Consider the following 72,089-nt stretch of genomic DNA (forward strand, 5'->3'; position numbering starts at 1 on the left):
CGAAGGTGATGATTTGGTATTGATCTTATGAGTCAAGTCTTTTGGTTTTGATTTGGGATCTGTTGATTTGGAGTCGGGAACTCGACGTTGTTTAGATGTCGATGTCGACTGGGATAATTTGGATTCAAAGAACAAAGAATTGGGTAAACGTATGAAGGATGCTCTGATTGAACGAAGGGTTCCTGTATGGTTGTTGTTTGGATTGTGATAACGATTTTGAGTTATTGCTTGAAAAAACGAAGTCTAATTTTGGGATTGATCGATTCGAAGGGTATTTGCTTTGGGTTAGTGTTTGAAAGACGAAAGTTTTTGATGATTTTGGAAGAACTGTGAAGTCAAGAATCGATGAATGGAAATTTGCTTTTGTGATCGATAGTCAAGAAAAAAAAACGATGAACCGTAAGAACGAAAAATTGTTTTGGGTTGAATGTACGAAGTGAGTTAATTCGATTCAGAGGTTGGATGATTAAGAGGTTACTGTTCATTAAGAGGCTTCGAATGCCTTCGAATTCGCGTGTTTGGGTTGCCTGATTTCGTGTGAATTGAGGAAAAAGAAAGAAATGTTTCGAAAATGGTCCTTGAAGATTCGCATGTTTGTCACCTGATAATTTCGTACGAATGGCAAAATTTTCGAACGAATGGCAAAATTTCGTATGTTTGGAATGGAAAAGCAAAATTTTCGAATGTAGTCCCTCAAGTTTCGAATAGTTGACAAATGGAAAAAGGCTTCTTATGAATTGATCAAAATTTCGAATGTTTTGATCAAAAAGCAGAATTTTCGAATTCAGCCCTTAAACTTTCGAATATTTGGCAACCTCAACAATTAATTGAAGTTTCGAATGTTTGACACTTTTCACCCAAATTCGAAAATTTTCTGAAATTTCGAATGTTTGGTCAACTCTTCGTATGTTTGGAACACAAATGGCAGAATTTTCGAAAATAGTCCCTGAGGCTTCGAATGTTTGGCGGTTCATACCCAAATTCGAAAAAGGACTGTTTTTGCTGAAAAATGAAGAAAATGCATTTTAAGCCCCTGCAGTTTGTGCAAATTGACGCTTTCTACCCAGCTTTGAAAAAGGGGAGAGTTTTGCATATTTTGTTGTTTTAGGCGCACCGGGTCACAGCAGAATTTTGAAATTGACAATTTCTACCCAATTTTGAGAAATTTTGTCAAAGGCGATCCGTGAATGAAGCTAAAAATTCAATATTTTTTGGATTTTTCGGATTGAAGCACAAAGTTTATGCCACATGGTAAGGGGGAGTTTTGACACGAAAAATTCCGAATAGAGCATGTTCTCTTTCCTTGAAGGTTTTATAATCAATTTTCGATTATAAAAAGGGGGAGAAATTTATATGGAAATTCGAACTTGAATTTAACATATTACGCGGATTTGACGACCGAAGTGATCTTGGATTTTTGAAGCCTACGAGATGATGCAATTGGAAGTTCGGAAATGATTTATTTTCGAAATGGGTTTGGTTTTATTGAAGATTTTTGGGGTGTGCTTTATGCTCAACTTTTGGTGATCAATTTGGAGTTTGAGATGCTCGTGATCATTCGTTGATGCTCGGTTTGTATGGTTTTACATCCTAGAGCCCAACTTGAAGAATCATGGAAGAATTGAAGATTGAAGTTCATTTCGACATGTGTCACCCTTGAGGCTCGGATCGCGTAGTTGCTCGATTTTGGAAGATTTGAAGTGGGTCATTCATTCCTAACTTTGAGGGGGAGAATGTTAGGATACAAAGTTTTCCTTGAATGACTTTGTAATGTTTGACTTTTGTAAAACCCACTTGCATGTGGAGTATTAGCCTTTTGACTTATGAGATAGAGAGTGAGAGAGAGACATGTAAACACCTCTATAAATAGTGGGTTCATACCACATGTAGAGATGTGCTTGAGAGATGTAAAAGTGAGTGTGTAAGTGTGTGTTATTTATGTAGTCTAGATCTAGATCCTTTTTGTGTAACACCGTATACAATCAATACATCTCTTGAACACCCAAATCACCATGTTCATTGTGCAATCTTTAATTCCGCATGCGAAACCATGTTCTTATGTCACTACATATATCAAGAATCCTATCTCAAGGGAGTGGTTTATGCCTTACATATTTCTCTTAGGAAGTGCAATAATTTCAATAGAACTCATCATTCAACATTTTTATTCTCCAGGTGGTAAAGTTGTTTTTCTCCATCTTTTATAATTTCAAATATTTTACCATGGCTCATCATAGTGTCTTCTCAGGTGGTTTTTCTTTTTGGATTCTGAGTTTCAACACCGCACTGCCGCCTCTATCTCACTCTTTTACACACAAATTAGATATGGGTATTCTTCTTTCTCTTGCACACAAATGGTTTTAATGTTAGTTTTTCTGCAGCCAACCCCAAGGAGATTCCCGGTATGAAGCTTTTTTTATGATTTACTACAGTTTAGGGTTAATTTATGATTTATTATGATACCTATTTTTACATGTCCTCTATTGATTCCCTCTCCAGTTTATTTTTTAACTGAGTGTTTTGATACCAACTCTCGACCTTTATAATCATATCATTAAACTTCACTCCAACTATTGCTTTTGTTAAAATTTTATGTCAAATATGAGCATAATTGCTAATTGGTAGTTGGGTGCATGTTGGATACTTATATACAGTATAGTAACAATCATGTCATCTAGAAGAAAGAAATTAGGATTGAGAGATTTTATCAGTTTGGGAGATCTTTACCAAATTGTTGATATTGCTAAGGTACTATTATCTTCCTCTCCACAACCACTCATCGTTCTTATCTTCTTTCCTTTATGTACTTTGCATTTTTTTAATTCTATTTTTGGTGGATATTCTATTTTCTATGGTTTTTATAGTAACATCGACTTAAAAGTAATTTATCAAATGTATTAGGTATTCCATGGCTTTTCTCCGGTAATCTATTTTATATGTTCTTAATTGGTAGGCAATTTTGAAGGATTGACTTCTGAGGTTTGTTTTATGGGTAGTCTTTTACATTTGCTTCTTCTTGGAATGGAATGTGTTATGCTGCAATTGCTGACGTTTCCCAATTGAGCTTATCTAATAAGCGTGAAAAGTGTCATGCTGCAATAGCTGACATTTCATAATATGAGGAACCATTCCCAGAGATATTGGATGAAAAAATGCCTAAAATACCCTCATGTTTTGTAAAACAATAATTCTTTGATACTTTTATAACAATTTTAATTTTTCACGTAAACTTCTTAAGATACCATCATCTTTTATAAACAATCATTTCATGTTTTTCCTTAGTATTTGTTGAAATTAGTTTTCATTTAAAAATTTTGGAAGAAATTCTATGAAATTTCCACAACATCCGGAGATGATGAATAATAAGGAGCGGAAAATTATAGGAAATATCAACATACATTTTTTACCTATATGGGTAACATACTTTAATTTTTACCAATGTCTATCTATATTTATGCTCAAACTCCTAGATTTTAATCAACCCTTTGGCAAGAGCCTTGAGTTTTAAGCTTTGGATGATGTTTAGTTGGTCAGGAAGTGAAGAAAAGGAACAGGGTGGTGATTGACATCTATCTGCGTGAAATAGGCCATCTTTTTACCAAAATAGATGCAATAGTTTCTTTTTAGCAAAATTCCAACTCAGTTTTCAGTTTGCCAGTTAACTAATAACGTTGAATTTGATAGTTGATTTTTTTAATCAAAGGGTATGTTATAGATTAAAGTTAAAACTTTAATCAAAGTTGTGTATAAGGATCGTAGCAACTGTATGTATGTTGTTATCATATTATGACTTTTTGAGTGAATTACAAGAGTGGTCTACATGCTTTACCCAATTTATATCTTCATGTTTTTTTAATAAACCTTTACCCAATTTATATATTCATGTTTTTTTAATAAACTGAACTTTACGAATAATATAGTAAAATTAGTTCTCATTTAAAATCATTAAAGTATTTAATTTTTTTATTATCATCATTAAATTTCAAATTTAAATCAAGTTTAAGCTAGCATAGATAAATATGTTAAGATGAGTGCGCGAAACATTTAACCGTTCTTTTATTTTGTGCAATTTTGAAGTGGAAATAACAAATATTAAACCGAACATTATTTGTTTGGTTATGCTAAAATAAAATTGTTAAACCACGCCATAAACCACACCGTTTGGTGTTTCTAGGTGTGGTTCCAACCACCACTCATCTTTCCCACATAACACCTCTAGCCTAATGGTATTACAACATATCTTAGGTTTTTCTTTAATGAAAAATAGTATTTCCCGATTTGGAAGCAAACCTATAATTAACTTCGAATTTATAATATAAAGTAACAACAATAGATTTATCTATAATATCGTCTCTATACTAATTTCTGGAAAAAGAAAAAAGACTATTCACACCCGTCGCTTGGCGCGGGTAAACGGCTAGTATATATATATATATATATATATATATATATATATATATATATATATATATATATATATATATATATATATATATATATATATATATATATATATATATAAAGGTATAAATAGGGCCTTAGGGAATCATTATTCCTTGCTCATTTGGCTTGACTCTTCGAAATCCTTCTCCCTCCTATTATGGGCATACTCTTAGCGAGATCGTCCCCCCTATTTTATATTTTGATTCTACTCTTTTGAGTTAATTAAGTGTGAACCAAGAGAAGGATTATGGTTTGAATTTTTTTCATCCAAACAGGGTGTCACGCATAAGGGCGCAAGCTAGAATGTTATTGGGTGCAAGAGAGGTATGTGGGTCTTCTTTTGTATATACATTTTTTATAAGGTAGTTGTAATTATTATGAAAGTTAGATCCTAGGTTTCATGTACACTTAGGTATATCATAGATTGATTTTTTCCCTTACTTATATTAAAGTGTATTTGATGCATAGAAAACCTAACAGTGGTATCAGAGCTATAAATTCATAATTACTAGCACCCTTTAATCCATTTGATTTGTTAAAACTTGTTTGGAATTAAAAAAAAAAGAAGTAAAAATTTTGAACTGACGAAATGCTAATGACAACCGCCGCATGAATCCTTCTGGCCACGTCGCGGTCTGCTGGACAAGAGTTTTTAGTTTCCTTTATGAATTTCAAATTGGAAGATTTTCAAATGTGGATAATTAGTAAATTTAAATAGTTTCAAAATATGATATGAGATAAATATTATTTAAACAAAAGATTTAAATTTGAATATTTTAGTTAATATTATTTAAATAATTAATATTATTTATAATAGAGATTTATAAATTTGAATATTAACCCCTCATGATTTAATGTTAGTTATTACATTGTGTCCTCGCAATTATAAGGATCAAAATTAACAATGAATATCAAGAAATTGATCCAGGATCAAAATTAACAATGAATATCAAGAAATAGGGACTAAGAATAGAAAATAAACAAGAACAAAGAACGAAATTAATCAAAAACTAATTTTGATTAAGAGTCTCTCACAAAGAGAGAATACACAAAGCGAGTTAATTACATCGATACCTTGTGTAACTTATATACTAGGTGAAAGACTATTCTAGAGTCAAATCCCTATATATCATGGATTTGAATACAATGATAAATACCATATATAAAAGATATATACTGTACAAAATATGATCCTATTACTAAGATAACGAATTAGAAACTTAAAGTAAAAAAAACATGTCACGCTGTAGAGAATTCTTGTCAGGGATTGATGGAACTGATGAGTAATTAAGCTTGACATAGGTTTGACTCATCAAATTATAAGGATTGACCTTAAAATCTATCCCAATCTGATGATGTCAAAACCTAATCCAGTTGAAAGTCATGAAGGTAGACTTTATCAGCTTTAACCAATATTTCTGGCTTTTTCCATTTATAATCATCAATTATCAGATCTTCTATTCTCTTGTTCATCTCAAAGGAAACAAGTCAGTGACAACTACGAGCTTGTGTTTTTTTTCCTTTGCATTCCAGCATAAGATGAAAAAAGTATTTTGTGGGAGCTTTGCAAAGATTGATGAATTTTCTAGGTTATAAAAAATTACATGTGGCAGAAAAACACTTAAACCCTTAAGTTCACATGCAACCTAAAAAGGATCTATGTTTTCTATATTGATAGCAACTAACTATGAATATCAACATACCTTTTGATTTTTATTGCAAATAATTAAAGTTCAATCCTTCTTCAAAACCTTCGAAAGCTAGCACTAAAGGAATGGATGCCTGTAATGGCTTGTACCCAAAACCCTAGTAGCAAGAAGACTTGAGGAGAGAGGAGACTAGAGAAAAATTTCAGCTCTTGTATGTATGTATGTGGTCAACAAAATTATGATGCAAAAGGACCTTATTTATAGCTGATAGGAAAACCCTAGAAACCCTGATTTGAAATAAAATAATATTATTTCAAATCCGAAATTACCTAGTTTCCTAATTATCCATCAGGAAAATTCCAAAAAACCCTAAAAAAACCTTCTTAATTTTGTTCAAGGGGTTGGAAGGTTCTGGAATACCCTCTTGTTCAACTATTAAACAATTAAAGCTTCAGTCTTGCACTTTTAATTAATCTAATTAATTCCAATTAATTTCTGATTAATTATAAATTAAATAATATTGTTTCTAATTAATATATTAATCATATAGTATATTAATAAATCATTTATTTCAATTTATAATAATTTATGAATCATACAGTACATTAACAAATCAGCCTCTTCCTCTAAAAGTTATTCTATCCAAATACTAGTTTTGAGGGCAACTCAAAAAGGAGTTTTCTTCTAATTCAAGAATATACCAATTTAGTTATTGGCTTAGACACCTTAATCCAATAGTCTCCCACTCGGATAAGTCTATAACTACAATTGTAAGTATGGTCCTTGAAATAAACAACAAAGAGTCATTTCCAAAGCCACTGTTAAACTCTAATTCAGATAAGCTGTTGGCCCTAAGATAAGTGATCAACTATTCCTTCGTTCTTAAAGATATCGTATGGACATGAGAAATGAATCAGAGTCCATCTCATTGTCCAAAATTTTGTTTCCCGATTTCCTAATTTGTAAAGACTTTATTGGACTTCAAATTTAACATATCAATTAGTCCTGGCTGGGCCCAACACTATATAGTCATAATCAAATAGTCGAGGGGCCCAATGACTTCTCTATACATCCGGTTATGAAATACGTTTGATTAAACCAATGCATAATTAGTCCGTAAACAATTAACTATATCTCTATTTTAATAATAGAAGATATTATCCTCTTAGAATTACTCGCGACAAGATCCATGAAGAAATTTTTATCCAATACTTAAAATCTCTATTTTCAAAGTACTCATGAATAATCTAGCAATTTAAATTGGAATGTCTGAACCTCAATAGAGAATATGCAATCATTTCATGATAGTCTTAATTCACTACTTACCTCCAAAAGTATGAACGAATATTGAAGTTTGAAAATTCAAATTATTCAGGAAGTGTAAACATGCAAAAAAACACAAGAATAAATAACTGAATAAGGCAATAATAATTGAATAAGGCAGTACGATACTCATAAATAATTATCTATTATTATTTCACCAAATTAGTTACATTTATTTTGTTACAAGTTTCAAACATATCCTGTAACTACTAAAACGAATATCGTCTCTCAGGCATATGCTCCTAGCATGCTGGTAGTGTCTGACTCTGCTTAGAGCCTTTGTGAAAGGATCTGCAACATTATCTTCTGATGATAATCTGTTCACCACAAGGTGTCCTTGTTCTACCCGATGTTGAATGTAATGGTACTTTCTGTCGATATACTCGGATCTACCATGATCATTTGGTTCTTTTTTCAACGCAACTGCACCTTCATTATCACAGAACAGTTCCATGGGTTTCTAAATAGTTGGAACGACTCCGATATATTTGATAAAGTTCTTCAGCCAAGTCGTTTCCTTCGATGCTTCACTCGCTGTAATGTACTCAGACTCACACGTGGAATCAACCATTGTGTCTTGCTTGGAACTTTTCCAAGTAACGGCTCCTCCAGTCAGTAAGCCAGACTGTGAACAATTTTTTTCCCAGTCTGTTTCAAAATCGGTGTCACTATAACCACTCACTCTTAACGTATCACTGCCACTAAGAACGGGGAATATTGTAACATCCCGACTCCCAGGTATAAATTTAAATGTGTATTTTATGTATATTGTCAGGGCAACTCAACGAGTTGGAGGCCCCAACTCGTCGAGTAGAGATTGAGATAGCCGCGTGGATTTCAGAGTCAACTCGACGAGTTGGAGGACCCAACTCGACGAGTAGGAGCTGAGCATGAAAACTCTAATTTTCAGGGTTTGCACCCTATTTAAAGGACCTTAAGTCCTTTACCCCGTTTCCCTCATCACCTTATCACCCTGAGAGAAACCCTAATTGAGCTATCTTCCACTGTGAGAGAGAGTGAGGCTAAGAGAGTGTGTTTTGATGCATTCTTTGAAGGAACATGAGGAGTAAAAGGCTTGGAACGAGAAGGAGTCTTTGGATATGGCATCCATTCAGTGTTTACGACCATTTGGAGGTAAACAGCGATTACCTTGATCACTTGCTTGTTATATATCTCCATTAGAGAGTTTATGACCATTTTTAGCAATTTCTTGAGTCATTAGTGGTTTTGAGATTACCTTGAAGCTAAGACTTCAGATATGGACATTATTAGGCCCTTTAGGCCTAAAGACTCAAGCTTTATCAAGCTTTGGCCAACTTCCATGCCTTAAATCCTTTGTTGAGCTTTGTTTTGGCAAACTTAGCCCTAAATGCCATGCATGGACGTAAAGCTTGCAGCTTTACGTGGTATTTCAGCCTTAGATTGTTAGATCTAGAGTTTGGGGCTTTAGTCTCGCTTAAAAGCGTCTGAATGAGTGATTGGGTTGAAGGAACTCGGCGAGCTGGTTAGCCAACTCGACGAGTTGGTTAGGGTTTCCCCCATTATCCTGGACGGTGTGCAAACACGACGAGTTGAGTTGGATTTTTCCCGATTTTTCTGAGAACAAGAGAAACTCGACGAGTCGTATAGATGCACTCGACGAGTTCGGTCAACATGGACTGTTCACTTAAGCGTTGACTCCCGTTGACTTTTAGGGTTTGGTCAAGTTGTGGACTTTAGAGACTGTGGAGGGGTAAAATGATCTTTTACCCTTTTCGAGAATTAGTAAATGGGGTTAGCTTAACATCTTTAGAGTTGTTGTTATAAATTGTTAATTAGAGATGATTATGATATATGTAGGCAGAGCCTAGACCGACCGTTGAGTACATGACATACTTGCTTTACCGACGAGGTGAGTCTTCTCACTATACTTACTTGAGTGGTATTTACTGTGCGACCGGAGGGTCGTATTTGGGTTACTGACCGGAGGGTCTTATGTGCATATACTGAGTTATATGATATATTATGCATTCTGTCTTTGTGATTTATGTTGTATATTATTCTGTGCCTTATTGAGTTAGGACTAGAGGGTCCAAATCGAGCTGTGAGAGAGGAGGGTCCTCATTGAGAGACAAAACTGGAGGGTCCAACCAGAGCTGTGAGACCGGAGGGTCCTCACTGAGACACATGACTAGAGGGTCCTTATTGAGATATAACCATGAGAGGCTAATTATTTGTGTGTGGTATTTTGGGGAACTCACTAAGCTTTGTGCTTACAGTGTTGTGTGAAATGTGTTTCACGTACATCTCAGGATCACGGGAAGGCGTCGGCATGATTGTACACACTAGCTAGTTTATTTTTGTTTTGAGGATTCTCGGATAATGTTAAACGAATTATTGTTTTGTGTTTGGAACAATTTTCAAAGTTGGGTTTTGAGAAGTGTTAACTGTGTTTTGTCTGAATTTAAAAATGAAAAATTATTTGAAAATTTAGAGTGTTATAAGTTGGTATCAGAGCCTTGGTTTGAGGGATTTGGATGTACCCGCGGGTATGTATGGACTCAAACTGAGGATTTGAGAAAATTTTCTAAGAAAAAATGATTTTCTAAACGAGCAAAATATTTTAAGAGAAAACGAGCAAAAGATTTGAAGCGAAAACGAGATGAAGTAGTGTGTACAATCAGCTAGAGCCCAAACGGTGATTTCCCAAAATACCCTTACTTGTTTATACTATGAGATGAGAAACTATGAGATATTAGAGTTGCATGCTAGATGATAGGCTAAGTATTTCAGGAATTTAGAGCTAGAGTTGCCTGATTCATGATGCCTTAGCCTAGGGGAATGCTATTAATTGACATTATCTGCTATATGCTCTCTGTGTGTGCTGAGTAGGGGTACATGGCAGGAGTCTTTTAGAGAGAGTTTTGAGTAATCTAGGAGAGATACCTAGATGTGCATTAAGGAATCTACTAAGAGAGTAGTTTGATATCTGTGAGAGATAGAGTACTTGTGAATTAGGATCATAGGGGGAGGACTTGGGGCGACTATGGGTTGGTGTGGAAGGTAGTATTGGGCCCATACTACTGAAAGCATCAGATCTGTATGCGACCCAAGTAAGAACCTTAGGATGCTAAGGAACATGTAGGGGTGGGTAATTGAGTGTGCACTTTAGCCAGTCCCTGATGATTATGTGTTTGTGTTTCAGAGAGACTATGGTGATTACCCGTAACAACCCCGGGGGTGGTGGTACTAGTGACGAGGAGATCCACAGGATCATTGCTGAGGAAGTGGTCGTAACTATCAGGGAGGCCATTCCAGAGATATTTGGGTCTATTAAGACCACGCTGATTGAGACTTTTGATGAGTGATATGCTGCTATCACAGAGGCTGCTGCTGCTGCAGCCACCGCAGCCCTAGAAGTTGCAAGGCCACATGGGGTGACTCTTTGTTGCTTCGAGAGTTCAGCAACACGAAGCCACCAGAGTTTGATGGGACCCAGGACCCGATTTCTACTATTAGATGGATATCCGACATCGAGGGATGTTTCTATACATGTTCGTGCCCGGAGCACTTGAGAGTTCGGCTTGCACTGAACCACCTTCGTTTGGGAGCGAAGGACTGGTGGAAGTTCTTGACGACTGATTTTACTCCTGCAGATCATGCTACAGTGACTTGGGAGAGGTTTACCCAGTTATCAAGAGATGAGCATGTTCCCCAGGTGGAGAGGGAACGATGGGCTCAGGAGTTTCTGTCTCTCAAGGAGAAGACAGAAACCGTGACAGAGATTAGAAGGATGTTTCATGAGAGGGCGTTGTTATGCCCTGAGCACGTGTCTACGGAGCAGGCACGTGTGAGCCGATATTTGAACATTTTGAGGACAGATAGTTGGGAGTTCATGGCTAAATCATCATATCGGACATTGGCTGAGTTACAGACCACTGCCAGGAGGAGAGAGATTGAGCTGGAGATTTAGACCAGAGAGGATGGAGAGTTTTAGGGGAGAGACAGGAGAACAATGCAATCACATCCAGCGACGAAGCGGGCTAAGCCCGCTGATACGAGAGCAGGAGGCTAGAAGGACTGCACTTGCGGCAAGTGCGGCAAGAGTCATGAGGGATCTTTCCGAGCAGGGATTTGCTACAAATGTGGCAAGGAGGGGCATATGGCGAAGGACTACCCCAAGGGATTTTCAGTTTTCTTTCATTCTAACCAAACTGGCCACCGGAAGGCCGAGTGTCCTCACCTCACACAGGGATCAGCCCAGGCTTCTGCTCATGCTGCTTTGCGTGTTACTGATGGCCGGCCAGGGAAGGCCGAGGCTCCGAGAGCTCGTGGGAGAGCTTTCCAGCTGACTGTGGAAGAGGTCCGTACAACACCTGACGACGTATCTCCTTATTCATGTTATTTTGAGGTTTGTTATGCTTATATTGTGTTCATATAGGTACTTTTCTTGTGAATTATGTGCCTGCCTTGGTATTGTTTGACTCGGGTGCGAGTCGATCCTTCATGTCTTTATCCTTCAGTCGTCGCATTGGTATTAGACGCGAGGTTTTGAGTCGACTGTTGAGGGTTTCTATAGCCGATGAGCATGCGGTTTTTGCCACTGATGTATTCAGGGGATGTATTTTAGAGTTTTTCGGTGTTGACTTCCTGATAGTGTTGGGTTTTAGTATACTACAACATCCTATGGTGCACATACAACCCTAAAAGCTTTGGATCTATGTTTTCTCTAATTATACATGCAATATTGTTTCCAAAGCTTTAAGCCTACAACTAGCATACAAATGATATAAACCACATAAAATACTAGTTATAAGTTTACCTCTTTGTGTAGCTTGTAGAACTTGATGAATTTGGCCTTTAAAAGCTTAGCCCCAATAGTGTGGGAGCCTCAAATGGAATCACAACACATCATGGACAAAAGATGAAAGATGAGATAGAATTCATACATACTAAAACCGTCCATATCCTCCAAGAATACACTAGTTGTGATTTTGGCTATGAAGTAAGATATTTATATGTGGAATTCCAAAGGTCATGAGTATAACCCAAATCCATACCCATGGGTATTATGATCCATGGTTCATGTGGCCCAACTCTTTATGTGTCCATACATAAACTTGGTCCAACATGGATCATAAGCCCAACACATATAAATATAACTAATTACCATAACTAGTCCCCATAGATTTAATTAGTCTCTTTTGATCACTAAATTAATTCAAAATTAATTCTTGATCAATACTATTTAAAACATATGATTTCATATTAATATATTAGAACTTATAATATATTAAGAAATCATACATAACCTTCTCTCAAGAGTCTATCCAAACAAATTGTCCTGATGATATGCAACCCAAATGGACCATGCTACTCTCGGGTCAAGTACATACCAATAGTAGTTATGGGCTTAGACATCTAATCCAACAGTCTCCCACTTGGATAAGTCAAAAACTATCATTGCAAGTATGACTCAAAACCCGACTAGCAATCGTAGCTCTTAAAAGCCGCTGTCGAACTCTGACCTAGTCAATGACTTGTCCATTAGATAAGGGATCATATATTCCTCCATTCTAGATATCATATGGACTGAGACATGGATTATAATCATTCTCTATGTCCATTTGTTGTTTCCCGATTTCCGATTTATGACGACCGACTAATTGAACAAATTCAAATCAGTCCAGGCCCGGCCGAGCACTTACGTTTGTCATCACTAAATCATCGAGGGGCCCACAAATATCTCTTTTATCCCTCCAAGGGTAAAAGAAATGGATAAACATCGACTCATATTCTTGTACTAACTACTTGTTGAATCATACACAAAGGCACGTTTTAGAACATCAAGTTACTGATGCATTTTCGTACAATCAATGTACAACCAACTCCTAGTAAACAACTCATATCTCTAGGTTTGAAGAATATAAGATATTATCGTCTCATGATCACTCGTGATAAAATCCATGAAGTGATTCAAATGAGCGTGGGTTTAATCCAATACTCGAATCTCATTCCGGGAGCACTCATGAATGTTGCAGCAACTTTTGCTATGTCTAAATACTTTAGACATCTACAAGTGCAATTCATGATAGTATTGATTCAAACATACTTCCAAAGTATGATTGACTGTAGAGAGTTTGAATAACCTAGTTATTCGGGAAGTCAAAACATGCAAAGTGAAACACAAGAATAATCGAATCCAATATGGTCTCAGAACTTATGAATATAAATAAAACACCCTTTATTTATCACCATATTGATTACACATTATTCATTGTATAATGTTTCGATTTATCAACCTAATACTTGAATTAAAACAATAGTCATGCCATGCTCCAAGCATGCACACTATGTTTGTCCAAACAATAGTATGCCATACTCCAAGTATGCATACTATGTTTGTCTATGATCCTTACTTAGTGAAATAGACCAATTGAACATGATTCCAATGATGCTCATTTCACAATCCCAAATCCTTACCGCAAATGTAAGAATACAAGATTCTTTGCCATTTACCGAAATCTGTTAGACTCTAAACTTATATGCATTGATCCACTTGTAATGACTATGCACAAAAGTCACAAAGGCTTTCCAACATACATTTACAAAGTATTTCAATGGAGAGCAATTCAATGGAAACTAAGTCTCATATTCAAAGTACATTCCTTTGAACATCCTTCTTGTATTAAGTTTTCTAATCTTACACAGATTTAATGAATAACTTCCACCTATGGAAATATTTCCAGATTCCCATTTTGACTATCACTTTTGAACAAGAGTTGCCTCCTTTCAGAATATGTCAATATGGTCCTTCCAAAATTAACACTATACTTCCAATTGTCCATGAGCAACCAATCTTTGGTAAACCTTAGATTGTCCTCGACAATTGCTTAATCATTTTAGTCATATCCAGTTCTAGTACTTTTTTCCTCTTAATGCCCTAGTCATTTGGAAAAATTTAGAACAGATGAATATTACAGCACATGTAATCAATCCTATATCTGAAGCATATGGGACACGATTCTTGATGTCTCACATAAAGACATGATACTAGACCAGTCTTTTGCTATAATATTTCTATTTCTATTTATCATGTTCTCATAATTCAAAATTATGAAAAGGGATGCCGTAATCATAATCGAATTTTAGAACGCAAATAATGTAATTATGACTAAATTTGATTAAAATCTCAATCTAAGCTTGTAGAATTGAAATGAAGTATGAATTCCTCTCCCTTAATTATAGCAAAACAACTTTTCAACCCCTGCAGCTTTGCAAATTGAAACTTTTGTTTTCTATAATTAACATTGCTAACTTGCAAAACTTAACATAAAAATCATGCTCCCACTAACATGATAATTATTAGCAAAACACTTATGCTCCCACCAGATTTGACATGTATCCAGAAATTAGCTGGACTTCTAGAAATCAATACTTTATTGACTTTCTTACCAAAGTTCAGATTTCTGATACGAGATGCTTTGATAAGACTTTATCAAAATCATACACCTTTTCTTAGATAGCTCACATGTTTGTCTAAACATTTTTTAGAACTATGAAAAGGGATGCCGTAATTGTTGGATAAGGTGTATAAGTCCATAACTATTTCTGGTATGTACTTGACCCGACCCGGCATGGTCCATTTGGGTTGCATGGCACCATGCAATTGGATAAACTAAAATGAGAGAAATAACACTTATGGTTTATTAATATATTATAAGTTCTAATATATTAATAATATTATTTAATTAGTTTGATCAAGAATTAATTAAGTGATCAAAAGATAACTAATTAAATATATGGGTAGATTATGTAAATCTTCCATATCTTATATAGTGGGCTAAGAGGCTCCATGGATTATCAAGTTGGGTTCCACCCATAGGATGCTCCATGGGAGTTACAAACCCATGGCTCATGGAAATGAAGAGTCATGACACATTAGGGTTTACATGGTGTAACCCTAGATGTGTCAACACTATATAAGAAATCCATTCTCCACCAAAATAGGCGACACATAAGAAACAAGAGGGCTAGGCCGATTTTAGAAGTGTGTATTCTCTCTAAAGTCATTCCAAAAGCATTTGGTGTTGTGTGAAGCATTTGAGGCATCACACTTGGGGTGCTAGGCTCACAAGGTTTCAAGGATCATAAGCAACAACAAGGTAAGTTATTCTATCTTTCATGCAAGTTAAAATTTGTTCCCCATGTATGCTAGATAGGAATATAACCTTGGAATTCAACTTTGCATGATAATTAGACAAACATAGATCCAAGGTTATTAGGGTTGCATGTACACTTAGGAAGTGTTAGAATGCTCAAAACCCATCAGTAGTATCAGAGCATGGTTCGGTTGTTGTTTTTTTTGTTGTGTGCAAACAACTTGAAAAAAAAATCGTTTTTCTGTTTTCTGCTCGTATGAAAGTTTGCACATTTGTTGCTGGAAATGGACTAGAAACATTACCCTAAACTGTTTTGATGTTTTAAAGCTTGTTTTAGATGGTGTAATGTTTATGCTAATCCATTTACAATGGCAATTATTAAAATTACAAGTTTTTTTTAAGTGTATTTTTTGATTCTTGAAAGTGTTCATATTCATGTTCTTGAACTTATGAAGATTAGATGATCATAGGAATTGTTTGTAACCTTCATGGTAGTTTAATTCATGATCATAATGTGTTTTAATGGAGTCCATAACTTGTCCTCAAGTTATGGAAAACCAAAAGTCTCACTTTTATTAAAGCCATTAAAAGAACACAAGAGTTATAAAAATGAAGAGTCTTCATTTTTATTACTCAATTAATTCATAAGTTATAAGAAATGAAAAGTTTTGGAAGTTTACAAAACTTTCCCTCAAGTTTTGGAACATGTAAAGTCTTGATTAAAACTTTAGTTCCTACCCTTAGATTTTTAAAAGTTAAAATTCAACCCTTATACTTTATAATATTATAAGTTACTAATATATATATGTATAACGTCAAGTCGTCTTACCGCTAGTACGCCTCATTCACGAAGCCGGTCTATAAGGGGGGTATAAGGTTGTTGCCTATAAAATGGCAACTTAATGGGTGTCCACTCTCACCCACCGCTTCCTTGATCGGTGGAGGATCGTTAGCCGAACGGGTAAGACAAGGACTTATAAATTCTCATTAAAAGTATGATGAATATTATAAAGTAACTAAATATTTTTATTAAATTCCCAATCTTAGTTACTTTAGGAAAATGTGAATAAGGTGCTAATCCATGAAATTACACTTTACACTTTGTTTAAGTCATTGGTGGAGCGTGTGTGGTTAACCGGCACACTAACTTGGACCTAACAAGGTAGGTAAAGGGTGACTTAAGGTTTACCATAGCATCGGTGGAGCGTGTGTGGTGTACCGACACATCGATTGAGTGATAAACCTTGAGGGTATCAAGTGATTTGCATGGTTACTTCACACCTCCTTTTGTTATCCTCGGTATCCTAGTCACAAAACTTGGAGGGCACACTCGAGATTGAAACATGCCTTTGAAAAGTTCATTGAATCTCAAAAGAATCTAGGAATTTCTAAGAACCAATTAAAAACCTAATATTTATATTTCGTTTTTCATGGTGGAAATTGGTGAATCGTCATTCACCTACCTTTAAAATATGTTATAGCTTGGATTACGGCATACCTCTTCTAAGTTATAATATATTGTGATTGGATCCTAGCCTTAATATTACATTTGGGTGTTTTATTAAGGACTCTCTTAATATCTAAACTAATCTTGTTCTCTTCTTTCAGATGTCTTCAAACAATGCTGCTTCTGGCTCTAATCCTAATGGCTCCTTTACCCTTATGAACTTGTGTGGGAAAGTCACTTTTGATGGATCCAACTTTAATGAATGGATCAGAAACATCAGGATGATTACCCGCTACGAGGACAAAGAATATGTCATTGACAAGGAGCTTAAGGAGATTGATGAGACCACTGCAACTCCCCAGGAGATCGCTGACTTCCGGGCACATGAAAGGGATGCTACAAAAGTGGCATGCATCATGTTGGCCACCATGACAGCGGAACTCCAAAAGTCCTATGAGGACTTCTACCCTTTTGAAATGCACCAAGATCTGATGGAAAGATACCATCAAAGTACACGACAAGAGAGGTATGAAATCATATGCTCTATCGTAACAACCATGATGAAGGACGGGGAATCCGTCACGAGCCACATGCAGAAAATGCAAAGGTATGTGGATCGGTTGCTGAAGCTTAATGTGAACTTCCCTGAGGAGCTTGCAATAGATATTTTTTTGCACTCCTTACCATCGTGCTATGATCAATTCCGCATGACATATCACATGAATAAGGAAAAGGTCACACTCAGCAAACTTCAGGGACTCCTCAAGACCGCAGAAATAGGTCTTAAGGGTAAGTCGGTTGTTAACACTCCTACTCCAAACTCCGCCCCGGTTTTGGCAATCGGGAAAGGTAGAGGGAAGAAGAGGAAGAGCTCTTCGAAGGGTACCAAGGCTAGGACCCTTGATGGCTCTTCTTCAAGTGGAACCAAGAAAGGTTTCGTCACTCCTTCTTCTGACTCAAAAGAGGATGAATGCTTCTATTGCCATGAAAAGTCACATTGGAAGCGGAACTGCCCAAAATACCAGCAAGATGTGAAGGATGGGAAAGTTAAACCCAACCATGCAGGTATTTACACTATCTTATCTAATAACTCACCCCATTCTAACTCTTGGGTCCTTGATACCGGTTGTGGTATTCATATCTGTTCTGATTTGCAGGGACTAAGAAGAAGTGAGAATGTGGAGCATGGAAGAATAAACTTAATCATGGGGAATAGGAAAGCTTTACCTGTCACCAAGATTGGAGTTTATACTTTATTGCTAAGTAGTGGCTTTAGTTTAGATTTGAATAAGTGTTGTTATTCGCCAGAAATGGCAAGAAACATTATTTCCTTTCGTGCATTGTATAAACAAGGTTTCACCTTTTCATTTGATAATGAAGTTGGTTCGATTAATGCTTTCTTTAATAATGTTCTTTATTTTAAAGCATTACCTTGTGATGGCGTGTATGAAACTGTATCTGTGGTTGATAACTTAGGATAATGTATTGTGTATTGATTCTGTTAATAATAATAACTTGGATAAAGCATCATTATGGCATTGTCGTCTTGGACATATAAGCAAGAAACGCATAGGCCAACTCCAAAAGGATGGAGTATTGGAGTCATTTGACCTAAAGTCAGATGATAGTTGCGAATCATGCTTACTTGGAAAAATGACAAAGTCACCCTTCACAGGTTCTTGTGAGAGGGGTGAAGGTTTGTTGGATCTTATACACACAGATGTGTGTGGGCCCTTCAAACATGCCACAAGGGATGCTAATCGTTATTATTTGACTTTTACTGATGATTACAGTAGATATGGATATGTCTACTTAATCAAGCATAAGTCAGAGACTTTTGAGAGGTTTAAAGAGTTTAAACAGGAAGTCGAGAATCAATTGGGCAGGAACAATAAGATGCTTCGATCCGATCGAGGTGGTGAGTATCTTAGTTCAGAGTTCCTCGACTATCTTAGGGAATGTGGGATTGTCTCACAATTGACACCTCCCAGGACACCGCAGTTGAATGGTGTAGCTGAGAGGCGTAATCGAACCTTGTTGGATATGGTTCGTTCCATGATGAGTCGAGCTTCGCTACCAATCTCATTTTGGGGGTATGCCTTAGAGACTGCCGCCCATATCCTTAATCTAGTTCCCACAAAGAAAGTTGCCAAAACTCCTCATGAGACGTGGACTGGTAAAGTACCCAAACTAGACCACATTAAGATTTGGGGTTGCGAGGCTTTCGTGAGACGCGAGACTCATGATAAGCTCGAACCTCGAAGTGAGAGGTGTATTTTCATCGGCTACCCACAGAAATCCTTTGGTTACCTCTTCTACAGACCTAGTGAGAATGTGGTCTTTGTAGCTAGGAGGGCTTTCTTTCGAGAGGGAGAGTTCATAAGCCAAGGAGACAGTGGGAGGCAAGTTGACCTTGAAGAAATTCAAGAGTCAAGTGGTGAAGGAACTTCAAACGCTAGCACTCAACTTGAGGAGGAAACTCCTGTTGAGCCAATTGACAAGTCTGTACCTCTGAGGCATTCCACAAGGGTTAGGAATGTACCTGAGCATTATTATGGATTCCATATTACTGCGGAAGGTGATACACTTATCAGTGATGAGACACTGATAGGTCTGGATGAACCTAACAGTTACACGGAAGCCATGGCAGGCCCTTAGTCATCCAAGTGGAAAGAGGCAATAGACAGCGAGATACAGTCCATGTATGACAATCATGTTTGGAACTTGGTTGAGAATGTACCAGATCGTAAGACTGTAGGGTGCAAATGGATCTTCAAGAAGAAGACCGACATGGATGGTAATGTACACACTTATAAGGCACGACTGGTTGCAAAGGGTTTCTCACAAACTCCGGGAGTTGATTATGATGAGACCTTTTCTCCAGTGGCCAAGATTAAGTCTATTAGGGTTCTGTTAGCCATAGCCGCATTTCCTGACTATGAAATATGGCAAATGGATGTCAAAACCGCTTTCCTTAATGGAAAGTTGGCTGAGGATGTTTACATGAATCAGCCAGAGGGTTTTGTCAACACAGAGTACCCTAATAGAGTGTGTAAGCTTGAGAAATCCATTTATGGGTTAAAGCAAGCACCTCGCAGATGGAATCTTTGCTTTGATGAGAAAGTCAAGGAATTTGGCTTTTCTAGGAGTGAAGATGAATCTTGTGTATATGTCAAGGCTAGTGGGAGTATAGTTAGCTTTTTGGTATTGTATGTGGATGACATACTACTCATAGGAAATGACATCCCAACTCTACAGGAAGTTAAGTCCTGGCTTGGGAAGTGTTTCTCTATGAAGGACCTAGGAGAAGCTGCCTATATTCTAGGGATAAGGATCTTGAGAGACCGGAGTAAAAGACTAATTAGACTTAGTCAGAGTACTTACTTGGATAAGGTGTTGAAGAGATTCGGCATGCAGGACTCCAAGAAAGGAGAGTTACCCATCCAGAGTAACGCCAGATTGAGTAAGACACAAAGCCCTTGTACTGAGGCTGAGATAGCAGAAATGAGTCGAATACCTTATGCTTCGGCTGTAGGATCGATCATGTATGCTATGACGTGTACTCGACCTGATGTAGCATTTTCTTTGAGCATGGCTAGCAGGTATCAGGGGAACCCTGGCAAGGCACACTGGACTGCGGTAAAGAATATCCTCAAGTACCTACGGAGGACTAAGGACTGGGTCCTTACCCTCGGTGGGAGTGAAGACTTGAGAGTTGTAGGGTATAGTGATGCTAGCTTTCAGACTGATAGGGATAATTTCCGCTCTCAGTCAGGCTGGGTCTTTACCTTAAATGGAGGAGCAATTTCTTGGAAGAGTTCCAAGCAAGAGACAGTGGCTGATTCAACTTGCGAATCAGAGTATATAGCAGCTAGCGAGGCAGCAAAGGAGGCGATATGGCTGAAGAACTTCATTGGAGACCTTGGAGTTGTACCAGCTATTAAAGAGCCAATGGAAATTTTATGTGATAGTGAAAGTGCAGTTGCCTTAGCCAAGGAACCAATGGATCACGGGAGATCCAGACACATCGACAAAAAATACCATTTCATCAGACATCGAATAGAAGAAGGACTCCTCGTGGCAAAGAGGGTATCATCGGATGAGAATCCAGCAGATCCCCTCACGAAGGGACTGACTCGGGTTAAGCATCTCCAGCATACTCGGAGCATAGGACTGAAGGATGATATTAGATTTAGTAGTTAGATAACCTTGAAATTTGTAAAGTGTAATTGACATTAGATGATGAATAAAAGGTGTTTTATTTATGAGTAAAGTGTTGCTATCTCTTGTCGATCGTTTACTATATTTCTTTTGCATGTTTTGACTTCCAGAATAATTATGTTTGGTATATCATATTATTCGAACCTCCACAGTCGGTCATATGTTGGAAGTAGGTATGAATCAAGACTGTCATGATTGGTTGCAGAGGTCTAAGTTGTTGGACATGGCTACAACACTCATGAGTGCTCATAAGTTCTGAGCATTGGACTCAACCCACGCTCACTGGAATCACTTCATGGAATTTATCTCGAGTGATCGTGAGACGGTAATATCATATAAGTCTTCAAACCTAGAGATATGATTTGTTACTTATGAGTTGGTTATGCATTGATTGTACGTTAACGCATTGGTAACTCGATGTTATAAAACGTGCTTTTGTGTATAATTCAATGAGTGGTAGAACAAACATATGAGTCAAAGTTTATCTGTTCCTTCTTGGATTAGAAGCTGATATCTGGGCCCCTCGATGATTTTCTTTTGACCTATGTACCGGGCCCGGTCAGAACTAAGTTGATGTGTTCAATTAAGTTCTTTGTCAAACAAATCGGAAATCGGGAAACCAACTGCTGGACAATAAGTAAGACATTGTTCCATGTATTTGTCCGACTGATATCTAGACCAGAGGATTATATGATCACATATCTTAAATGGCGTATCATCATCTTCTCAGTTCCGAGAGACCTTGAAAGAGCTACGATTGCCGATCGGTTCCTGAAGTATTGCAGTTATAGTTATTAGACTTATCCAAGTAGGAGACTGTTGGATAAGGTGTATAAGTCCATAACTATTTCTGGTATGTACTTGACCCGACCCGGTAGGGTCCATTTGGGTTGCATGGCACCATGCAATTGGATAAACTAAAATGAGAGAAATAACACTTATGGTTTATTAATATATTATAAGTTCTAATATATTAATAATATTATTTAATTAGTTTGATCAAGAATTAATTAAGTGATCAAAAGATAACTAATTAAATATATGGGTAGATTATGTAAATCTTCCATATCTTATATAGTGGGCTAAGAGGCTCCATGGATTATCAAGTTGGGTTCCACCCATAGGATGCTCCATGGGAGTTACAAACCCATGGCTCATGGAAATGAAGAGTCATGACACATTAGGGTTTACATGGTGTAACCCTAGATGTGTCAACACTATATAAGAAACCCATTCTCCACCAAAATAGGCGACACATAAGAAACAAGAGGGCTAGGCCGATTTTAGAAGTGTGTATTCTCTTTAAAGTCATTCCAAAAGCATTCGGTGTTGTGTGAAGCATTTGAGGCATCACACTTGGGGTGCTAGGCTCACAAGGTTTCAAGGATCATAAGCAACAACAAGGTAAGTTATTCTATCTTTCATGCAAGTTAAAATTTGTTCCCCATGTATGCTAGATAGGAATATAACCTTGGAATTCAACTTTGCATGATAATTAGTCAAACATAGATCCAAGGTTATTAGGGTTGCATGTACACTTAGGAAGTGTTAGAATGCTTAAAACCCATCAGTAATCATAGCTCAATTTGTTTAGACCTTTTCCATTTCTCACAAGTCCGTGTTAGTGTGCCGGTTAACCACACACACTCCACTAACGACTTTGAGAATGCAAATATCACAATTGCTATGTTCTTAACATCTATTTAGCGAAAGCATTTCCTCACCATCATTTTCATGAATCGGAGATAAACCTTATGATACTTAGATTTTATGGTGGATGTGTTCCTATCCATGTGAATTTGTCATAACCACAAGAGGAGGTTAGTGACAAATCCAAACTCATATGGACTGAACTTGTTCAAACTTAACTTCTTGTCACCTGGCAACACAAGGGCCTGCCATTGCTTCCAAGTAGTTATGCAAACAATTGAGAACTCATAGAAGTCACATGCATAGTCAACTTTAACTCGAATGGGCATAGAAATAAGAATATATCAACACGATAGGTTACAAACCTCAAGTCGTGTGCTAGTGATAAACAACATGTTTTAGTCTTGATTAGTTCTTGAAACTTGTTCAAGATCTTTAAGACTCCCACTGACCTCTTGACAAATAAGATTGTCTTGTCAAGAACTATTCCTTGACAAAACAAATATTCAGGAGTTAGTGCGGATTCTTATCAAGATAAGCACTTCACTCAATTGGTCTTAGTTGGTCTTTGTTTTATCCAAAAACATCACAACTTGCCAATTTCAAATGTAAAAGAGTAGACAACATTTTACTGTACATTTGACAAGTGTTTTAAACCTTTCTTTATTTCACTCAAGGTTACAATCTTGGAGCATCACTCTAAGAATTGTTTTGGAACGAAGTATGAGTCATCTTCTTGATTTAACCATTTCAACAATTCATGATTCCTCTTCTTAGCCAAACAAATGCACTAAGATGTCCTTAGACAATCAATTGTGATATGGTTTCATAATCACTAAGATAATCATAAAACAAGATACTCAAGTACTCTCCCATCTTTTCAGATTGGAGAAACTTTTATCTTTCTGCCTAATTTGATTCTTCTCATCCGTTCTGCCTTACATTGAAACTTTTCCAATGTTTCAGAATTACACTTAAACTTGTAAGCATAACCATATTTACTAAACTTTAGTAAATCATGACGAATAGTCTTAATTTCCCAAAGATGAAAATTTTCATTCATCATACAATACAAGTTGCATGATTACAAGTTTCTATCCAGCTGAAACTAGGGTGATGAGAAGATTTCCTTATTTGGTAAATTATGATACTACCACAACCAAAAGAATCAAATCCATTTTCCAATATTGCTATCAATGGAATCATATAAACAACAATTTTTCACAAATGCCATTGTAAGGATATTTAAAATAAATAAAATCAAAAATTTTCCTTTGATTTTAAAATTACGGAAAAACTTATCCTTACAATGCAAATGCATATGAAAACAATGTTGTTATTTATTCCTAGGCAATCTATCCCAACTCTTAAGCAATAGCTCAAAATTCTGATCACCGAACCATGCGATCGAAATCCATCTTTGCAATCAGAATCAACATATTCTTCCTTTAAGCTTCCTCTCTTTTCTTTGATTCTTAAAACATCAAAATGCGACCTAGTCACATCATGTAATAAGAATCTCAAAATAGGAACTTACTAGAGTTAGATATTGGACTTTACCCGAAGTAGTGTCAAACTTTTGACTTTACCATCCTTATGATCTCTCAGACTTAGCCTTTCTCTTTACCATTTGGTCAAAGTTGACTATGGCCAATCCCTTTCCATTGGGAAGAGAAATCTTTTCTGGATTTCCAATGTTACCATTGTCAATGTCCATGAAAGTTTGGGAAGTCGATCTTCCAATCAAATTTGCTTTACCAGTGCTCCAAATCATTGTTGATTCAGTAGCATCAAGCAAATAGGTAAGATCATTAAGGGTCATGTCATGGTCTGTCATATAGTAATGCTTAAAGAACTCACTATGTGACTTAGGAAGTGATTGAAGAACCTAGTCAACAACCAACTTCCTCAAGAATTTGACACCCAACTCTCCCGACCTGTCTATATATGACTTCATCTCCAAGATGTGAGCACATACAAACTTTGCTTGACAATAGGGCTTGAGTGACCTTGAACTTCTGGGTTAAAGAGAATAATTGGAGGATGTGGAAGAAAAGAAGTATGATTTCCATGATCCAATCGCGGGACATCATCTTCATTAGGAAAGCTTGTTCCAAGAGATTTGGGAAGATCACAGTTGTCTGAACTAGACATCTACAATGGGAGAAATTCAAGTTAGTTGATTTAAGTCCTTAATATAACACCCAATATGGAATATTCGGGCTAGGACCCAACACAATATTTTATAACTTGGAAGAGGGATGCTGTAATCCAAGCTATAAAATATTTGAAGGTAGGTAAATAACGATTTACCAATTTCCACCACGAAAAACAAAAAAGAATTTTAGGTCTTAAGTGAATTGAAACTCCTAGATCCTTTGAGATTCATTGAACTTTTCAATGGCATGTTTAAATCTTGATTGTGCCCTCTCAAGTTTGTGACTGGGATGCCGAGGATCACAAACAAGGTGTGAATAACCATGCAAATTAACTTGGTACCCTTAATCTTTATCACCTAATCAATGTGCCGGTTACCCACAAGCGCTCCACCGATCTATGATAAACATTAAGTCATCCTTTGCAACTCTTACTAGTCCATGTTAGTGTGCCGGTTACCCAAACACGCTCCACCAACGACTTGGTAAGGTACAAAGTGTAATTTTATGGGTTTGCAGCAATTTCACATTTTCCTAAAGTAACTAAGATTGGGAATTTATAAGTTTTTAGTTACTTAGTATTTATCATAATACTTTTAATGAAAGGAGAATTAATGTCGTGTCCTACCCGTTTGGCTAACGACCTTTCACCAGTCAAGGAAGCGGTGGGTGAGAGTGGACACCCATTAAACTGTCATTTTATAGGCAGTAACCTTATACTCCTCTTATAGACAGGCTTCGTGAATGAGACCTACTAACGGTAAGATTGGCTTTGTTCTTATACATATATATATATATATATATATATATATATATATATATATATATATATATATATATATATATATATATATATATATATATATAAATATTAAACCTATAATATTATAATAGTATAAGGGTTGAATTTTAACTATTAAAATTCCAAAACTTGAGGGCAAGTTTTGAACAATTCAAAAAAAAATTTGGTTTCCATAACTTATGAGTTTAAACTAGTTTAATGGAAAAACTCTTCAAGTTCCATAACTTGAGGACAAGTTATGGAAGACTTTAAAACATTAAAAAATGAGACTCTTCATTTTCATAGCTTATAGAAATTTTATGAGTTTTAAAATTCATAAATGAGACTTTTCATATAACTTGAGGACAAGTTACAAAAACACATATTATGAACAACTTTTAGATCAATTTGGATCGAAAACAATTATCACATAATTTTTCTATTAATCTAAACTAACTCATAAGAACAAAATAATTCATATCATCAATCTTCAAGAAATTAGCATAAACATATAAACTAATACAAATCTTGAAATTATGACAATTATCTTTCATTTGGACAAGCAAGAACATTACCCTCTTGGAAAACAGATTTCTAAGTTAAAAAAAAAAACAGTTTAGGTAATGATCCTCATCCAATAGCAAGCAAAATACCTGAAATTATGCACACAGGTGCATCACCACGTCGTGGTAAGGACTGCCACGTCCTGGTGAGCAGTCAGATGCAAAAATGGAAGAATTTCAACCTTGGAAAAAACATGTAGCATCAAGTATAATAGAAAACAACCCATGGTTTTGATACCACTGTTGGGTTTTAGTATACTACAACATCCTATGGTGTACATACAACCCTAAAAGCTTTGGATCTATGTTTTCTCTAACTATACATGCAATATTGTTTCCAAAGCTTTAAGCCTACAACTAGCATACAAATGATATAAACTACATAAAATACTAGTTAGAAGTTTAACTCTTTGTGTAGCTTGTAGAACTTGATGAATTTGGGCTTTAAAATCTTAGCCACAATAGTGTAGAAGCCTCAAATGGAATCACAACACATCATGGACGAAAGAGCAAACTTGAGAGAAAATTCATACATACCAAAACCGTCCATATCCTCCAAGAATACATTAGTTGTGATTTTGGCTATGAAGTAACATATTTATATGTGGAATTCCAAAGGTCATGGGTATAACCCAAATCCATACCCATGGGTATTATTATCCATGGTTCATGTGGCACAACTCTTTATGTGTCCATACATAAACTTGGTCCAACATGGATCATAAGCCCAACACATATAAATATAACTAATTACCATAATTAGTCCCCATAGATTTAATTAGTCTTTTTTGATCACTAAATTAATTCCAAATTAATTCTTGATCAATACTAATTAAAACATATGATTTCATATTAATATATTAGAACTTATAATATATTAATAAATCATACATAACCTTCTCTCAAGAGTCTATCCTAACAAATTGTCCTGATGATATGCAACCCAAATGGACCATGCTGCTCTCGGTTCAAGTAGATACCAATAATAGTTATGGGCTTAGACATCTAATCCAACAGATAGATCTCGTGCCGATAGCGATGGGTGATGTCTGTGTCATAGTGGGCATGGATTGGTTGAGCCGGTTTGGAGCCGGGATTGACAGTGAGTGTCAGATGGTGACCATACGAGACCCTAGTGGGGGAGTACTTACTGTTTATGGCGAGGGCTATAGATCGGGATCAGCTTTCTGCTCTGCCGCCAGGGCAAGGCAAAGTCTAGAGTAGTGATGTGTGGGCTTTTTAGCATATGTGATGGATACGCGGGTTGCCGCTGAGAGGCCGATTTCTATTTCTGATGTTCCAGTAGTATGTGAGTTCCCGGATGTTTTCCCTGAGGAATTGTCGGTTGTGCCTCCTGAGAGACAGGTGGAGTTTCGGATCGATGTGATTACGGGGGCGACGCCAATTGCCAAGGCACCTTATTGCCTTGCGCTTCCCGAGATGCAGGAGTTATCCTCACAGCTCCAGGAGCTGTTGGCGAAGGGATTCATTAGACCGAGTAGCTCGCCGTGGGGAGCGCCGATCCTTTTTGTCAATAAAAAGGACGATTCACACCGGATGTGCATCGACTACCGGGAGTTGAACAAGTTGACGGTCAAGAACTGTTATCCACTACCAAGGATCGACAATTTGTTTGATCAGTTGCAGGGAGCATCTTGGTTTTCCAAGATTTATTTGAGATCTGGGTATCATCAGATGAGAGTCTGCGAGGAGGATATCCAGAAGACGACCTTTCAGACTCGTTATGGGCATTACGAGTTTGTGGTGATGCCTTTCGGGCTTACCAATGCACCGGCAACGTTCATGGACCTCATGAACCGTGTGTGAAGGCTTATGTTGGATCGGTCGGTGATCGTGTTCATCGATGACATTTTGGTGTATTCGAGGTCTAGGGAACAACATGAGGAGCATCTTCGGGAGATTCTTGGAGTGTTGAGGATGGAGAGGCTCTATGCCAAATTCTCCAAGTGTGATTTCTGGTTACCAGAGGTCCAGTTTTTGGGACACCTTAATAACCAGAATGGGATTTTGGTTGACCCGGCCAAGATTGAGGCAGTTATGCAGTGGGAGGTGTCGAGGTCCCCATCCGAGATCATGAGTTTTTTGGGTCTGGCAGGCTACTATCGGAGGTTTATCAGAGATTTCTCCAAGATTGCTGTTCCTCTTACCAAATTGACCAGGGAAGATGTTATCTTTGCTTGGGGGCCTAAGCAGCATGCATCATTCGATACTCTTCGCCAGAGATTGTGTGAAGCTACAATGTTAGCCCTTCCGGAGGGAGTAGAGGACTTCGTGGTCTACTGGGATGCATCCATTTTGGGGTTGGGTGCCGTGTTGATGCAGAGGGGACACGTGATAGCATATGCGTTGAGGAAGCTGAAGCCTCACGAGACGAGATATCCCACCCATGATTTGGAGCTGGGGGTGGTGGTATTCACCCTCAATATTTGGCGCCACTACCTTTATGGTGTCTGATGTACCATATACACGGAGCATAAGAGCCTGAGATACCTTATTGATCAGCCCAACCTGAATATGAGATAGAGGAGGTGGTTGGATGTAGTGAAAGACTATGACTGTGAGATTTTATATCATCCTGGCAAGGCTAATGTGGTGGTCGTGCCCTTAGTCGTAGATCCGCGAGTGCTCCGATCCGAGACATGTGTCTGAGGATGACGGTGATGACTCTAGTCTTAGATACCATCCGAGAGGCCCAAGCTGTGACAACCTGAAATTTCTATCTTGTACAGCCATTCAATTCAATCAAAGTCAGACTCGTTTCTGCTATCTTTTAGCATTGTTTATGGTCTGTTTGAGTATTCTAAGCCTAGTGCGTTCAAGCTTTGGGTTTAGGGATGAGTTAACTTAGGCTCTTCATGTTGCACTCGAGCCAAACACTCCATCAAGAGGAGTGTACGGCCGTACACTCAAGGTGGCCGTGAACCCATGCCCATATATAAGTTATTCCTTCATTTTTCATACTTTCTAACACTTTCACCTCAAGAACTTCCATTCTCTCTCAACTACCTTTAACAACACTCCTTCTGATCTTCAAAAGTGGTAAGTGATTCTTCATGTACCTTGTTATACTTCAAAGACCATTATATCCAAGCCTTAATTCATCATGTTTCAACATCCCTTCATGATCTTGAAGGGAGTAAGGCCGTGAACCCTTCATAGGTTTATTAGCCGTACACACCTCAATACCCTCCAAAATGAGAGCTCTGTTCATCCTCTTGTTGTGCAATTAACACACTAGTTTACCCAAGGATCAAACACCCCTTTTTCATGATTTTCCATGAGTGTACGGTCGTACACTCCATGACCGTACACCCAATGGCCGTACACCACATTGGTCGTACACACCCATGTGTGGTCGTAAACCCCTTGAATGCAATCATATGTGATTGTAACACTTCAATTCAAGTGTTTCCTGGTCCGTAAAGTGGTTTCCTATCATAATTAGTTGTTATCTACACTAATTATATCCATATATGTGTCATTATATGCTTAATACGATCCGTTTGTGCTCAAGACTTCACTTGACACTTAGCATCCTATATCGACCTTTCACTCGAATCACTCACTACAGGTGAGTTCATACCCCCGTATTTTTATAGTTTTTACTGTTTTAAGGGGGGGGGGGGAATACAAGTCTAACACAAGGATTTTGTGTTATAAACAAATGGTTTTAAATATCTTATCGAAATGGATTTCAGTTATCATCAAATCAAATAGTTTTCAATGATTGTATCAAAATGACATCAAGTCACCAACATTTATTTCAAAATATTAAACTTCTTTTAAATGTTTTTATAAACTTATATTTCTCCCAAAATCATATTTGTATATATATATATATATATATATATATATATTTATATAAATAATATTTAAAAGGCTTAGGACTGATAACCCACTTTGGTTCCTTTTCCTTGTTTGGATGTGGGATTATAAGTATCAGTTATTTGTCCGAGTGTCATTTAGATTTTACTTATATATATATTTGTATATGTATACAAGTATAAAAGTTAGTTCATTAAGTTCAATTACCCTTTGTAATATGTTGATCAAGGGGTTGCATTCATGAATACTCGATATTAATTCAGAAAGTACATATAAATTATAATAGGTATAATTTATGATTCACAGAACATTAATTCATGATTCAAGTATACTAAAGTACATTGTTATAAAGGAACAAAGGTTTGATTCAAAACTAATCAAGGATATACATCTTTCAGATATATGTTAAGAATACTAATTCAATAACATACTGTCAATCATTTATTTCAGAATGATTGGGTTTTCATAACTATTATACATGTAACGTTTATATGCTTTTTATGAGTCATTTGATACAGGTTGTTTAATTCATTTAAACAACATAGTTAAAGTCTTGACACTATAACCAGAATCTCCAGCCGGGGATCAAAAGAATGTGTGTATAGATCTATATTAGGATTGACAACCCCGCACTCGGACTGCTAGCTACAGTCAGACATACACGCCTATGAGTGACAGTTGTTATCAACAGCTTTCAACGCATTCATAGCGTTGGGTCAGGCCATCTATTCAGTATGGTTATAATAACTAATATAAAAGATATTAACAATACGTTAGTGTATAAATAACTAAACATAAGTACATTTTCAAAGTACTAGTTTACAAGATACAATTTACAGTATTACATTATAGTTTACAATAACAGTTGAAGAAACCAGGCACACTCTCAGATAGAAGTTTACAAAAGGAATACAAATACAGAACATTGGTTTACCAATAGAACGATTTTATGTATTTAAAACTACTTTTCATATACAGTAGAAAATATAGGATTTTCTGGAACAATTTACATATTCAAGAAACCGATAACATTCATTTAAACATAAATACTTATGCACTCACTCAACTTTATGCTGATACTCTCTTTTCAAATTACTTGTATTCTCGGGGAACCAGTAGACAGGTACTCCCCGAGCTTTTGAGAAGATGGAGCTATTTTTGTGTCTTGTCTTCTTCTTTTGTATAACTATTTGGTTTCAGTATACAATGATGAAAGACATGTAAATACTTATACTTTTTAAATACAGTGGTTGTTTGTACTCTGATTATTATAATGCTTGTGTTGTGATTCTACAAATGAAGTCATCCACCCCTGGACGTTTCCGCCGTGTGGTTTGGGGGTGTGACAGATTGGTATCAGAGCATTGTTTATAGTGAACTCAGTATATCAATCCATAAAAGATATACAAACTATAAATACATTTGGGGCTAAGAGCTCTGACTACAAGTATACTTTTTAAAAATTTAAGTATTTTTACAAGAAGTATACTAACACTCATACCTACAAGTACAGTAACACAATAATAAGAACTTAAAAGTATTTGGATGTTGGACATTACAGTCAAACCTGGGCAGTTATGTAATCATATCTGGGATTAATATAGCCTGATCAACTATATTGATTTGAGATATGACCAACATGTGTTTAGGAGTGATAGTAGTGTTGCGACATGTCTAAAACTTACCAACCATACATATTCAGAAGAACTCTAGAACAGAACATAAAGATTTAAAATACTATAGGGGTATTTTAGGCACTATATACTAATAACAATCATGTGAAAACATTAGAACAATTGAGGGTAGAACTATAAATATTAAGGGTATATTACAGGTATATATAATTAAAGTTATATAGACTTAGAATATGTGATCTAACTTCATTTCCTGTTCCTTGTTTGGTTGTGGATTTAGAGCCAGGTCATTTAATCGAAGGTCAGTTATACCCAAGTTATATATAATTAGTATACACTTTATAGTTATAGTAATACCTAAAACAAGTCATAAAGAATACATTACTTGATAACAGTAGGTCTCTCTCGTAGAAACTTGTATCCTTAATCTATCGTTACTAACTATATTCTATATCTCTTATCCCTATTCTCGCTTAGATAACAATGACTGGATTTCATTTACCTGGAGACCCTTATTTTCCCAATCAAGGAAAAGATGCAGAGCCGGAAGAGAATCATGAAATTCCATTAGATGATGATTTTGCATAAAATTTTCCTGAAGACAATGATTCTGAATCAGAAGCCTATTATCCACCACCAGTTTCCCAGAATCCTAATCCACGACAAAATTTCCAAGGTCCGACGCCTTCGTGGGCTGAGAACTTAGGTAGGTGGATCCGAGAGCAAGGTCAACCCTTACCCTACAACGGATATTGAAGCTTCTACAACATAAGTGAGGGAGGCTCTGCAGACAGAATTCTCCCTATTTTGGTTCACCGAGTGGCTCGAAATGTTGAGCTAGGAGTGGCAGCCATTCAACAAATTGTGGAGCTTGATGCGGACACGAATATCTATACGGATAGTATTCGCAATCTTGAACTTGATCATAACATAGAAATGAGATACAATGAAGCCTTACTGCAAGAGTTAGATGTAACTCGAGCTGAAGTCATAGAGCTTCGAGCACGTCTAACAGTGTATGAAAGACATTTGCTTGCTGTGGAGCGTCAGCTGGCTGAGTTGAGGTTTCGTCCAAGTGATAACCGTCGCAGTAGGAGATTCTCTACTCATTATCTGTTCACTCTTTTGGTTATAGTTAAAGTCTACGGATATGTTCTAGCGTTATTTTTCATGTTTTTTAGTATGACCGTGAAAATTTCATTTTCGGTAGGTCAGTATGATGTCGATGTTTTTCCCAGAATTTGGTATTTTGTAGACCTGTTTAGGGTCAAGTTTTCCAGACTTTATGTATTCAATATGCCAATATTATCGACATGCATTTTCATACTCTTTGAAAAATAACCACTCAATTTCGTATCATCCTGTTGCAAGTTGTACTTGTTGTAGACTTCTATTTCCAATTCAATACAAGATTCATGTTGAACTAAATGTTTTAGTTCAGAGATATCAAAATTCATATTCACTCTTGATATCTTACCATATTTGTATCTTTTAAATTTTATAGAAAAAGATGCCTCCTCGTAGAAATCCAAGACGTAACATTTTAATGAAGCACCGACGCCACCTTCGCCACCACCTCCTCAGTGAATCCGTAAATCTGAGGAGCATGCCGCAACAAAAGGATGGTCCCCTATGCATTTCATTCTTTCCGGAAGCGAAAAAAAGAAATACCCACCATCATAGTGAACCCCTCCTTGTGATCGGGATGAGGCAGATGCCTCCCAGCCGGGGGCTGCTATGTTTCAACCAATGGTCACGACGACTGTAGCGGCTGCCATGTCTCATATCAATACTCCTGGTGCTAGTGGGTCGGGAGCTGGTACACATCCTTCTAACCATGGCGTGAGTCATGGGCACTCGCGAGAGTGCACTTATAAAGATTTTTCGAATGCCAAACCCAAGACCTTTAATGGGACTGGAGGAGGTATGGCATTAAAACAATGGATTGAGAAGACAGAAGCAATTTTTGAAATCTGCTCCTGTCCAGAGAGAAGCAAAGTCAAATTCGCTGCTTGTACCTTTTCGGATAGAGCTTTAACGTGGTGGAATGGCCATGTTAAGTCACTGACTCTAGTAGTGGCTAACTCGATAAGCTGGGAAAACTTAAAAGCCATGCTAATGCGGGAATACTGTCCGCGAAGGGAAATTCAGAAACTTGAGCAAGAGCTCTGGGGTCTTACAATGGTTGGTTCTGACATATCAACCTATACCAGTAGATTCTGTGATTTGCCAATTCTTTGTCCGGATATGGTTGCTTTGGAGAGCAAAGAGATTGAGAGATATATTTGGGGTCTGTCGCCCCAAATTCAGTCAAGTGTCTTAGCTTCAAGGCATGTTACCTTTGACAGTGCCAAAGAGCTGGCACAATCTCTTATTGACCATGGAGCCCGCCAAAACTCAGTGGTTGATGCACCAGAACAACCGAAAGGAAACAACAACAACAATAATAACAACAACAGAAAGAAGAAAGGCTAGAACAAGAGGTAGGGCAAGTCTTCACAAGAATCCTCAAAGAAGCAACAGCTAGTTGCAGTCAATGCCGCTACTATACTTGCTGCTGTTCCTGCTAACCCTGCACCAGCTAAGCCTTATGCTGGTAACCTTCCCAAGTGTAACAAGTGCAATTTTCACCATAACGGAAATTGCCGGGAAATGCAGTGTCGTAACTGCAACAGAAAAGGGCATACTGCCCGATTCTGTAGATCACTACCTCAACCGCTTAACCAAGTACCTGCTGCTGGAGTAGGTCAAGCATGCTACCAATGTGGTGATGTGGGGCATTTCAAGAGAGATTGTCCAAAAGCTGGAAATGTCGGTGGAGTTAAGAGAATTTTAGCCTTGAGTCACGAAGAAGCGGTGGCAGACCATGCAGTGGTCACGGGTACGTTCCTTCTCAACAACACTTATGCATGCATTCTATTTGATTGTGGTGCTGAGAAGAGCTTTGTGAGCCATAATTTCAAACACTTGCTAAATCAAAACTCCCAACCACTAAAAGAAACATTCACAGTCGAAATGGCTAACGGGAAATCCGAATCCACCAACGATATATTCATAGGATGTACTCTTACCTTGAATAACTTTTTCCTTCCCAATAGACCTTATGCCGGTCTCTATCAAAAGTTTCGACGTCATAATAGGTATGGATTGGTTGTGCCCTAACCATGCTGACATCCTATGCTATGAAAGAGCCATTCGTCTGAACTTGCCAACTAACGAAACTCTTGTTATTTACGGCGACAAACCCGGAACGAACCTCCAGATCATTTCTTGCATCAAGGCACAGAAGTACCTTCACAAAGAGTATTGTGCTTTCTTAGCTCACGTGGTAGACAAAAAGCAAGAAGTGAAAGACATCGCGAGCATTCCTAAGGTCTGCAACTTTCCTGACATTTTTCCCGATGATCTTCCAGGAGTACCTCCCGAACGACAAGTCGAGTTCAGAATCGACTTAATCCCTGGGGCTACCCCTGTAGCCAAATCCCCCTGTCGTCTTGCACCTTCTGAAATGCAGGAATTATCCAGCCAGCTTAACGAAATCCTTAACAAAGGTTTCATAAGACCAAGCTTCTCCCCCTGGGGAGCACCGGTTTTTTTCGTGAATAAGAAGGATGGATCATTCCGTATGTGCATAGACTACCGCGAGCTGAATAAAATTACCATCAAGAATCGATATCCTCGACCTCGCATTAACGATCTGTTTGACCAACTTCAAGGTGCGAACTACTTCTCAAAAATAGACTTAAGATCCGAGTATCATCAGTTACGGATTTTGGAGGATGACATTCCCAAAACCACGTTCAGAACTCGTTAAGGTCATTACGAGTTTGTAGTGATGTCGTTCGGATTGACGAATGCACCTGCTGTGTTCATGGATCTAATGAACAGTGTGTGGCGTCCATTCCTGGACAAATTCGTCATAGTCTTCATTGACTATATCCTCATCAACTCAAGAAGTGAAGAGGAACATGGCCAACATCTTCGTCAAATATTGCAAACTGTTAGATCAGATAAACTCTATGCGAAGTTTTCAAAGTGTGAATTTTGGATCAGGAAGGTTGATTTCCTAGGTCACGTGGTCAGTTCAGAAGGAATACACATTGAACCTTCCAAAATAAAGGCAATTGAAAACTGGTCAGCACCCAAAACACCTACAGAAATCTGTCAATGCTTAGGTCTTGCTGGCTATTATCGCAGATTCATCCAGAATTTCTCTCGAATAGCTAAGCCTCTTACCACTCTGATGTAAAAGGGTGTAACTTTTAGCTGGGGAGAAAAGCAAGAAACAACGTTCCAAACGCTGAAGCGAGCTCTGTGTAGTGCACCGATCCTATCTCTTCCTGAAGGGACAGAGGATTTCGTAGTGTACTGTGATGCTTCTAATCAAGGGCTTGGATGTGTTCTTATGCAAAGAGGAAAGGTTATATCCTATGCCTCAAGACAGCTAAAGACACATTAAGTCAACTATACAACACATGACCTTGAACTAGGAGCAGTGGTATTTGCTCTGAAGATCTGGAGACATTACTTATATGGCACGAAATGCACAGTATTCACGGACCATAAAAGTCTCCAGCATATCTTCGATCAGAAGGAGCTGAACATGAGACAACGACGATGGGTGGAGCTACTGAACGACTACGATTGTGAGATTCTTTATCACCCTGGTAAAGCTAACGTAGTAGCTGATGCCCTTAGTAGAAAAGAATACTCGGGACGCCGAGTAAAGTCGTTGACCATGACAATCCATTCACATCTGTCCACACAGATCAGAGAGGCTCAACTCGAGGCCTTAAAACCTGAAAACGTGACAGGTGAAACCTTGAGAGGAATGGATAAAAACTTCAAAGTCAGGGATGATGGAGTCTATTGTTTCATGAACCGGATCTGGACACCAAAGTTCGGTGGTTACAGAGACGTGGTTATGAATGAAGCACACAAAACCGGATACTCCATTCATTTAGGTTCAGACAAGATGTATCTGGACCTCAAAAAACTATACTGGTGGCCTAACATGAAGGCCGAAATAGCTACCTTTGTGGGCAAGTGCCTTACTTGTGCCAAAGTCAAGGTAGAATACCAGAAACCTTCAGGTTTATTGCAACAACTTGAAATACCTGAATGGAAGTGGGAGCGGATTACAATGGATTTCATAACTAAGTTACCCAAGACATCGGGTGGTTATGATACTATTTGGGTAATCGTCGATAGATTAACCAAATTCGCACACTTCATACCAATCAAAGAGATCGACAAGATGGAGATGCTAACAAGAACTTACCTCAAGGAAATCATTAGACTGCATGGTGTGCCAATATCTATTATTTCTGACCGAGATAGTAGATTCACTTCTCGTTTCTGGCAGTCTTTACAAAAATCTTTGGGAACTAGGCTAGACATGAGTACAGCCTACCATCCACAAACTGACGGACAAAGTGAGAGGACAATTCAAACTCTAGAAGATATGTTGCGAGCTTGCGTGATAGACTTTGGAAAGGCATGGGATACTCATTTACCCCTTGTCGAATTCTGTTACAATAACAGTTATCACACTAGCATAAAGGCTGCTCCTTTCGAAGCTCTCTATGGCCGCAAGTGCAGATCACCTCTGTGTTGGGCTGAAGTGGGTGACATGCAGCTAGCTAGAAGTCAAGTTCCTGACGGTGCTCTCACTGGTCCGGAAATCATTCGCGTAACTACGGAGAAAATTGTACAAATCCGGGAACGACTTAAAGCTTCCAGAGATAGACAGAAAAGCTACGCTAATAAAAGAAGAAAACCTTTGGAATTCTAGGTTGGTGACCGCGTCATGTTCAAAGTCTCACCCTGGAAGGGCATGATACGCCTTGGAAAGTGTGACAAACTGAATCCAATACAAGATTCTTGCTAGAATCGGTCCAGTAGCTTACAAACTCCGACTACCTCAAGAACTAAGTAACATACATCCTGTTTTCCACGTCTCGAACTTGAAAAAGTGTCTGTCCGACGAGACTCTTATAATCCCACTCGACGAAATCGAGATCGACGAGAGCCTCAACTTCGTGGAAGAACCAGTAGAGATCATGGACAAAGAGGTCAAGCAAACGAAGAAAAGTCGTATTCCTATAGTGAAGGTTCACTGGAATGCCAAGCGGGGACCTGAATTCACTTGGGAGCGCGAGGATCAAATGAAAATGAAATATCCTCATCTTTTTACTTAATTATTTGTAATTGCTTAATTGCTTAAACTCTAATTTCGGGATGAAATTCTCTCTAACGGGAGGATGATGTGATAACCCGAAATTTCTATCTTGTACAGCCATTCAATTCAATCAAAGTGAGACTCGTTTCTGCTATCTTTTAGCATTGTTTAAGGTCTGTTTGAGTATTCTAAGCCTAGTGCATTCAAGGTTTGGGTTTAGGGATGAGTTAACTTAGGTTCTTCATGTTGCACTCGAGCTAAACACTCCATCAAGAGGAGTGTACGGCCGCACACATGAGTGTACGGCCGTACACTCAAGGTGGTCGTGAACCCATGCTCATATATAAGTTATTCCTTCATTTTCACACTTTCTAACACTTTCACCTAAATAACTTTCGTTCTCTCTCAACTACCATCAAGAACACTCCTTCTAATCTTCAAAAGTGGTAAGTGATTCTTCATGTACCTTGTTATACTTGAAAGACCATTAGATCCAAGCCTTAATTCATCATGTTTCAACATCCCTTCATCATCTTGAAGGGAGTACGGCCGTGAACCCTTCATAGGTTCATTGGTCGTACACACCTCAAGACCCTCCAAAATGAGAACTTTGTTCATCCTCTTGTTGTGCAATTAACACACTAGTTTCCCCAAGGATCAAACACCCCTTTTTCATGATTTTCCATGAGTGTACGGTCGTATACTCCATGACCGTACACCCAATGGTCGTACACCACATTGGTCGTACACATCTTGGCCGTACACACCCTTGTATGGCCGTAAACCCCTTTAATACAATCACATGTGATTGTAACACTTCAATTCAAGTGTTTCCTGGTCCGTAAAGTGGTTTCCTGTCATAATTAGTTGTTATTTACACTAATTATATCCATATATGTGTCATTATATGCTTAATAGGATCCGTTTGTGCTTAAGACTTCACTTGACACTTAGCATCATATATCGACCTTTCACTCGAATCACTCACTACAGGTGAGTTCATACCCCCGTATTTTCATAGTTTTTACTGTTTTAAGGGGGAGGGGGGATACAAGTCTAACACAAGGATTTTGTGTTATAAACAAATGGTTTCAAATATCTTATCGAAAAGGATTTCAGTTATCATCAAATCAAATAGTTTTCAATGATTGTATCAAAATGACATCAAGTCACCAAAATGTATTTCAAAATATTAAACTTCTTTTAAATGTTTTTATAAACTTATATTTCTCCCAAAAATCATGTTTGTATATATATATATATATATATATATATATATATATATATATATATATATATATATATATATATATATATAAGATTTAAAAGGCTTAGGACTGATAACCCACTTTGGTTCCTTTTCCTTGTTTGGATGTGGGATTATAATTATCAGTTATTTGTCCGAGTGTCATTTAAATTTTACATATATATATATATATATATATATATATATATATATATATATATATATATATATATATATATATATATATATATATATATATATATTGTATATGTATACAAGTATAAAAGTTAGTTCATTAAGTTCAATTACCCTTTGTAACATGTTGAGCAAGGGGTTGCATTCATGAATACTCGGTATCAATTCAGAAAGTACATATAAATTATAATAGGTATAATTTATGATTCACAGAACATTAATTCATGATTCAAGTATACTAAAGTACATTGTTATACAAGAACAAAGGTTTGATTCAAAACTAATCAAGGATATACATCTTTCAGATATATGTTAAGAATACTAATTCAAGAACATTCTGTCAATCATTGTATTCCAGAATGATTGGGTTTTCATAACTATTATACATGTAACGTTTATATGCTTTTTATGAGTCATTTGATACAGGTTGTTTAATTCATTTAAAAAACATAGTTAAAGTCCTGACATTATAACCAGAATATCCAGTCGGGGATCGAAGCAATGTGTGTATAGTCAGGCATACACGCCTATGAGTGACAGTTGTTATTAACAGCTTTCAACGCATTCATAGCGTTGGGTCAGGCCATCTAGTCAGTATGGTTATAATAGCTCATATAAAATATATTAACAATACGTTAGTGTATAAATAACTAAACATAAGTACATTTTCAAAGTACTAGTTTACAAGATACAATTTACAGTAGTAGATTACAGTTTATAATAACAGTTGAAGAAACCAGGCACACTCTCAGATACAAGTTTACAAAAGGAATACAAATACAGAACATTGGTTTACCAATAGAACGGTTTTATGTATTAAAACTACTTTTCATATACAGTAGAAAACATAAGATTTTCTGGAACAATTTACATATTCAAGAAACAGATAACATTCATTCAAACATAAATACTTATGCACTCACTCAACTTTATGTTGATACTCTCTTTTCAAATTACTTGTATTCTCAGGGAACCAGTAGACAGGTACTCCCCGAGCTTTTGAGAAGATGGAGCTATTTTTGTGTCTTGTCTTCTTTTTTTGTATAACTATTTGGTTTCAGTATACAATGGTGAAACACATGTAAATACTTATACTTTTTAAATACAATGGTTGTTTGTACTCTGATTACTATAATGCATGTGTTGTGATACTACAAATGAATTCATCCACCCCCGGACGTTTCTGCCGTCTGGTTTGGGGGTGTGACACAAGCGGTGGCCATGAGACCAGAAAACCGCACGAGAGACGGGTGATTGGACAGATTTCTGATTTTGAGACGGATGGACGTGAGCTTATGACCTACCATGGGCGGATATGGGTGCCATACACAGGTGGAGCGCGGCAGACTTTGATGGAGGAGACCCATAAGTCAAGGTTTTCCATTCACCCTGGGGCCACTAAGATGTACTTGGATTTGAAACGCGAATACTGGTGGCCCTGTATGAAGAGAGATGTGGCATGGATAGTCAAGAGGTGATTGACCTGCCGCAAGGTCAAGGCAGAGCACCGGCGTCCCCATGGCAAGTTGCAGCCTTTAGAGATTCCTCTATGGAAGTGGGGGCAGATTTCCATGGATTTTATCACCAATTTACCGACGATTCCAAGGGGTTTCGATGCGATCTGGGTGATTGTAGATCGGTTGGCAAAGAGTTCTCACTTCCTGGATATAAGTGAGAGCCCTTCTGCGGAGAAGTTGGCCGAGGTCTATGTTCGTGAGGTGGTGGCATGGCATAGGGGTGCCAACATCGATAGTGTCAGATCGGGATGTGCATTTTACTTCCTGGTTCTGGAAGAAATTTCATGAGGATCTAGGCACTCGGCTGCATTTCAGCACCACATACCACCCACAGACAGACGGGAAGAGCGAGCGGACGATTCAGACACTCGAGGACATGTTGTGCGCATGTGTTATGGTTATTGGTGGGAGTTGAGACACTTAATTACCCTTGGCTGAGTTTTCATACAACAACAACCATCACTCCAGTATCGGTATGCCTCCCTTTGAGCTTTTACACAGGAGGAGGTGCCGGACTCCCATCTGTTGGGGGGGGGGGGGGGGGGAGGTCGGGCAGAGAGTGATGGGGAGCATTGAGATAGTGCTTAAGACGACAGAGCAAATCCAGCAAGTCAGATAGAGGTTACTGACGGCCCAGAGTCGTCAGAAGAGTTACGCAAACCGGAGACGTTCCGAGGTAGAGTTTCAGGTCGGTGATTTTGTCCTCCTGAAGGTATCCCCAAGGAAGGGGGTGATCCGATTCAGGAAGCGGGGCAAGTTGGGCCCTAGATACATTGGTCCATTCATAGTGATTGCCCGACTAGGTAGGGTAGCTTATCGGTTAGAGCTACCTACAGAGTTGAGCCAGATCCATAACACCTTCCGTGTATCCCAGCCGAGGAAGTGTGTAGCCGGCAAGACGGAAGTGGTCCCTTTAGAGGACATTCAGGTTGATAATTTCCTAAACTACATTAAGAATCCGGTAGCGATTTTGGATAAGAAAGTGAAGGTCTTGAGGAATAAATGGGTGCCCTTGGTTAAGGTTGAGTGGCAGCATCGGAGGGGATCCGAGTGGAATTGGGAGTCGGAGTCCGAGATGCATGAGCAGTACCCAGAGCTGTTTCTAGAGAATGACTTCGAGGGTGAAGTCTGATTCTAGTGGGGGAGAATTGTAACATCCCGACTCCCAGGTATAAATTTAAATGTGTATTTTATGCATATTGTCAGGGAAACTCGACGAGTTGGAGGCCCCTACTCGTCGAGTAGAGATTGAGATAGTCGCGTGGATTTTACAATCAGCTCGACGAGTTGGACGACCCAACTCGACGACTAGGAGCTGAGCGTGAAAACCCTAATTATCAGGGTTTTCACCCTATTTAAAGGACCTTAAGTCCTCCCTCATCACCTTATCACACTGAGAGAAACCCTAATCGAGCTATCTTCCACTATGAGAGAGAGTGAGGCTAAGAGAATGTGTTTTGGTGCATTCTTTGAAGGAACTTGAGGAGTAAAAGGCTTGAAACAAGGAGTCTTTGGATCTGGCATCCATTCAGTGTTTACGACCATTTGGAGGCAAAAAGTCATTACCTTGATCACTTGTTTGTTAGATCTCTCCATTATAGAGTTTATGGCCATTTTTAGCACTTTCTTGAGTCATTAGTGGTTTTGAGATTACCTTGAAGGTAAGACTTCACATCTGGACATTATTAGGCCCTTTAGGCCTAAGATTTGGCCAACTTCCATGCCTTAAACCCTTCGTTGAGCTTTGTTTTGGCAAAATTGGCCCTAGATGCCATGCTTGGACGTAAAGCTTGCAGCTTTACATGGTATTTCAGCCTTAGAAGGATAGATCTAGAGTTTGGGGTTTTAGTCTCGCTTAAAAGCGTCTAAATGAGTCATTGGGTTGAAGGAATTCGACGAGTCGGTTAGCCAACTCGACGAGTTGGTTAGGGTTTCCCCCATTATCCTGGACGATGTGCAAACTCGACGAGTTGGTGAGACAACTCGGCGAGTTGAGTTGGATTTTTCCTGATTTTTCTGAGAACAGGAGAAACTCGACGAGTCACATAGATGCACTCGACGAGTTGGGTCAACATGAACTATTGACTTGAGCATTGACTTCCGTTGACTTTTAGGGTTTGGTCAAGTTTGGACTTTGGAGACCATAGAGGGGTAAAATGGTCTTTTACCCTTTTCGAGAATTAGTAAAGGGGGTTAGCTTAACATCTTTAGAGTTGTTGTTATAAAATTGTTAATTAGAGATGATTATGATATATGTAGGCGGAGTCTAGACCGACCGTTGAGTACATGGCATACTTGCTTTACCGACGAGGTGAGTCTTCTCACTATACTTACCTGATTGGTATTTACTGTGCGACCGGAGGGTCTTATTTGAGTTTACTGACCGGAGGGTCTTATGTGCTTATACTGAGTTATATGATATATTATGCATTCTGTCTTTGTGATTTATGTTGTATATTATTCTGTGCTTTGTTGAGTTAGGACCAGAGGGTCCAAACCGAGCTGTGAGACCGGAGGGTCCTCACTGAGACACATGACCGGAGGGTCCTTATTGAGATATAACCATGAGAGGCTAATTATTTGTGTGTGGTATTTTGGGGAACTCACTAAGCTTTGTGCTTACAGTGTTGTGTGAAATGTCTTTCAGGTACATCTCAGGATCGCGAGAAGGCACCGGTAGGATTGTACACACTAGCTAGTTGATTTGTGTTTTGAGGATTCTGGGATAATGTTAAACAAATTATTGTTTTGTGTTTGGAACAAATTAGAAAGTTGGGTTTTGAGAAGTGTTAACTGTGTTTTGTGTGAATTTAAAAATGAAAAATTTATTTGAAAATTTAGAGTGTTGTAAATATGTCTTTCATTCTTCACCGCAATCCAATGGGCTCTGTCCAGATTTCCCTGAAATCGACTAACCATTCTCAAAGCATAACATACATCATGGTGAGGACAGGTCATTGCATACATGATCGATCCTATTGCCGAAGCATATGGGACTCAAATCATGTCACCAATCTCTTCATCAGTACATGGACTTTGAGTCTTACTCAGCTTGGTAGTACTATGAATGGTAAATTACCCTTTCTTTGAATTCTTCGTACAGAAATGCTTCCGTATTCTATTCAAATATGTACTTTGGCTGAGACCAATAAGAGGATTCTTTCTATCCCGATGAATTCTTATTCTTAGAATATAGGATGCTTCCCCTAGATCCTTCATTGTGAAACACTTCCCAAGTCAAGACTTAACTTCTTTTGGAGTTGGAATGTCATTTCCTTTAACGAGTATGTCATAAACATACAATACTACGAAAGTCACTATACTGCCAATAGCTTTGACATATACACATGACTCATCTTCACTTATAGAGAATCCAAACTCTTTGACTTTCTCATGGAGGTAACGATTCCAACTGCGAGATGCTTGTTTCAATCCATAAATGGATTTCTCAAGCTTACACACCTTATTAGGAAACTTGGCATGTACAAAACTCTCTGGCTAACTCATATAGACGTCTTCAGATAGCTTCCCATTAAGCAAACTGGTTTTAACATCCATCTGCCAAATTTCATGATCATGAAATGCAACTATAGCAAGCATAATCCTGATAGACTTTATCTCAGCTATAGATGAAAAGGTCTCATCATAGTCAATACCTTGGGTTTGAGTAAAACCCTTTGCAACCAACCTAAGTTTATCGGTGTGCACCTTCCCATCCATGTCTGTCTTCTTCTTGAAGATCCATTTGCACCCAACTGTCATTCGACCAGGCATATGATCAACCAAGTTCCATACTTGGTTATCATACATGGATTAAATCTCACTGTCTATTGCCTCCTTCCATCTAGCAGCCTCGGGATCTGCCATTGCTTCCTTGTAGTTAGCAGGTTTCATCCAAATTTACAAGTGTACAATCACCGAAAAATGTGTCACCATCTGTAGTAATATGGAAACAGTAGAACTCAGGTAGCATGCTAACCCTACTGGAACGATGAAGGGGTAATGATTTTTCAACTAGATTAACTGAAACCCCTTTCTCATTCTGAGTGCTAGTGTTGTATGAGGTTCCTTTATTGTATGATTCCTGAAGTTCTTCAAGATCAATAACACTCCCACTGCCCTCTTTGAATATGAGCTCTCTCTTGCGAAACACTCATCTTCGGGCAACCAAGACCACGTTCTAACTAGGTTTGTAGAAAAAGTATCCAAAGGACTTCTGTGGGTAGCCAATGAAATAACACTTCTTAGCTCTGGTTTCAAGTTTTTTATGCGTCTCTCGTCCTACGAGTGCTTCACAAAACCAAGCCTTGATATGTGCGAGTGAGGGAGCTTTCCCTGTCCACATCTCATGAGGTGTTTTGGCAACCTTCTTTGTCGGAACAAGAATCAAGATATGGGCAGCTGTCTCTAAGGCATACCCCAAGAAATGAATATGAAGAGAAGATCGACTCATCATGGAAGAGACAAGATTCACATTCATCATCTGTCCAAAGATCAAATGATTCCAACACTCTATCCCTTTGGAGTTGATTGATGTGTTTCTTGTTTATGTGCCCAAGACGACAATCCCACGAAAATGCTTTGTCCACACCATTGGACGAATCAATAGGAAGCACACTATTGCCTAGGTTATCAACACAACTCACAGTTTCATACACACCATTACAAGGTAGAGCTTCAAACATAAAAATAACATTATGATAAGCTGAAATAGAACCAACTTCATAATCAAATGAATATCTAAAACCTTGCCTGAACAATGTATGAAATTAAATAATGTTTCGCATCATATCTGACGAATAACAATAATTAATCAAATTCGCACAAGCCTATATGTCCTAATCTTGGTAACAGGTGAAGATCTTCTATTCCCCATGATCAGATTGAGCTTCCAATGCTCCACCTCCTCACTTTTGCTTAGCCCCTGCAAATTAGAACAAATATGGAAACCACATCCTATGTCAAGGACCCATGAATGATAAAGTTGTGTGTTATTAACATGAATAGTGTAAATACCTGAAGAGGACGCCTTGGTCTTGCCATCCTTCAAGTCCTGTAGGTACTTAGGGAAGCTTCTTCTCTAATGGCTCTTTTCACCATAATGGAAGCATGGCCTCCTTTGGATCACTGATCGTATGGATATCAAAGTTGGGCTTTGACTTTGACCCACTGCTAGACCCTCCAGCATGGGCCTTCCCTTTCCTACCGGATTGGGAAGGACCCTTTCTTGTTTTCTCTTTTCTAGATCGAATGGCCATGATAGGAGCATTTCTCACAGTAGAGGCATGATTTTTCTTCATCCCCGATTCAGCAGTTTGCAACAAATTGTAGAGCTCAATCAATGTCGTCTACGTGTTATTCAAATGAAAGGTCATAACGAGTTGATCATAACTAGGAGGTAATGTTAAGGACCATGTCAATGGCCAACCCATCATCAAACGACACATTAGGCCTATGAAGTTACTCCATGTACCTTTGGATCTTTTGTACGTGAGGCAAACAGACACTCCTTCCTTGAGCTTGCATGCCTTGAAAGCTTGGACCACTTCAAAATACTTTAGTCTCGCCTTCTTGTGGAACTTTCCAACAAGGTCGAGAGCCATCTCGTATGGCTAATATTCTTCATAGAAATTGGCCAGTTCAGGTGCCATAGTGGCCACCATAATGCAAGCAACCTCTATGGCATCATCAGAGTGTTTATTGTATGAGGCAATTTCCTCATGAGTTGTGGTGGAATGATCGATCTCGACAAGAGGATTTTCAAGTACATATTCCATGCCCTCATATCGAAGAGTCGTCTTTAAGTTCCTCATCCAATCGATGTAGTTGGGACCGATGAGTTTCTCTTTCGACAAGATGGAGAGTAGAGAGAAATTAGAATTGGAGGAGTAGACTTGAGTAGTAGCGAGATCATCGTTTCCAGACATCTATAAAATGAGACATAGCTTTTAGTTGGTGATATAAATCCTTAATATTTTAACTGAAAGTAAATATTTAAGGCTAGGATGATATAATCTAATTGTAAATTTATCATGGTAGGTAATACAAATTTACCACTTTCAATCTAGCATGAAACTCATAGATCGTTTGAGATTTAATGAATCTTATCAATGGCAGGTTTAATCTCAGACTATGCTCTTCAAATTTGTGATTGGGATGCCGATGATCACAAATTAGATGTGAATAACCACGCATCCCGCTTGACAACCTCGATATCATTTATCATCTCAAATTAATGTACTGGTAAACCATACATGCTCCATTAACAATGATAATTTTTGACTTGTCCATCACTCAAATTTATATTCCAAAATTAGTATGTCGGTTAACCACGCAAGCTCCACTAACGACATATAAAGAGTGATGTGCATTTTCATCGACTAGCATACACTACATATTTCGGTCCAAAAGTAACTAGAGTATGCGATTTATTCAGCAGGTTCTATTACCTTAATAGCATCATACTTTTAAGAGGTTATGTCCTATCAAATCCGTTCGGCTAACGATCACCACCATACAATGGAGAGTGGGTGAGAGTAGGCACCCAATGGGTGTCATTTTATAGGCCGCTTCTTTATACCCCCCCCCCTTGTAGCATGGCTTCGTGAATGAGGCGTACTAGCGATTTGACTTACTTGTCTTATACATATAATATATTAAACTTTTAATCATATATAAAGTATAAGGTAGATTTTCAACTTTTCAAAATACTAGGGTTTAAAATTAATCTTTCGAATTAAAAAATTAATAATAATTAACTTTAAACTAAATAATAATTTAATCGTTTATCTTAATTAAACAATTAATTAAATAAATTTAAATCATATTATTTACAAATTAAGCAATTCATTAAATAATTTAAACACATGGATTAAATAATTATTTACCAATTAAATAATTCAAATTTAATCCTAATCCCTTATCCTTCTAATTTCCGAAAAGGGTAGGGTTTATTAGGTTTTAATTATTCAAAATATAAATCATATTAAAATAATATGTAAGGAAACTAGAAACCTTAGGGATAAACATATAATTTCGAAAATAAGGGGGTGGTGGCTAGGGTTTCAGAAAACCCTAACCAAGTCGAAATTTAAGCCCCTAGGGTTTAATTTCCATAAAACCTAATTTTGATCAATTCATTTTAGTGCACAAGCAAATAGAAAACCTAGGACTCTGATACCATTGATGGGTTTTCTACGTTATAAAAAATTATAAGTGGCAGAAAAACACTTAAACCCTTAAGTTCACATGCAACCTAAAAAGGATCTATGTTTTCTCTATTGATAGGAACTAACTATGAATATCAAGAAACCCTAGGAGAAAGGCAAAGAAATTGAAATTCATATTGGATTAGGGTTACATACCTTTTGATTATAATTGCAAATAATCAAAGTTAAATCTTTTTTCAAAATCTTGGAAAGTTAGTACCAAAAGAATGGATGCATCTAATGGCTTATACCCAAAACCCTAATAGCAAGAAGACTTGAGGAGAGAGTAGGCTAGAGAATACTTTTGGCTCTTATACGTGTGTATGTGGTCGACAATAATATGACGCCAAAAGACCTTATTTATAGCTGTTAAGAAAACTCTGGAAACCCTAACTTGAAATAAAATAATATTATTTCAAATCTGGAATTACCTAGATTCCTAATTATCCATAAGGAATATTCCAAAAACCCTAACAACCCTCCTTAATTTTGTTCAAGGGGTTGATAGGTTCTGGAGTACCTTCTTATTCAACTATTAAACAATTACAGCTTCAGTCCTTGCACTTTCAATTAATCCAATTAATGCCAACATTATTTCCAATTCATTTTTGATTAATTATTAATTCAATAATACTATTTCTAATTAATATATTAATCATATAATATATTAATAAATCATTTATTTCAATTTCTAATAATTTATTAATCATATAATATATTAACAAATCAACATCTTCCTCCAAAACTCATTCTATTCAAATACTAGTTTTGAGGGCAACCCAAAAAGGACTTTGCTTCTAATTCAAGAATATATCAATTTAGTTATTTGCTTAGACACCTTAATCCAACAATGATCATAAGACCATTGAAAACATATGTGGTCCTGATCATCAAGATAAAAAATTCCATGTTCTGGTTCTCTTATATAAGATGTTGAACAATAACCACTCCAATATGCATGGTGCGACATCCCCAAATTCACGATCATTTTAAAAAATTTATTTATGCTTATTTGAAAATTAGAGTATTCATTTAAAAGAATAATATTGCAGAATTTGTTCGCAGAAAACATGATAAATATTTTACCAAAGCATTTCTGAAGAAATGTATTTTGTTTATATTAAAACTTTGGGATGTCATAGTCAATACAAAAACATAAGCATAAACAGACCTTACATTCATTTACACTAGTGATTTACATCTCCTTTCATCTCTCAGTGTAACATAGCTTCGAATTGATACTTGTGATACAAATAAACTGAGTGGGTCAGGTTGGGAAACCTGGTGAGTACATAGGGTTTTCAAGCCACAATAATATGATTATTATGTTTCATCATCAAACAATTAACCCAATTACCCATCCCCATTATCATCTTTATTTCTTAAGGATCTACCCTAAGAATCATATATTCCTCAATATTTATTCCTAAGGATTGTCCTAAGGAATAGACACGAAGTCCATCGCTGCCATGGTTTATATAACAGGCACTAAGTCCATAGTTGTCGATGTTATTTGTTAGGCACTAAGTCCATAGATGACAGGGTTCATCTCTTTTATTGACAGTATTATTTTAGGCAGTCCACCCACAATACATGTCAAAGGGTTTTTAGAGTACATCTGATGAACATATCGTTCACAACACCTACAGGTTGCGAGTCTGCTAGTGTTCCACTGGACTGTCTAGAATAGTCCGTGGCTGTCATCTATACTCTGCTAGATGATTGGGTCATCGCTTCTCATTATCTTTCACCTCTCATCATCTATATCATCTTTCATATCTCACATTTATCTCATCTTTCATCTCTCATCTCATCTCAACTTTAATCTACCCATCTCTACCCATCATAGTTATAGGTATAAAATACGTATACAGTTTAAATCGAATAAAACATGTATATTTTGTTCATCCAGCATAGATACCAAGAACACAACTAATATGCACACATAGCACGTAATTTATACTAAATACTTTATATCTATGTGTAAGATGAAAGTAACTATGCACTCACTTGTTAAAGTGAGCAGTGCTTCACTTCTAACAATTCTATTTTCCTTCGGCGAAACCTAGTATCATTACCACTAGATTTTAGTCTAATATTTATTGCGACTATTTACGAGCGATATTGTTTTATAAGTTGTAACAATACTTTTCAACCACTATGTACAGACAGGGGTCAGACATGAAACACCGGAGGGCAGGACTATTTTGGCATTTAAGCACTTCTGAAATCCAACAACCCTATGCGGCCCTCCAAACCAGATTCCCCGTACCGCGAGTAGTTAAAAGATATTATAATAACACTTTGTATATTATATTTTATAATGTATTTATTATTTATAAGTTCATAACTCACTTACTAGGAGGTTTGGCTAGGAACCGGGCTCTGCAGGGGTAGAACTTTCGAGCCGAAAGCTCTTCTTCTCGGAGCCTTCTGGGGCTCCGGTAATCGCGTCTTAGCACTTAGGAAGTACTAGGGATTGGGAGTGTTTAGAGAGATGTTTGAGAGAGAAAGAAAGGCTAAGGCGTGAAGAATATGGGAGGGCCATGCATCCTATTTAAAGGAGTTGGCCTCAGACTACGTTGGGCGTACTCTTTGGAGTATGCTGGGCGTACTCAGTATGCTGAACGTAAAAGGCTACGCTTTGCGTACGAGGGGGCATCTGTCATCATCTGAAGCGAAGAACGTAGGGAGCAAGCGAGGGCTGAGATTAAGCCACGTCAACCTCCTTCGCATCAACATATTCCCAACTTCTAAATTACGTAACTTTCACAGACGAGCTTCTTTTTTGACATTCTTTATATCCACGCGTAGGTCGAGATAAACTCTACAACGTTCGTTTAGAACGTCGGCTAATTTTGACTTTATTTTTAAAGTTATATTTTAACAAGCCTGGACAGGTAAAGTCCGTTAAAAATTCATAACTTTGTCATCCGACGTCCGTTTTCATATGTCTTTATATCGTTGAGCTCCGATTAACGAGATCTTTGATTCTCGTTGAGAATGTGTCGCCTAAAAATCGTTCGATCTAAAATTTGAATTCCGGGTTGTGCATTGTTATGCTAAATCTTAGAAAAATCATAACTTTCTCGTACGAAGTTAAATTTGGACGTTCTTTTAATGCACGCTCTTGGTTTAACATATACTATGACTTTTATTTAGATCCCTAAGGCTAAAAAGTATTTATACGACAAAGTTACTTTTTACGTCACACAACGTCGTGTCGGTTTTGTCGTGAAACTTCGACAAGTCATAACTTCTTCGTTATAACTCGGATTTCAGTGCTCTTTATATGTACGGAACCCTTGTGACATATACTATAACTTGGTTAAGATTATTCAGTCTAAATAATCTTCTATCAAAAATTCATTTTTGACGCTTATTGTCTCTAAATTGACTAGCCCGAATCTGCGGGCATTACACATGGAGTAACAATGAAGAAAGTTCTGTGAGGTAGAAGGAACTTAGCATGATTGGACTTCTTTCCGTTTTGAGATGCAGTAATAATTGGTGGTATAGAAGCATCGTTTGGAAGAGGAACTAAATCGAGATTCCTGGCTTTGTTAATCATTAGGATAATAGCAAACTTTAATTCCTATACATGGATGCCCTTGTATTTATCCACTCACTGTATCAATGTTTGAAAAGCATGGATACAATAATATTTTCAAGGTATTCTCACTACTAGAAAGTAGGCCTTTAATGACACACAATTTATGATACGCAAAAGTGAGTGACCTAAAAATAATGTCAGCTCTCTAGAAATTTAAAGGATTTAAGACGCGCGTTTTTGCGTGCCCTAAAGTTATTGTTAGAAAAAAAAAACACGGAGAGCGCTTATTATAAAATGTGTGTCTTCAATGGATGTCGTTTTATATTTTTTTTAATGAAACGCGCGCCTCATCTTTTAATTCCTAAGGGGGGAAATGAAATCCCCCAAAAATTAAAAACCTCGCCTTCTTCTCACTATCCCTTATTTCCACCACCGAAAACCCCTTTTTTTCCTTGTTTCCATGGCCACTTTGTAGCTGATCCTTCTACCTTTCAACAAAACTGACTATCGCCGCCCACCTCTACAATCAACGATTCACCATAGACGTGATTGATTTTTGTTACTGTGACGAACGAGCATACCACCCCCTGCCATCAACACGCCTCACTACCTAGCCTCCATCAAATTTCTCTGAAAACACCTAGAGTACCAATTTCGGTTTCTTTTTTTTTTGTTTTTGTTTTACGATCTAGGGTTTCTGGGTGTTTTTGAGAACCCATTTTTCAGAGAAATTTCGAGGGATGTAGATGTATTTAGATACCAATGGCCCAAAATGGCCAGGGAATAGACCATGTCGTACTCGATGATAAAACCAATTAGCCATTGGAGTTCCGGCTAGCGAGTACCGTCTGACAGGTTCAGCTTTCGGAAGCAGAGATTTGTCAACTATGTGTTGCTGCTCGATAGGGTCGGAGCTCTACACTTTCACTTTTTATGAGAATGAAAAATGTCATATCTCACAGTTCTTCTTACGCCGTATTTTTCTTCGTTTTAGCTCTTGACTCGATTGAACTTGAATTTTGGATCTTTGTCTTCAGCTTGAGTTCTTCAATCAACATTTGAACATTTTTTTGTGCTACATAATCACTCGGGTACTGAATTTGACAGTTTGTACTCGTGAAAAGCTCAAATATGTTGGTTTTTGCTTGCTTCTTCAATTCTTTGTTTACTATTTGGATCTAATATAAGGCTCTTTGTTACCGTGACGGTAACACGTGTCAATAAAAAGGACAATGTCCTGTGGGTTCAGACTTATCGATCAAGGTTCTTTTTAAACATTCAAAAGCAAATCATTTTGAAACTGTTATTACCGCTCACAAAGTGTTTCAGTACACCATTTTTTTATTTTCTACAACCAACATCTCATATCACGGTGTTTTGCGTCCCCTAGTTATAGAAGTTGCTTCTACACTTCCATTATTAATCATGTCGCTTCAGACTTTCATTTTCCATCTTCGTAGAGCTATCTAATGTAAAGAGTATCATCATATCATATATTTTTTTCTATATGTTCAGATGAAAACGTGCAGAAAAGAAGACAATATTTTTGTTTTTTTTAAGGAAAACTAAAGCAAACAAAATGAAAATATTTTTAGGTTTTTGACTTTTTTTCTAAAAACAAAAATAGAAAATGAAAAATCTCTTTGGAATTTTTAAATTAAAAAAAAAACTAATGCAGAAAATAAATATAAAAAAAGTAAAAAAAAAATGTACAAGAATTTGAGAAATCCCCTCCCTAAGCATAAATCTAAAGCACTGTCCTCAATGCTTAGGGAGGAGCGAAAAGTCTGTTGAGGCGGAGGTGGAGGCAAGAATCGGCAGAACATCTCCTCACGAAAGCTATGAAACTCATCTCGAAAACCTGTGAGGGTGGAATTGACATGCCGAACATCGAGGTGAAGGTTGGCGATGTCTTGTGGAGAGATAAGGTAATGTTGGTACGGTAGAGGGATGATTGGTTCAATATGACGTGGTGGGGGTGGTTGTTGCGGATCTTGAAAATTAGCATGCATAGGGTCAGGATGATGGTAGTATTCGTCATAGATGGATCGGAGAGGTGTTGCATCCGTATAATCCGGATGAACAGTAGAGTACGAGGGGGCATCAGGGAGACAGGAGGAAGAGGGGCGATTAGAATGGTGTCGTGGGATATCCGGTGCTGAGGTTCAAGTTCATAATCGTTAGATGACTGGTTGGATTCGAGAACCTACCTTATGGAATTGATCGGATCAGCTAGGGCGATTGCGGAAGGGTCGGTGACCAGAAGGTCATAGATGTCTAGACCAATAATTAATACATATGCATATACGCAAGGTTCTATAAAGTAAGGCGTGCTCTTTACCTTCTGGTCACCGACCCTTCCGCAATCGCCCTAGCTGATTCGATCAATTCCATAAGGTAGGTTCTTGAATCCAACCAGTCATCTAACGATTATGAACTTGAACCTCAGCACCGGATATCCCACGACACCATTCTAATCGCCCCTCTTCCTCCTGTCACCCTGATGCCCCCTCGTACTTTACTGTTCATCCGGATTATACGGATGCAACACCTCTCCGATCCATCCATGACGACTACTACCATCATCCTGACCCTATGCATGCTAATTTTCAAGATCCGCAACAACCACGTCATATTGAACCAATCATCCCTCTAACGTACCAACATTACCTTATCTCTCCACAAGACATCGCCAACCTTCACCTCGATGTTCGGCATGTCAATTCCACCCTCACAGGTTTTCGAGATGAGTTTCATAGCTTTCGTGAGGAGATGTTCTGCCGATTCTTGCCTCCACCTCCGCCTCAATAGACTTTTCGCTCCTCCCTAAGCATTGAGGACAATGCTTTAGATTTATGCTTAGGGAGGGGATTTCTCAAATTCTTGTACATTTTTTTTTACTTTTTTTATATTTATTTTCTGCATTAGTTTTTTTTAATTTAAAAATTCCAAAGAGATTTTTCATTTTCTATTTTTGTTTTTATAAAAAAAAGTCAAAAACCTAAAAATATTTTCATTTTCTTTGCTTTAGTTTTCCTTTAAAAAAACAAAAATATTGTCTTCTTTTCTGCACGTTTTCATCTGAACATATAGAAAAAAATATATGATATGATGATACTCTTTACATTAGATAGCTCTACGAAGATGGAAAATGAAAGTCCGAAGCGACAGGATCAATAATGGACGTGTAGAAGCAACTTCTATAACTAGGTGACGCAAAACACCGTGATATGAGATGTTGGTTGTAGAAAATAAAAAAATGGCGTACTGAAACACTGTGTGAGCGGTAATAAGAGTTTCAGAATGATTTGCTTTTGAATGTTTAAAAAGAACCTTGATCGACAAGTCTGAACCCACAAGACATTGTCCTTTTTATTGACACGTGTTACCGTCACGGTAACAAAGAGCCTTATATTAGATCCAAATAGTAAACAAAGAATTGAAGAAGCAAGCAAAAACCAACATATTTGAGCTTTTCACGAGTACAAACTGTCAAATTCAGTACCCGAGTGATTATGTAGCACAAAAAAATGTTCAAATGTTGATTGAAGAACTCAAGCTGAAGACAAAGATCCAAAATTCAAGTTCAATCGAGTCAAGAGCTAAAACGAAGAAAAATACGAAGTAAGAAGAACTGTGAGATATGATATTTTTCATTCTCATAAAAAGTGAAAGTGTAGAGCTCCGACCCTATCGAGCAGCAACACATAGTTGACAAATCTCTGCTTCTGAAAGCTGAACCTGTCAGACGGTACTCGCTAGCCGGAACTCCAATGGTTGATTGGTTTTATCATCGAGTACGACATGGTCTATTCCCTGGCCATTTTGGGCCATTGGTATCTAAATACATCTACATCCCTCGAAATTTCTCTGAAAACTGGGTTCTCAAAAACACCCAGAAACCCTAGATCGTAAAACAAAAACCAAAAAAAAAGAAACCGAAATTGGTACTCTAGGTGTTTTCAGAGAAATTTGATGGAGGCTAGGTAGTGAGGCGTGTTGATGGCAGGGGGTGGTATGCTCGTTCGTCACAGTAACAAAAATCAATCACGTCTATGGTGAATCGTTGATTGTAGAGGTGGGCGGCGATAGTCGGTTTTGTTGAAAGGTAGAAGGATCAGCTACAAAGTGGCCATGGAAACAAGGAAAAAAAGGGGTTTTCGGTGGTGGAAATAAGGGATAGTGAGAAGAAGGCGGGGTTTTTAATTTTTGGGGGATTTCATTTCCCCCCTTAGGAATTAAAAGATGAGGCGCGCGTTTCATTAAAAAAAATATAAAACGACATCCATTGAAGACACACATTTTATAATAAGAGCTCTCCGTGTTTTTTTTTCTAACAATAACTTTAGGGCACGCAAAAACACGCGTCTTAAATCCTTTAAATTTCTAGAGAGCTGATATTATTTTTAGGTCACTCACTTTTGCGTATCATAAATTGCGTGTCATTAAAGGCCTGTTTTCTAGTAGTGAGAATACCTTGAAAATATTCTTGTATCCATGCTTTTCAAACATGGATACAGTGAGTGGATAAAAACAAGGGCATCCATGTATAGGAATTAAAGTTTGCTATTATCCTAATGATTAACAAAGCCAGGAATCTCGATTTAGTTCCTCTTCCAAATGATGCTTCTATACCACCAATTATTGATGCATCTCAAAAGGGAAAGAAGTCCAATCATGATAAGTTCCTTCTACCTCACGGAACTGTCTTCATTGTTACTCCATGGGTAACGCCCGCAGATTCGAGCTAGTCAATTTATAGACAATAAGCGTCAAAAATGAATTTTTGATAGAAGATTATTTAGACTGAATAGTCTTAACCAAGTTATAGTATATGTCACAAGGGTTCCGTACATATAAAGAGCACTGAAATCCGAGTTATAACGAAGAAGTTATGACTTGTCGAAGTTTCACGACAAAACCGGCACGACGTTGTGTGACGTAAAAAGTGAGTTTGTCGTATAAATACTTTTTAACCTTAGGGATCTAAAGGAAAGTCATATTATATGTTAAACCAAGAGCGTGCATAAAAAGAACGTCCAAATTTAACTTCGTACGAGAAAGTTATGATTTTTCTAAGATTTAGCATAGCAATGCACAACCCGGAATTCAAATTTTAGATCGAACGATTTTTAGGCGACACATTCTCAACGAGAATCAAATATCTCGTTATTGGGAGCTCAACGATATAAAGACAGATGAAAACGGACGTCGGATGACAAAGTTATGAATTTTTAACGGACTTTACCTGTCCAGGCTTGTTAAAATATAACTTTAAAAATAAAGTCAAAATTAGCCGACGTTCTAAACGAACGTTGTAGAGTTTATCTCGACCTACGCATCAATATAAAGAATGTAAAAAAAGGAGCTCGTCTGCGAAAGTTACGTAATTTAGAGGTTGGGAATAGGTTGATGCGAAGGAGGTTGACGTGGCTTAATCTCAGCCCTCGCTTGCTCCCTACGTTCTTCGCTTCAGATGATGACAGATGCCCCCTCTTACGCAAAGCGTAGCCTTTTACGTTCAGCATACTGAGTACGCCCAGCATACTCCAAAGAGTACGCCCAACGTAGTCCGAGGCCAACTCCTTTAAATAGGATGCAAGGCCCTCCCATATTCTTCACGCCTTAGCCTTTCTTTCTCTCTCAAAAATTTCTCTAAACACTCCCAATCCCTAGTACTTCCTAAGTGCTAAGACGCGATTACCGGAGCCCCAGAAGGCTCCGAGAAGAAGAGCTTTCGGCTCGAAAGTTCTACCCCTGCAGAGCCCGGTTCCTAGCCAAACCTCCTAGTAAGTGAGTTATGCTTACCCTACTTTAAGTATAGCTTATTTTTAAGTTCAATATCGTTGTTATGAACTTATAAACAATAATTATATTATAAAATATAATATACAAAGTGTTATTATAATATCTTTTAACTACTCGCGGTACGGGGAATGTGGTTTGAAGGGCCGCATAGGGTTGTTGGATTTCAGAAGTGCTTAAATGCCAAAATAGTCCTGCCCTCCAGTGTTTCATGTTTGGCCCCTGTCTGTACATAGTGGTTGAAAAGTATTGTTACAACTTATAAAACAATATCGCTCGTAAATAGTCGCAATAAATATTAGACTCAAATCTAGCGGTAATGATACTAGGTTTCGCCAAAGGAAAATAGAATTGTTAGAAGTGAAGCACTGCTCACTTTAACAAGTGAGTGCATAGTTACTTTCATCTTACACATAGATATAAAATATTTAGTATAGATTACGTGCTATGTGTGCATATTAGTTGTGTTCTTGGTATCTATGCTGGATGAACAAAATATACATGTTTTATTCGATTTAAACTGTATACGTATTTTATACCTATAACTATGATGGGTAAAGATGGGTAGATTAAAGTTGAGATGAGATGAAAGATGAAAGATGAGATGAATGTGAGAGATGAAAGATGATATAGATGATGAGAGGTGAAAGATAATGAGAAGCGATGACCTAATCATCTAGCAGAGTATAGATGACAGCCACGGACTATTCTAGACAGTCCAGTGGAACACTAACAGGCTCGCAACCTGTAGGTGTTGTGAACGATATGTTCATCAGATGTACTCTAAAAACCCTTTGACATGTATTGCGGGTGGACTGCCTAAAATAATACTGTCAATAAAAGAGATGAACCCTGGCATCTTTGGACTTAGTGCCTAACAAATAACATCGACAACTATGGACTTAGTGCCTGTTATATAAACCATGGCAGCGATGGACTTCGTGTCTATTCCTTAGGACAATCCTTAGGAATAAATATTGAGGAATATATGATTCTTAGGGTAGATCCTTAAGAAATAAAGATGATAATGGGGATGGGTAATTGGGTTAATTGTTTGATGATGAAACATAATAATCATATTATTGTGGGTTGAAAACCCTATGTACTCACCAGGTTTCCCAACCTGACCCACTCAGTTTATTTGTATCACATGTATCAATATGAAGCTATGTTACACTGAGAGATGAAAGGAGATGTAAATCACTAGTGTAAATGAATGTAAGGTCTGTTTATGCTTATGTTTCTGTATTGACGATGACATCCCAAAGTTTTAATATAAACAAAATACATTTCTTCGGAAATGCTTTGGTAAAATATTTATCATGTTTTCTGGGAACAAATTCTGCAATATTATTCTTTTAAATGAATACTCTAATTTTCAAATAAGCATAAATAAATTTTTTAAAATGATCGTGAATTTAGGGATGTCACACCATGCATATTGGAGTGGTTATTGTTCAACATCTTATATAAGAGAACCAGAACATGGAATTTTTTATCTTGATGATCAGGACCACATATGTTTTCAATGGTCTTATGATCATTTTTTGGATTAAGGTGTCTAAGCAAATAACTAAATTGATATTCTTGAATTAGAAGCAAAGTCCTTTTGGGTTGCCCTCAAAACTAGTATTTGAATAGAATGAGTTTTGGAGGAAGATGCTGATTTGTTAATATATTATATGATTAATAAATTATTAGAAATTGAAATAAATGATTTATTAATATATTATATGATTAATATATTAATTAGAAATAGTATTATTGAATTAATAATTAATCAAAAATGAATTGGAATTAATTTTCGGATTAATTGGATTAATTGAAAGTGCAAGGACTGAAGCTGTAATTGTTTAATAGTTGAATAAGAAGGTACTCCAGAACCTATCAACCCCTTGAACAAAATTAAGGAGGGTTTTTAGGGTTTTTGGAATATTCCTTATGGATAATTAGGAATCTAGGTAATTCCAGATTTGAAATAATATTATTTTATTTCAAGTTAGGGTTTCTAGAGTTTTCTTATCAGCTATAAATAGGGTCTTTTGGCGATATATTATCGTCGACCACATACACACATATAAGAACCAAAAGTTTTCTCTAGCCTGCTCTCTCCTCAAGTCTTCTTGCTATTAGGGTTTTGGGTATAAGCCATTAGATTCATCCATTCCTTTGGTACTAACTTTCCAAGATTTTGAAAAAAGATTTAACTTTGATTATTTGCAATTATAATCAAAAGGTATGTAAACCTAATCCAATATGAATTTCAATTTCTTTGCCTTTCTCCTAGGGTTTCTTGATATTCATAGTTAGTTGCTATCAATAGAGAAAACATAGATCCTTTTTAGGTTGCATGTGAACTTAAGGGTTTAAGTGTTTTTCTGCCACTTATAATTTTTTATAACGTAGAAAACTCATCAATGGTATCAGAGTCCTAGGTTTTCTATTTGCTTGTGCACTAAAATGAATTGACCAAAATTAGGTTTTATGGAAATTAAACCCTAGGGGCTTAAATTTCGACTTGGTTAGGGTTTTCTGAAACCCTAGCCACCACCCCCTTATTTTCGAAAATTATATGTTAATCCCTAGGGTTTCTAGTTTCCTTACATATTATTTTAATATGATTTAAATTTTGAATAATTAAAACCTAATAAACCCTACCCTTTTCGGAAATTAGAAGGATAACGGATTAGGATTAAATTTGAATTATTTAATTGGTAAATAATTATTTAATCCATGTGTTTAAATTTTTTAATGAATTGTTTAATTTGTAAATAATATGATTTAAATTTATTTAATTAATTGTTTAATTAAGATAAACGATTAAATTATTATTTAGTTTAAAGTTAATTATTATTAATTTTTTAATTCGAAAGATTAATTTTAAACCCTAGTATTTTGAAAAGTTTAAAATCTACCTTATGCTTTATATATGATTAAAAGTTTAATATATTATATGTATAAGACAAGTCAGTCAAATCGCTAGTACGCCTCATTCACGAAGCCATGCTACAAGGGGGGGGGGGGTATAAAGAAGCGGCCTATAAAATGACACCCATTGGGTGCCTACTCTCACCCACTCTCCATTGTATGGTGGTGATCGTTAGCCGAACGGATTTGATAGGACATAACCTGTTGAATAAATCCCATACTCTAGTTACTTTTGGACCGAAATATGTAGTGTATGCTAGTCGATGAAAACGCACATCACTCTTTATATGTCGTTAGTGGAGCGTGCGTGGTTAACCGACACACTAATTTTGGAATATAAATTTGAGTGATGGACAAGTCAAAAATTATCATTGTTAATGGAGCATGTATGGTTTACCAGTACATTAATTTGAGATGATAAATGATATCGAGGTTGTCAAGCGGGTTTGCATGGTTATTCACATCTAATTTGTGATCATCGGCATCCCAATCACAAATTTGAAGAGCATAGTCTGAGATTAAACCTGTCATTGATAAGATTCATTAAATCTCAAACGATCTATGAGTTTCATGCTAGATTGAAATTGGTAAATTTGTATTACCTACCATGATAAATTTACAATTAGATTACGTCATCCTTCTTCTATATTATAAATTTTACTTTGGATCCTAGCCTTAAATATTTACTTTCGGTTAAAATATTAAGGATTTATATCACCAACTAAAAACTATGTCTCATTTTATAGATGTCTGGAAACGATGATCTCGCTACTACTCAAGTCTACTCCTCCAATTCTAATTTCTCTCTACTCTCCATCTTGTCGAAAGAGAAACTCATCGGTCCCAACTACATCGATTGGATGAGGAACTTAAAGACGACTCTTCGATATGAGGGTATGGAATATGTACTTGAAAATCCTCTTGTCGAGATCGATCATTCCACCACAACTCATGAGGAAATTGCCTCATACAATAAACACTCTGATGATGACATAGACGTTGCTTGAATTATGGTGGCTACTATGGCACCGGAACTGGCCAATTTCTATGAAGAATATTAGCCATACGAGATTGCTCTTGACCTTGTTGGAAAGTTCCACAAGAAGGTGAGACAAAAGCATTTTGAAGTGGTCCAAGCATTCAAGGCATGCAAGCTAAAGGAAGGAGTGTCTGTTTGCCTCACGTACAAAATATCCAAAGGTACGTGGAGCAACTTCATAGGCCTAATATGTCGTTTGATGATGGGTTGGCCATTGACATGGTCCTTAACACATTACCTCCTAGTTATGATCAACTCGTTATGACCTTTCATTTGAATAACACGTAGACGACATTGATTGAGCTCTACAATTTGTTGCAAACTGCTGAATCGGGGATGAAGAAAAATCATGCCTCTACTGTGACAAATGCTCCTATCATGGCCATTCGATCTGGAAAAGAGAAAACGAGAAAGGGTCCTTCCCAATCCGGTAGGAAAGGGAAGGCCCATGTTGGAGGGTCTAGCAGTGGGTCAAAGTCAAAGCCCAACTTTGATGTCCCTACGATCAGTGATCCAAAGGAGGCCATGCTTCCATTGTGGTGAAAAGAGCCATTAGAGAAGAAGCTTCCCTAAGTACCTACAGGACTTGAAGGATGGCAAGACCAAGGCGTCCTCTTCAGGTATTTACACTATTCATGTTAATAACACACAACTTTATCATTCATGGGTCCTTGACATAGGATGTGGTTTCCATATTTGTTCTAATTTGCAGGGGCTAACCAAAAGTGAGGAGGTGGAGCATGGGAAGCTCAATCTGATCATGGGGAATAGAAGATCTTCACCTGTTACCAAGATTAGGACATATAGGCTTGTGCTAATTTGATTAATTATTGTTATTCGTCAGATATGATGCGAAACATTATTTAATTTCATACATTGTTCAGGCAAGGTTTTAGATATTCATTTGATAATGAAGTTGGTTCTATTTCAGCTTATCATAATGTTATTTTTATGTTTGAAGCTCTACCTTGTAATGGTGTGTATGAAACTGTGAGTTGTGTTGATAACCTAGGCAATAGTGTGCTTCATATTGATTCGTCTGATGGTGTGGACAAAGCATTTTTGTGGGATTGTCGTCTTGGGCACATAAACAAGAAACGCATCAATCAACTCCAAAGGGATAGAGTGTTGGAATCATTTGATCGTTGGACAGATGATGAATGTGAATCTTGTCTCTTCCATGATGAGTCGATCTTCTCTTCCTATTCATTTCTTGGGGTATGCCTTAGAGACAGCTGCCCATATCGTGATTCTTGTTCCGACAAAGAAGGTTGCCAAAACACCTCATGAGATGTAGACAGGGAAAGCTCCCTCACTCGCACATATCAAGGGCTTGGTTTTGTGAAGCACTCGTAGGACGAGAGACGCATGAAAAACTTGATACCAGAGCCAAGAAGTGTTATTTCATTGGCTATGCACAGAAGTACATTGGATACTTGTTCTACAAACCTAGTTAGAACGTGGTATTGGTTGCCCGAAGAGGAGTCTTTCGCAAGAGAGAGCTCATATTCAAAGAGGGCAGTGGGAGTGTTATTGATCTTGAAGAACTTCAGGAATCATACAATAAAGGAACCTCATACAACACTAGCACTCAGAATAAGAAAGGGGTTCCAGTTAATCCAGTTGAAAAATCATTACCCCTTCATCGCTCCAGTAGGGTTAGCATGCTACCTGAGTTCTACTGTTTCCATATTACTACAGATGGTGACACATTTTTCGATGATTGTACACTTGTAAATTTGGATGAAACCTGCTAACTACAAGGAAGCAATGGCAGATCCCGAGGTTGCTAGATGGAAGGAGGCAATAGACAGTGAGATTTAATCCATGTATGATAATCAAGTATGGAACTTGGTTGATCATATGCCTGGTCGAAAGACAGTTGGGTGCAAATGGATCTTATAGAAGAAGACAGACATGGATGGGAAGGTGCACACCGATAAACTTAAGTTGGTTGCAAAGGGTTTTACTCAAACCCAAGGTATTGACTATGATGAGACCTTTTCATCTATAGCTGAGATAAAGTCTATCAGGATTATGCTTGCTATAGTTGCATTTCATGATCATGAAATTTTGTAGATGGATGTTAAAACCACTTTGCTTAATGGGAAGCTATCTGAAGACGTCTATATGAGTTAGACAGAGGGTTTTGTACATGCCAAGTTTCCTAATAAGGTGTGTAAGCTTGAGAAATCCATTTATGGATTGAAACAAGCATCTCGCAGTTAGAATCGTTACCTCCCTGAGAAAGTCAAAGAGTTTGGATTCTCTATAAGTGAAGATGAGTCATGTGTATATGTCAAAGCTATTGGCAGTATAGTGACTTTCCTAGTATTGTATGTTTATGACATACTCGTTAAAGGAAATGACATTCCAACTCCAAAAGAAGTTAATTCTTGACTTGGGAAGTGTTTCACAATGAAGGATCTTGGAGAAGCATCCTATATTCTAGGAATAAGAATTCATCGGGATAGAAAGAATCCTCTTATTGGTCTCAGCCAAAGTACATATTTGAATAGAATACGGAAGCATTTTTGTACGAAGAATTCAAAGAAAGGGTAATTTACCATTCATAGTACTACTAAGTTGAGTAAGACTCAAAGTCCATGTACTGATGAAGAGATTGGTGACATGATTTGAGTCCCATATGCTTCGGCAATAGGATCGATCATGTATGCAATGACCTGTACTCACCATGATGTATGTTATGCTTTGAGAATGGTTAGTCGATTTCAGGGAAATCTAGGCAGATCCCATTGGATTGCGGTGAAGAATGAAAGACATATTTACAACACTCTAAATTTTCAAATAAATTTTTCATTTTTAAATTCACACAAAACACAGTTAACACTTCTCAAAACCCAACTTTCTAATTTGTTCCAAACACAAAACAATAATTTGTTTAACATTATCCCAGAATCCTCAAAACACAAATCAACTAGCTAGTGTGTACAATCCTACCGGTGCCTTCTCGCGATCCTGAGATGTACCTGAAAGACATTTCACACAACACTGTAAGCACAAAGCTTAGTGAGTTCCCCAAAATACCACACACAAATAATTAGCCTCTCATGGTTATATCTCAATAAGGACCCTCCGGTCATGTGTCTCAGTGAGGACCCTCCGGTCTCACAGCTCGGTTTGGACCCTCTGGTCCTAACTCAACAAAGCACAGAATAATATACAACATAAATCACAAAGACAGAATGCATAATATATCATATAACTCAGTATAAGCACATAAGACCCTCCGGTCAGTAAACTCAAATAAGACCCTCCGGTCGCACAGTAAATACCAATCAGGTAAGTATAGTGAGAAGACTCACCTCGTCGGTAAAGCAAGTATGCCATGTACTCAACGGTCGGTCTAGACTCCGCCTACATATATCATAATCATCTCTAATTAACAATTTTATAACAACAACTCTAAAGATGTTAAGCTAACCCCCTTTACTAATTCTCGAAAAGGGTAAAAGACCATTTTACCCCTCTACGGTCTCCAAAGTCCAAACTTGACCAAACCCTAAAAGTCAACGGAAGTCAATGCTCAAGTCAATAGTCCATGTTGACCCAACTCGTCGAGTGCATCTATGTGACTCGCGAGTTTCTCCTGTTCTCAAAAAAATCAGGAAAAATCCAACTCAACTCGCCGAGTTGTCTCACCAACTCGTCGAGTTTGCACACCGTCCAGGATAATGGGGGAAACCTTAACCAACTCGTCGAGTTAGCTAACCGACTCGTCGAATTCCTTCAACCCAATGACTCATTTAGACGCTTTTAAGCGAGACTAAAACCCCAAACTATAGATCTATCCTTCTAAGGCTGAAATACCACATAAAGTTGCAAGCTTTACGTCCATGCATGGCATCTAGGGCCAATTTTGCCAAAACAAAGCTCAACGAAGGGTTTAAGGCATGAAAGTTGGCCAAATCTTGATAAAGCATGAGTCTTTAGGCCTAAAGGGCCTAATAATGTCCAGATGTGAAGTCTTAGCTTCAAGGTAATCTCAAAACCACTAATGACTCAAGAAAGTGCTAAAAATGGCCATAAACTATGTATTGGAGAGATCTAACAAACAAGTGATCAAGGTAATGACTTTTTACCTCCAAATGGTCGTAAACACTGAATGGATGCCAGATCCAAAGACTCCTTCTTGTTTCAAGCCTTTTACTCCTCAAGTTCCATCAAAGAATGCACCAAAACACACTCTCTTAGCCTCACTCTCTCTCACAGTGGAAGATAGCTCGATTAGGGTTTCTCTCAGGGTGATAAGGTGATGAGGGAGGACTTAAGGTCCTTTAAATTAGGTGAAAACCCTGAAAATTAGGGTTTTCACGCTCAGCTCCTACTCGTCGAGTTGGGTCGTCCAACTCGTCGAGCTGATTGTAAAATCCACGCGACTATCTCAATCTCTACTCGACGAGTAGGGGCCTCCAACTCGTTGAGTTTCCCTGACAATATGCATAAAGTACACATTTAAATTTATACCTGGGAGTCGGGATGTTACAATTCTCCCCCACTAGAATCAGACTTCGCCCTCGAAGTCATTCTCTGGAAACAGCTCTGGGTACTGCTCACGCATCTCGGACTCCGGCTCCCAAGTCCACTCGGATCCCTTCCGATGCTGCCACTGAACCTTAACCAAGGGCACCCATTTATTCCTCAAGACCTTCACCTTCTTATCCAAAATCACCATCGGCTTCTTAATTTAGTTTAGGCGATTGTCAACCTGAATGTCCTCTAAAGGGACCACTTCCGTCTCGTCGGCTACACACTTCCTCGGCTGGGATACACGGAAGGTGTTATGGATCTGGCTCAACTCTGCAGGTAGTTCTAACCGATAAGCTACCCTACCTACTGGGGCAATCACTCTAAATGGACCAATATATCTAGGGCCCAACTTGCCCCGCTTCCTAAATCGGATCACCCCCTTCCTTGGGGATACCTTAAGGAGGACAAAATCACCGACCTAAAACTCTAGCTCGGAACGTCTCCGGTTTGCGTAACTCTTCTGACGACTCTGGGCCATCAGTAACCTCTGTCTTACTTGCTGGATTTGCTCTGTCGTCTTGAGCACTATCTCAATGCTCCCCATCACTCTCTGCCTGACCTCCCCTCAACAGATGGGAGTCCGGCACCTCCTCCTCTGTAAAAGCTCAAAGGGAGGCATAGCGATACTGGAGTGATGGTTGTTGTTGTATGAAAACTCAGCCAAGGGCAAGTAAGTGTCCCAACTCCCACCAAAAACCATAACACATGCGCACAACATGTCCTCGAGTGTCTTAATCGTCCGCTCGCTCTTCCCGTCTGTCTGTGGGTGGTATGTGGTGCTGAAATGCAGCCGAGTGCCTAAATCCTCATGAAATTTCTTCCAGAACCAGGAAGTAAATGCACATCACGATCTGACACTATCGATGTTGGCACCCCATGCCGTGCCACCACCTCACGAACATAGACCTCGGCCAAATTCTCCGCAGAAGAGCTCTCACTTATATCCAGGAAGTGAGGACTCTTCGCCAACCGATCTACAATCACCCAGATCGCATCGAAACCCCTTGGAGTCGTCGGTAAATTGGTGATAAAATCCATGGAAATCTACTCCCACTTCCATAGAGGAATCTCCAAAGGCTACAACTTGCCATGGGGACGCTGGTGCTCTGCCTTGACCTTGCGGCAGGTCAAACACCTCTTGACTATCCATGCCACATCTCTCTTCATACAGGGCCACCAGTATTCGCGTTTTAAATCCAAGTACATCTTAGTGGCCCCAGGGTGAATGGAAAACCTTGACTTATGGGCCTCCTCCATCAAAGTATGCCGAGCTCCACCTGTGTATGGCACCCATATCCGCCCATGGTAGGTCATAAGCTCACGTCCATCTATCTCAAAATCAGAAATCTGTCCAATCACCCGTCTCTCTTGCGGTTTTCTGGTCTCATGGCCACCGCTTGTGTCACACCCCCAAACCAGACGGTGGAAACGTTCGGGGGTGGATGACTTCATTTGTAGTATCACAACACATGCATTATAGTAATCAGAGTACAAACAACCATTGTATTTAAAAAGTATAAGTATTTACATGTGTTTCATCATTGTATACTGTAACCAAATAGTTATACAAAAGAAGAAGACAAGACACAAAAATAGCTCCATCTTCTCAAAAGCTCGGGGAGTACCTGTCTACTGGTTCCCTGAGAATACAAGTAATTTGAAAAGAGAGTATCAACATAAAGTTAAGTGAGTGCATAAGTATTTATGTTTGAATGAATGTTATTTGTTTCTTGAATATGTAAATTGTTCCGGAAAATTCTATATTTTCTACTGTATATGAAAAGTAGTTTTAAATACATAAAACCGTTCTATTGGTAAACCAATGTTCTGTATTTGTATTCCTTTTGTAAACTTTTATCTGAGAGTGTGCCTGGTTTCTTCAACTGTTATTGTAAACTGTAATCTAATACTGTAAATTGTATCTTGTAAACTAGTACTTTGAAAATGTACTTATGTTTAGTTATTTATACACTAACGTATTGTTAATATCTTTTATATGATTTATTATAACCATACTGACTAGATGGCCTGACCCAACGCTATGAATGCGTTGAAAGCTGTTAATAACAACTGTCACTCATAGGCGTGTATGCCTGACTGTAGCTAGCAGTCTGAGTGTGGGGTTGTCAATCCCAATATAGATCTATACACACATTGTTTCGATCCCTAGCTGAAGATTCTGGTTATAATGTCAGGACTTTAACTATGTTGTTTAAATGAATTAAACAACGTGTATCAAATGACTCATAAAAAGCATATAAACGTTACATGTATAATAGTTATGAAAACCCAATCATTCTGAAATTAAATGATTGACAGTATGTTCTTGAATTAGTATTCTTAACATATATCTGAAAGATTTATATCCTTGATTAGTTTTGAATCAATCCTTTGTTCTTGTATAACAATGTACTTTAGTATACTTGAATCATGAATTAATGTTTTGTGAATCATAAATTATACCTATTATAATTTATATGTACTTTCTGAATTGATACCGAGTATTCATGAATGCAACCCCTTGCTCAACTTGTTACAAAGGGTAATTGAACTTAATGAACTAACTATATATATATATATATATATATATATATATATATATACATATATATATATATATATATACAAATATGATTTTTGGGAGAAATATAAGTTTATAAAAACATTTAAAAGAAGTTTAATATTTTGAAATACATTTTGGTGACTTGATGTCATTTTGATACAATCATTGAAAACTATTTGATTTGATGATAACTGAAATCCATTTCGATAAGATATTTGAAACCATTTGTTTATAACAGAAAATCCTTGTGTTAGACTTGTATTCCCCCCCCCCCCCCTTAAAACAGTAAAAACTATGAAAATACGGGGGTATGAACTCACCTGTAGTGAGTGATTCGAGTGAAAGGTCGATATATGATGCTAAGTGTCAAGTGAAGTCTTAAGCACAAACGGATCCTATTAAGCATATAATGAAACATATATGGATATAATTAGTGTAAATTACAACTAATTATGATAGGAAACCACTTTACGGGCCAGGAAACACTTGAATTGAAGTGTTACAATCACATGTGATTGCATTAAAGGGGTTTACGGCCATACAAGGGTGTGTAGGGCCAAGATGTGTACGACCAATGTGGTGTATGGCCATTGGGTGTACGGTCATGGAGTGTACGACCGTACACTCATGGAAAATCATGAAACAGGGGTGTTTGATCTTTGGGGAAACTAGTGTGTTAATTGCACAACAAGAGGATGAACAAAGCTCTCATTTTGGAGGGTCTTGAGGTGTGTACGGCCAATGAACCTATGAAGGGTTCACGGTCGTACTCCCTTCAAGATCATGAAGGGATATTGAAACATGATGAATTAAGGCTTGGATCTAATGGTCTTTCAAGTATAACAAAGTACATGAAGAATCACTTACCACTTTTGAAGATTAGAAGGAGTGTTCTTGATGGTAGTTGAGAGAGAATGGAAGTTCTTGAGGTGAAAGTGTTAGAAAGTGTGAAAAATGAAGGAATAACTTATATATGGGCATGGGTTCACGGCCACCTTGAGTGTACGGCCGTACACTCATGTGTGCGGCCGTAGACTCCTCTTGATGGAGTGTTTAGCTCGAGTGCAACATGAAGAACCTACGTTAACTCATCCCTAAACCCAAACCTTGAATGCACTAGGCTTAGAATACTCAAACAGACCTTAAACAATGCTAAAAGATACCAGAAACGAGTCTGACTTTGATTGAATTGAATGGCTATACAAGATAGAAATTTCGGGTTGTCACATCATCCTCCCGTTAGAGAGAATTTTGTCCCGAAATTAGAGTTTATGCAATTAAGCAATTACAAATAATTAAGTAAAACGATGAGGATATTTCATTTTCATTTGATCCTCGCGCTCCCAAGTGAATTCAGGTCCCCGCTTGGCATTCCAGCGAACCTTCACTATAGGAATACGGCTTTGCTTCGTTTGCTTGACCTCTTTGTCCATGATATCTACTGGCTCTTCCACGAAGTTGAGGCTCTCGTCGATCTCGATTTCGTCGAGTGGGATTATAAGAGTCTCGTCGAACAGACACCTTTTCAAGTTCGAGACATGGAAAACAGGATGTATGTTACTTAGTTCTTGAGGTAGTCAGAGTTTGTAAGCTACTGGACCGATTCTAGCAAGAATCTTGTATGGTCCTATGTACCTTGGATTCAGCTTTTCACACTTTCCAAGGCGTATCATGCCCTTCCAGGGTGAGACTTTCAACATGACGCGGTCACCAACCTGGAATTCCAAAGGTTTTCTTCTTTTATCAGTGTAGCGTTTCTGTCTATCTCTGGAAGCTTTAAGTCGTTCTCGGATTTGTACAATTTTCTCCGTAGTTTCGCGAATGATTTCCGGACCAGTGAGAGCACCGTCAGGAACTTGACTTCTAGCTAGCTGCGTGTCACCCACTTCAGCCCAACACAGAGGTGATCTGCACTTGCGGCCATAGAGAGCTTCGAAAGGAGCAGCCTTTATGCTAGTGTGATAACTGTTACTGTAAGAGAATTCGACAAGGGGTAAATGAGTATCCCATGCCTTTCCAAAGTCTATCACGCAAGCTCTCAACATATCTTCTAGAGTTTGAATCGTCCTCTCACTTTGTCCGTCAGTTTGTGGATGGTAGGCTGTACTCATGTCTAGCCTAGTTCCCAAAGATTTTTGTAAAGACTGCCAGAAACGAGAAGTGAATCTACTATCTCGGTCAGAAATAATAGATATTGGCACACCATGCAGTCTAACGATTTCCTTGAGGTAAGTTCCCGTTAGCTTCTCCATCTTGTCAGTCTCTTTGATTGGTATGAAGTGTGCGGATTTGGTTAATCTATCGACAATTACCCAAATAGTATCATAACCACCCGATGTCTTGGGTAACTTAGTTATGAAATCCATTGTAATCCGCTCCCACTTCCATTCATGGATTTCACGTTGTTGCAATAAACCTGAAGGTTTCTGGTATTCTACCTTGACTTTGGCACAAGTAAGGCACTTGCCCACAAAGGTAGCGATTTCGGCCTTCATGTTAGGCCACCAGTATAGTTTTTTGAGGTCCAGATACATCTTGTCTGAACCTGGATGAATGGAGTATCAGGTTTTGTGTGCTTCATTCATAACCACGTCTCTGTAACCACCGAACTTTGGTGTCCAGATCCGGTTCATGAAACAATAGACTCCATCATCCCTGACTTTGAAGTTTTTATCCATTCCTCTCAAGGTTTCACCTGTCACCTTTTCAGGTTTTAAGGCCTCGAGTTGAGCCTCTCTGATCTGTGTGGACAGATGTGAATGGATTGTCATGGTCAACGACTCTACTCGGCGTCCCAAGTATTCTTTTCTACTAAGGGCATCAGCTACTACGTTAGCTTTACCAGGGTGATAAAGAATCTCACAATCGTAGTCGTTCAGTAGCTCCACCCATCGTCGTTGTCTCATGTTCAGCTCCTTCTGAACGAAGATATACTGGAGACTTTTATGGTCCGTGAATACTGTGCATTTCGTGCCATATAAGTAATGTCTCCAGATCTTTAGAGCAAATACCATTGCTCCTAGTTCAAGGTCATGTGTTGTATAGTTGACTTAATGTGTCTTTAGCTGTCTTGAGGCATAGGATATAACCTTTCCTCTTTGCATAAGAACACATCCAAGTCCTTGATTAGAAGCATCACAGTACACTATGAAATCCTCTGTCCCTTCAGTAAGAGATAGGATCGGTGCACTACATAGAGCTCGCTTCAGCGTTTGGAACGTTGTTTCTTGCTTTTCTCCCCAGCTAAAAGTTACACCCTTTTGCGTCAGAGTGGTAAGAGGCTTAACTATTCGAGAGAAATTCTGGATGAATCTGCGATAATAGCCAGCAAGACCTAAGCATTGATAGATTTCTGTAGGTGTTTTGGGTGCTGACCAGTTTTCAATTGCCTTTATTTTGGAAGGTTCAATGTGTATTCCTTCTGAACTGACCACGTAACCTAGGAAATC

Source organism: Lactuca virosa, chromosome 5, assembly GCF_052849685.1.
Source record: "Lactuca virosa cultivar CGN04683 chromosome 5, Lactuca_virosa_CGN04683_v6, whole genome shotgun sequence".
Lineage (NCBI taxonomy): Eukaryota > Viridiplantae > Streptophyta > Magnoliopsida > Asterales > Asteraceae > Lactuca > Lactuca virosa.